Below are 72089 nucleotides of genomic sequence, written 5' to 3'. Positions count from 1 at the left end.
AATCAACAAAATCATGAATGAAAGAGGAGAGATCACAACCAACACCAAAGAAATGCAAACAATTATAAGAACATATTATGAGCAACTCTATGCCAGCAAATTAGATAACGTGGAAGAAATGGGTGCATTCCTAGAGATCTATCAACTACCAAAATTGAACCAGGAAGAAATAGAAAACCTGAACAGACCTATAACCACTAAGGAAATTGAAACAGTCATCAAAAATCTCCCAAGAAACAAAAGCCCAGGGCCAGATGGCTTCCCAGGGGAATTCTATCAGACATTTCAAGAAGAATTAATACCTATTCTCCTGAAACTGTTCCAAAAAATAGAAATGGAAGGGAAACTTCCAAACTCATTTTATGAGGCCAGCATTACCTTGATCCCAAAACCAGACAAAGACCCCATCAAAAAAGAGAATTACAGACCAATATCCTTGATGAACATGGATGCAAAAATTCTCACCAAAATACTAGCCAATAGGATCCAACAGTACATTAAAAGGATTATTCACTAGGACCAAGTGGGATTTATTCCTGGGCTGCAAGGCTGGTTCAACATCCGCAAATCAATCAACGTGATACAATACATTAACAAAAGAAAGAGCAAGAATCATATGATCCTCTCAATAGATGCAGAAAAAGCATTTGACAAAGTACAACATCCTTTCTTGATCAAAACTCTTCAGAGTATAGGGATAGAGGGTACATACCTCAATATCATAAAAGCCATCTATGAAAAACCTACAGCGAATATCATTCTCAATGGGGAAAGGCTGAGAGCTTTTCCCCTAAGGTCAGGAATGCGGCAGGGATGTCCACTCTCACCACTGCTATTCAACATAGTATTAGAAGTCCTAGCCACAGCAATCAGACAACAAAAAGACATCAAAGGCATCCAAATCGGCAAAGAGGAAGTCATACTCTCACTTTTTGCAGATGATATGATACTGTATGTGGAAAACCCAAAAGACTCCACCCCAAAACTGCTAGAACTCATACAGGAATTCAGTAAAGTAGCAGGATATAAAATCAATGCACAGAAATCAGTGGCATTCCTATACACCAACAACAAGACAGAAGAGAGACAAATCAAGGAGTCGATCCCATTTACAATTGCACCCAAAACCATTAGATACCTAGGAATAAATCCAACCAAAGAGGCAAAGGATCCGTACTCAGAAAACTATAAAATACCCATGAAAGAAATTGAAGAAGACACAAAGAAATGGAAAAACGTTCCATGCTCATGGATTGGGAGAATCAACATTGTGAAGATGTCAATGCTACCTAGAGCAATCTACACATTCAATGCAATCCGCATCAAAATACCATCCACCTTTTTCAAAGAAATGGAACAAATAATCCTAAAATTTGTATGGAACCAGAAGAGACCCAGAATAGCCAGAGCAATACTGAAAAAGAAAAGCAAAGCTGGCGGCATCACAATTCCAGACTTCCAGCTCTATTACAAAGCTGTCATCATCAAGACAGTATGGTACTGGCACAACAACAGACACATCGATCAATGGAACAGAATCGAGAGCCCAGAAATGGACCCTCAACTCTATGGTCAACTTATCTTTGACAAAGCAGGAAAGAATGTCCAATGGCAAAAAGACAGTCTCTTCAACAAATGGTGTTGGGAAAATTGGACAGCCACATGCAGAAGAATGAAACTGGACCATTTCCTTACACCACACACAAAAACAGACTCCAAATGGTTGAAAGACCTAAACGTGAGACAGGAGTCCATCCAAATCCTAAAGGAGAACACAGGTAGCAACCTTTTCGACCTTAGCCGCAGCAACTTCTTCCTAGAAACATTGCCAAAGGCACGGGAAGCCAGGGCAAAAATGAACTATTGGGATTTCATCAAGATAAAAAGCTTTTGCAGAGCAAAAGAAACAGTCCACAAAACCAAAAGACAACCGACAGAATGGGAGAAAATATTTGCAAATGACATATCAGATAAAGGGCTAGTATCCAAAATCTATAAAGAACTTATCAAACTCAACACCCAAAGAACAAATAATCCAATCAAGAAATGGGCAGAAGACATGAACAGACATTTCTCCAAAGAAGACATCCAAATGGCCAACAGGCACATGAAAAAGTGCTCAACATCGCTCGGCATCAGGGAAATCCAAATCAAAACCTCAATGAGATACCACCTCACACCCGTCAGAATGGCTAAAATTAACAAGTCAGGAAACGACAGATGTTGGCGGGGATGTGGAGAAAGGGGAACCCTCCTACACTGTTGGTGGGAATGCAAGCTGGTGCAATCCCTCTGGAAAACAGTATGGAGGTTCCTCAAACAGTTGAAATTAGAGCTACCGTTCAATCCAGCAATTGCGCTACTGGGTATTTACCCCAAAGATACAAATGTAGGGACCCGAAGGGGTACGTGCACCCCAATGTTTATAGCAGCAATGTCCACCATAGCCAAACTGTGGAAAGAGCCAAGATGCCCATCAACAGATGAATGGATAAAGAAGAGGTGGTATATATACACAATGGAATATTATGCAGCCATCAAAAGGAATGAGATCTTGCCATTTGCAACGACGTGGATGGAACTGGAGGGTGCTATGCTGAGTGAAATAAGTCAATCAGAGAAAGACATGTATCACATGACCTCGCTGATATGAGGAATTCTTAATCTCAGGAAAGAAACTGAGTGTTACTGGAGTGGTTGGGGGTGGGAGGGATGGGGTGGCTGGGTGATAGACATTGGGGAGGGTATGTGCTACGGTGAGCGCTGTGAATTGTGCAAGACTGTTGAATCACTGTTCTGTACTTCTGAAACAAATAACGCAACATATTTTAAGAAAAAAGAAAAAGAAGAAGATAACAGGAGAGGAAGAAAAGGGGAGTACGTCAGAGGGGGAGACGAACCATGAGAGATGATGGACTCTGAAAAACAAACTGAGGGTTCTAGAGGGGAGGGGGCTAGGGGGATGGGTTAGCCTGGTGATGGGTATTGAGGAGGGCACGTTCTGCATGGAGCACTGGGTGTTATGAACAAACAATGAATCATGGAACACTGCACCAAAAACTAATGATGTAATATATGGTGATTAACATAACAATAAAAAAATTAAAAAAAAAATAAGGAGAGAAAGCAGGTGAAAACCTGTTTACAACTCATATCTGCCAAACAGAATTAACTACTATGCACTTTAAAACTCTTCTTCCAGTGGGGGATTAGGTGCAATAAAGCCCAGCACATTTTGTCTCAACCATGAAATAAAATGATCATCTGCTTATCTATCATTTATTTCACACAGAGGGCTCACACCAATTAAACTCTGATTTTATAGAGCTAGGAGGGAAGATAAAACCCGTAAAACATACTGTACAGTTTTATAGCTTAAGGATATGTCTCTCAGAAAGGTGAACCAAATATTTACAAACAAGCCTATCTCATTATCTTTTTTTTTTTCACGCTGATTTTTTTCACAATATGGTAATTCCCTGGGTATCTGGAGGTCAGGTTCCAGCAATCCTGTTCCAGCAATCCAGCATGATTGGTGTAACCAGAATCTCCTTATTAAGGGGAAAATGTTTTTGGCACTATTGTCAAACACATGCTGGGCGGAGGTGGCCCTGAGGTGACGAGAGAAAAAAAAATGTTAGCCCCCTTCCCTACTCACTGAAGCAGGAGGAAAGGAGAGGACCAGAGGTCATAATCAGGGATGGGAGATGTCAAACAGACAAACAGCCTCTCTTCTGGAATGATTTAGGGGGATTCTTGCTGAATCTTTGATCCTTTACCATCTGAATTGTCTGTTCAATTCGATAGAAATGTATTGAATAACACTATAATCTGGGCACTGGAGAAATAATGAGGTCCCTCAAGGAGCTTATTGTCTCGGAGGGAAACAGACAAGCCAACAGATGATTCTAATATAGTCTGGTTGGTTTATTTGTTTGTTTGTTTTAAAGATTTTATTTATTTATTTGACAGAGACAGCGAGAGCAGGAACACAAGCAGGGGGAGTGGGAGAGGGAGAAGCCGGCTTCCTGTGGAGCAGGGAGCCCGATGCGGGGCTCGATCCCAGGACCCTGGGATCATGACCTGAGCCGAAGGCAGACGCCCAACGACTGAGCCACCCAAGTGCCCTGTTTGTTTCGTTTTTTTTAAAGATTTTATTTATTTATTTGAGAGACAGAGAGGGAGAGCACACGAGAGGGGGCAGGGTCAGAGGGAGAAGCAGACTCCCCGCTGAGCAGGGAGCCCGATGTGGGACTTGATCCCGGGACTCCAGGATCATGACCTGAGCCGAAGGCAGTGGCCCAACCAACTGAGCCACCCAGGCACCCTCTAATACAGTCTGTTACGAGCAAAACAGAAGCAGGCACAAGCAGAGGTACAGGATGAGGTCAACCCTGTTGGAGACAGGTGGGGTACCGGGGAAGGGTTCTCAGAAGGTGCTCCAACATAACCGAAATGATGTCTTATGACTGCATTAAATAAGATCATTTTATATCTGTTAATGAGCTACTAAAATATATAAACTAGGTTAGGAAATAATGACTAATATAAGAAACCACACACCTTGGCCCTATTGTCATTACAAACAGGTCTTTGATTCCTTCTCTTTCTATGTGCAGGATTCCTACCCTGGAGGGGAGAGAGATCAGGAACTATGATTAGAATGAGGGAACAGAAGGAATAAAAGTGTCAGGTATAAAGAGAAAAGAAGCAGGCCATATGCTCCCTTTTCTGATTCACACTTCACATCTCCAGCAGCCTAAGCTGGAGAAAATAAGATTTAACTTTAAGTCAAGATTAATTATTTCACTATGACATGCAACGGGGAAGCATCTTTGGTTATCTGAAAATGTGAGAAAAGTTATGGTGCTAAATTTCATTCAAGGGCAAAGGAAGAGCCAGCCCCACAAAATAACAAAAGGAGAGTAGCAGACAAAAATAAACTGCTCCCATGATTTAACTCCAAAGCAATGCTTGTTCAACAGAGGAGATATAGCTGGAGTCCCAGAAGGAAAGAGAGGAAGGATGGGAAGGGAAGGAGGAAGGGAGAGGGAGCGGCAAGGAAGGAAGGAAGGATGGAAAGGAGGAAGAGAAGAGAATTAGAATGGGAACTGATCGAAAACCACAGTAAAGGAAAACTTCCAAGAAGTAGAATAAAAGGACAGTCACGTGAGAGAAGAAAAAAGGTAAGAAAATTAGAGAATCAATCTAAGAATTTTAAGATCCAACTAAGAGGGGACGCCTGGGTGGCTCAGTTGGTTAAGCGACGGCCTTCGGCTCAGGCCATGATCCTGGAGTCCCGGGATCGAGTCCCGCATCAGGCTCCCTGCTCAGCAGGGAGTCTGCTTCTCCCTCTGACCCTCCCCCCTCTCGTGTGCTCTCTCTCTCTCTCATTCTCTCTCAAATAAATAAATAAAATCTTAAAAAAAAATCCAATTAATAGGATTTCAAAATGAAAAACAAATGAGAGCCATGTGATTCAGAAATCCTCTGGGTATATACACCCAAAGCATTGAAAGCAAGGACTTCAAGAGATATCTGTACATCCAGGTTCGTGGCAGCATTATTTACAATAGCCAACAGGTGGAAGCAACCCAAATGTCCAGAGACAGATGAACAGATAAACAAAAAGTGGTATGAACGTACAATGGAACATTATTAAGCCTTAAAAAGGAAGGAAATTCTGACACATGCCACAACATGGAAAAACCTTGATAACATTATGCTAAGTAAAATCAGCCTGTCACAAAAGGACAAATACTGTATGATTCTATTTATATAACAATAATGATTAATTTCATATGTCCACTTAGCTAGGCACGGTGCCCAGATATTTGGTCAAACATCAGTTTAGATATTGGTGTGAAGGTATTTTTTAGATGAGATTAACAATTAAATCAGCAGACTGAGTAAAGCAGATTACTCTCCAAAATGTGGGTGGGCCTCACCCAATCAGTTGAAGGCCAGAAAAATTGGTTAAGATGGTAAATTTTACTTTATGTGTCTTTTACCACTATTAAACAAATACACACAAAAAAATGAGAGAACACTTGTCTTTCATGAAGAACATGAATCCAGGGATTGGAAAAGGCTACCAAGAGCCAGATAAGAAAATGAGAAAAGACCCACAATCAAGGCATACTATTGTGAAATTCCAGAACACCAAGGTCAAAGAGATTATAAAAGCTTTCAGAAAGAACAAAACATATTAAAAGTCACTCATAAGAGGAAACTAAAATGACTAAATTAGACTTCTCAAAAACTGCCATGGCATCTGGAAGCAATGCTGTTTACTGGAGATTTTTTAAAAGATTTTATTTATCTGTTTGTCAGAGAGAGAGAGAGAGAGAGAGAGGGAGCACAGTCAGGGAGACTGCAGGCAGAGGGAGAAGCAGGCTCCCCGCTGAGCTGATGTGGGACTTGATCCCAGGACTCTGGGATCATGACCTGAGCTGAAGGCAGAGGCTTAACTGACTGAGCCACCCAGGCATCCCTGGAAGCAATGTTTTTAAAATTCTGAGGGAGAGGAGCCTGGGTGGCTCAGTTGTTAAGTGTCTGCCTTTGGCTCAGCGTCCTGGGATGGAGCCCGGCATCAGGCTCCCTGCTCCGCGGGAAGTCTGCTTCTCCCTCTCCCACTCCCCCTGCTTGTGTTCCCTCTCTTGCTGTCTCTCTGTCAGATAAATAAATAAAATCTTTTTTTAAAAAATTAAATAAATAAATAAATTCTGAGGGAAAATTACCTTCAACCTAGATTTCTATAGTTAGCCAAAGTATTAATCAAGTACAAGAATAAAGTTAAGATATTAGACATTTGAAGAATGTTCTTCATCAAAAGAGTAAGCCAAGAAACAAAGTATCCATGAAATGAATCTGAAAGGGTGACAAAGAATATTTCCAGAAGATGACTGCGCAACAGGCCTAGAGATAGAGACTGGAAGTTTGTGGGCTCAAGAAAAGTCTCCAAAGAAAAAGAGGTCCTAGGGCGCCTGAGTGGCTCAGTCAGTTAAGCATCTGCCTTCGGCTCAGGTCATGATCCCGGGGTCCTGGGACCAAGCCCCACATTGGGCTCCCTGCTCCGCAAGAAGGCTTCTTCTCCCTCTCCCACTCCCCCTGCTTGTATTCCCTCTCTCGCTGTGTCTCTCTGTGTCAAATAAATAAAATCTTAAAAAAGAAAAAGAAAAAGAAAAAGAGGTCCTGATAAAATATCTGATAAGCTTGTCTATGTGCAAAATTATATTGAGAGGTTTGCTCTCTCCCTCCCTCCCTTCTCACTTCCTCCTTTACTCTTTCTGCTTATTCATAGGTATATTTGTGTTTATACCTTACTCATATGTATATAAATATATTTGTATAAATATTTTAATATATTTGTATATACATATGAAACAAAGCAAATGAAAAAAGCTATACACTTACTAACTTCAGGATATACAAAAAACACTGTACAAAAAATAAACACAAGTAGAGAAAGTGAGCAATGAAATTAGGCTAAGGAAAAGTATCAAAGTGTTAAATTCTCATCCCGAATAGGAAATGAACAGATAACGTGTAGAGTTAATAAACTAAAACAATACAGTGTTACTTGAAAATATGGAGGCAGACAGCAAAAGAAAAAGGTGAGAGTTAAAAATGTTTGCCTCTCGCAAACAAGACTGGGGATTGGGAAGAAGTGAATACAATAGGTTGATTTTTTTTTTCCTTAAAAGCCTTCTATTTTATTTAAATGTTAAAACCATTTTAGAAAAAATAAACCTTAAAAATTACAAGGAACTATACATCTATCAGATAAATCCATCTATTAGACACCACCAAATGCTAACGAGGATGTGGAACAAGAAAAACTCTCATTCTTTGCTGGTGGAAATACAAGTGGTATAGCCACTTTGGAAGAGTCTGGCAGTTTCTCACAAAACTAAATATACTCTTCCCATAAAATCCAGCAGTTGTACTCCTTGGCATTTACTCAAATGAGTTGAAAACTTACTTCCACACAAAAATCTACACACAAATGTTTGTAGCAGCTTTATTCATAATTGCCAAATATTGGAAGCAACCAAGATGTCCTTCAGCAGGTGAATAAATTAAAAAAACTGTGGTACATTCGATAATGAAATATTATTCAGAGCTAAAAGGAGATGAGCTATCAAGCCATAAAAAGACATGGAAGAACATTAAATGCATAGTACTAAGCAAAAGAAGCCAGTCTGAAAAGACTATGAAGGGTAGCAGATATGCCATCCAAAATATGCCACTTTGGCTCAAGGATTATTTTGAGCTAAAGACAATTAAGTAGAAGTAGATTCAAAAAAAGTTCTCTGCCCTTTCCTTATGTGCTTAAAAACGGGACATAAATTTGTAAAGATGCCCTCACCTCCTCCCTACCAGAAAGGACAGAAGTTAATCACCAGAGAGGACTGTAGATGGCACCAGAGCAATCTACATAACAAACCTTGGTAAAACTAGTCTTTATCATCCATTGATTTCCCCCATACATTTGCCCTCCCACAGTCTGCCACCCTAGAAACTCCAAGTCTTATTCCTTTGTCTGGTCACTTCTCTAAAAATGTATTGTTCTCTCGTTAAGACACTGTATAAACCCAAGTTCTAACCATCCCTTTGAACTACCTCTGAACGTTCCCATGAGAATGCACGATACGTGTTATTAAAACACTTTTCGGGGGGGGGGGTTTCTTGCTAATTTGTCTTTTGTCGATCTAATTTATAGGTCCCAGCTAGAGAACTAGGAGGGCAGAAGGGGAAAAATTAAGTTTTTCCTCCCCTACAACTACATACCACGTGATTCCAACTCTGTGACAATCTAGGAAAAGGCATAACTATGGAGACAGTAAAGGACCAGTGGCTGCCAGGGTTGGGGAGGAAGGAAGGATGGATGAGAGCGGCACAGAGGATTTTTAGGGCAGAGAAACTACACTGTCTGATACTAGATGGTGGATACATGTCTTCATACATTTATCAAAACCCACAGGATGTACAACACCAAAAGCAAATCCCAGTGTAAACAATGGACTTTGGATGATAATAATGTGTTAACACAGGTTCATCCATTATAACAAATGTACCATTCTGGTGGGGGAAGTTGATAACAGGGTAGGTTATGCATGTGTGGGGGAAGGGGACAAATGGGAAATCTCTGTATCATCTGCTCAATTCTGCTATAACCCTAAAACTGCTCCAAAAAAAAAAGTTTATTTTGTAAATGGATACTGCAAAAAGCACGAAAAGTACATAGGACCTCAATTTTGCTATAAACCTAAAACTGCTCTAAAAACTCAAGTTTATTTTTTAAACATATATTGCAAAAAAACATGAAGAGAAAAAGTACATAGGACCTACTCTAAGAGTGATCGTCCCATAGGAAAAGTATAACCAGGTGGTGCCATTGTGGAATCATGGAAAGAACAAAGACATGGGGAGCTTGGTTCCAGCTTTGAGACAGCTCTTCACCATCTGGGGAATATTAGGAATGCCACTTCTCTCTTCTGGATCCCACTTTCTTCTACTAAAGAACTAAGGAGCCACACTACACCAGCACTTTCCCATGTATGTTTGGCTAAACCTGAGCCCCACAAAATGATATGTTGGGAAAAAATTAAATTTGTGGTCAAACAACCTTGGGAAGCACAACATAACATAATTGTCTCTTGGAGACTCTAACCCATATTAACATATTAAAGGAGATGTGAAATCTTATAATAAAGAAAACGATTTTTTTAAGATTTTATTTATTTATTTGACAGAGAGAGACACAGCGATAGAGGGAACACGAGCAGGGGGAGTGGGAGAGGGAGAAGCAGCCTTCCCATGGAGCAGGGAGCCCGACACGGGGTTCAATCCCAGGACCCTGGGATCATGACCTGAGCCGAAGGCAGATGCTTAACTGACTGAGCCACTCAGGCGCCCCAGAAAACTTGACATTTTTTTAACCTGCTTCATAAATCTCTTAGACCACATTTTCTCCTCGAAGTGTTTTTTTCTTTAAAGCTATTGACAGTTCTCTAAACTGCTGTTCTATGGAAAACAGGGAAACGCCACACTTGTGCTAGTTAGTTCGGGCTGCTTAACAAAGAACCAGAGACTGGATATCTTACAGACAACAGGAATTTATTTTTCACAGTTCTGGAGACTAGAAGTGTGAGATCAGGGTGCCAGTGTGGTCAGGTTCTGGAGAGAAGCCTCTTCTGGGCAGCGACTCCTGTCCTGTTATTAGCCTCACACAGCAGATAGAGGGCGAAAGAGGCCACTCTGGGATCCCTTTTCTGAGGACACTAATGCCATTCATGAGGGTTCCACGTGTTGTGAGGAGCACTGGGTGTTATATGCAATTAATGAATCATGGAACACTACATCAAAAACTAGTGATGAGTACATACAGTGGCTAACTGAACATAATAAAAAAAAAAATGAGGGCTCTACCCTTAAGACCTAATTACCTCCCAAAGGCCCTACCTTCTCATACCATCACATTGGAGGTTAGGATTATAACATGAATAGGGGTAGAGAGGAGACACAAATATTCAGTCTACAACACTAGCCCAAGATAATTTCTAAGTTGAATATTTTCAGATTCCTTCATTATATATAAGACTCGACAGCGATACTTATACCATGGCCCTTGGATTAACGATAGATCTGGGTAAATGCATATATTTAAATCATTTCTTTCTCTGATTTCTTTCTTCAGTGCTGTGAGATAGCTTCATAAGAAGTCATTTAATATGAGGTTATGAATGTCACTTCAGAAATAAAATCCTATAAAATGATCATTTCAAAGCACAGCTTGGATCTACAGAAGTGTTTTATCTAAAACTTTTTTATGTGGCATAAGCTACATAACAGATAAATGTCCACTTATCTGAAATTGAATAAACACACACAGAGGCACTGCCAAAGTGTCATTCAGTGTTCTAACAAAGCACAGAACCAATTCAGTCCTTCCCAGGCAAATAGCAAATCTTCCTTTTTTGATAGAAACAAATCTGAATAGGAAACATAGTGTATTATTTCATAACTGTAAACTAATTTTCTTATGGATTTATGAACAAAGCTGATGAGGGCATCTGTCAATGGCACGATGCAGAAAACACCTCTACTTAGAGGAAGGGAAAAGGGAACCTGATTAAAATGCAGTCGATAAGAAGTGTCCGTCATAGATCATAGAGTACCAAGAGGACTCTTGCTTTAATGCCCTGCAAACTGTGGGAGCAGATGCTGTTATTGGCTCAGGAGAGACATCAAGGAAACATAAATATAAAATAGCAGCTATGCAAGAATGTTTAGGGGCCTTGTGGTAGCACAGGGAGAAAGGTCTTCAAAGCGCATCTACCAGGATAAGGCACAAGAGGGAAGTCTGAATTTATAACAGTCATCAGCTACAGAAGAGGCTTGACATCATTAGCAACAATTCCAAGTAGATCCTTCCCCTGTGGGAAGCATTTATTGGCCAACTTACAGTCATTTTTCCTGGTTCTTCCAATTACAATTACATGAAAAATCTAACCTGCCAGAATTAACATTCTACGGAGGCTTGCCTTCCCAAAATCATCACCATAGCCAAGGGGGAAAAAAAAAGTATCCCTGTCCAGTCCAATTCAAAACTAAATTGCCATCTGCCACCAGTAGGAAAATCTCATTGGCCACAGAACAAAGAGACTATTCCAAACCCATTGTTGAGTACCTGCTATAACAAAGAATAAAAAAACAAGGGTCCCCACAGACTCTAGGGCTCAGTTATTGAAACAAAATACAAATATTTTGACTTCATTAGGGTTTAGTAAACTCATCTTTTGTCTTTCCCAGGTCCACAGGCACACAATTAACTTGAAAATACTTTCTCTATATTTTATCTTTCAGGTTAAAAAATATATATATTGTACATCCAGCCCTAAGTAGAGACTAAACAAATCTGATAAGCCATCAAGTAGATGTTAGTGACTACACACTTAACATCAAAAAGTAGAAAAATTAAAAGAAACCAAGCTTTTATCGTGAACATTGATTACACTCTCATTCCCAATACCAGGGTGCCATGGGGGCCACCAGCACCCTCTCCCTTCCTATGGCATGAGGCAGCAGGGAACTGACCAATGAGAGACACCAGTCAAGGTCCACCAACAAGAATTTATTCCTGCTACTGGCTAAGGTTTCATAGTATAGGGAATTCCAAGATCATAAAGCTCCTTTGTCCACGATCCACTGGAATGAAATATATTTGGTATTAAAATTAATAATGGTTGGCTTTCTAGGGAGATTAGGGGATATTTGGTTTTGTTGTGTTTTTTTTTAATTAAACTTTCTTAAAGTGAATTATAATTTTCTTCAAAAGGAACAGGAAACTATCCTTTGTATATTTTAAAAGTTTGTTATTCTTTGTAATGTTCAAATGATTTAGTCCTTTTTGAAGGGGCTCAGGACATGCCACCCCAAAATATGCCACTGTAGCATAAAAATTATTTTGAGCTGAAGGCATTTGAGTTCCTGAAATCTCTCATCTTCCTAAAAGCAGAGTCTCTCAAAAGACTTCAACTGTCAATAATAAATCCCTTCCATGAGGACAACTCTAATCTTCTCGGAGACTAGAACTCAAGAAGTAGGCACTACATTCCAACAGACTCAAGACTCAAGGCTATTCTATCTCCCATCTATTCTCCTAGGAGCCCATTTATCCTTCCAAACAGCCATTTATCTTCCACAAATGCCCTTTCTCCCCACCCCCTTTTAAGAAGTCATCTGTTTTCCCACTGCCTTTTCCCCCTTCCCCTTCACCATTTAAGATGGTGTATTAGCCCCAAAGTCTAATCACACCCTTTGAGTTACTCATCAATGAGCACCCTCATTTTGTACTCATGAATAAACTTTTTTTTTCTCTTGCTAATGTGTCTTTTGTCAGTTTAATCTGCAGGCTCCCAGACACTGAACATGAGAGGGTAGAGAAAAAGTTTTTTCCTCCCCTACATTTTTCAGAGGTCCAATTTATTTTGGAATACACACAGAGATTTCTACTCAACAACACGAATACACATAGATTCAAGAACTCATATCTCCTTCGCATACCTTCAAATCACTCCTTTGTTGCTCTATTACTGGCAGCACAGGGCCTTGCATAGATGTTTGAAGCCTCAGATGAGGAAAATTTTTAAATTATGGCCACTGCTTCTGGGTCCAAAACTGAGGCACAATATATTCAGGGGCAGACTGACTCATTAAATGAGCTATCACTGGAATGGTAACTGTTCTAGTGATGCAAATAAAGGAAGACTTGGAGCCATGTCCTGGGGGAAATGTAAGAGAATCTTGTGAGTAAAGGTCCCCCGTCTAAGACCCGTTTGTATGCAGCACTCAGGAAGAGAAGATGACCACTTTGTTAAGGATCCCAAGACCCCTGGGAGGGATGATACTTGAAGCCCCACATGACCTGGCTTGATCATGATAGCTTAGACAATAGTCCACTAGCAGGAAAATTTGTCAGGAACCCGAAAGTAGAATCATAGTGGAATGGAGATTCTAGGCTAGTAGTCCAGGCTCACCCAAAGGTAAAGGGTGGGAACTGACCCTGGTATAGAGTGGGCTTGAGTGTGGAGCCCCCCTCAATCCACTGTGGCACAGTGTCAGAAAAAACAGCTGTGGCTCAACATGTCAACATAACCTTGGAGTGTGACATCAGCCTTTGCAAGGATCTATGCCAGGAAGGGCATGACTAAAGGAATAGACATGAGTCCATCAGGCTGTACAGCGCAGCCAGCAGGAGAACTCAGTAGTACTATCTGAAGCAACAGACACTAACAGGCTGATTAGACACCCACCTCATTCTCTGCCTGGTATGTGGAAGGAAGCTTCGGTCCAAACTGTTCCTGGACAGTTGGGGAGGGCAGAAAAAACCACAGTGGGATTATATTTGATTTCTTCTCAAATAAAGCATGTGAGGACAAAGAGTACGAAGTGATGTTTTTCCTCAAGCTGGTGAAATAAGTCACATCAATTTCAGGAAGGTCATTTGAGTTATCAGAGTTAATAAGTGTATCTCTAACAACTGCTAATTTAAATAAAACTACTAATCATTTTTAAATGATGGAAACTAGCAGTCATACATACTCCCCCCATCCACATAAGGAAGAAAGGGCCACTGATTTGAGAAAAGTATATCATAAATATTCTTTTGTTTTTAGGACTATAGAGATGTCAATTTCAACATTATTACCAGGGTAAAATAAATAAATAAATAACAAGTAATTAAAACAACCTAAATTACATACTTGTTTTTGAAGGTTATTTTCACAGGACATAGCATTATTTTTAAAAGTCCTCAGAATCTTACAAGACCCTTTGTTTCAATTTTGCTTCCAAGGCCAGATTTATATTAGTAGGAAACAAATTAGCAATCACTATGAATATTCACTGAAATCTCTTTACTTCACAGAAAGGCAAGATTGAGAGTCTAATGAATGTTTCCAATGCTTTATCAAATGAGATTATCTGACTGCTTTCTATGGCACAGAAAGCTTCTCTCCCCCAGAAGCCACATGGCAGAGAGGATCTCTCTTCCTCCTCTTTTTGTGCCTCCTTCATTAAATAGAAAGATTTGCACTCACTAGAATTGGAAGCAAAAAGCAGGCTGTAGAGATCAATTTTACTGATAAAAATGGGGTGAGAGATGGATGGAGTCTTGGGGCGCCTGGGTGGCTCAGTTGGTTGGGCAACTGCCTTCGGCTCGGATCATGGTCCTGGAGTCCCAGGATCGAGTCCCGCATCGGGCTCCCTGCTCGGCGGGGAGTCCGCTTCTCCCTCTGACCTTCCCCCCTCTCATGTACTCTCTCTCTCTCATTCTCTCTCTCAAATGAATAAATAAAATCTTAAAAAAAGAAAAAGAAATGGATGAAGTCTTACTAATAGTGAAGTAAAAAGAATATAGCATTAATCTTTCATTGTACTAGGTTGGGATTTTAAAATTACTATTTGTAAAACTACAAATTAGGTAACCCATAAAAATATGGGTATACGGCCTCTAAATGTTTTGAAAGAAAGAGAAATTGTAGGCCATGAGAAATGGAGACTATTCTAGAATTTTTTTTTTTTAGGTGAAAACAAAGTTTATTGAAGATATAGAGAGAGCAGATACACAGAGTGTCCAGGAGACTCAGAAAGGAAAAAAGGAGCATGAGTCTCTTCTAGAATTATATTTCATTGGTACTGCCCAAGGTGGTTTTTTGGGGTATGTTTGTTTTAATTTTTATATGGAGAGAAAGAGTAAGAGAAAGCTGTGAGTACAGTATACCTTTATTAGCTCTTCAGGTTTGGATGACTTAACTCAAGCTCTCTGAGCTTCAGTTTTATCTATAAAGATGAGAAAACACCTACGCTCTCCAAGTCATCTGGATGGCATCCTCACTTCTGTCTCCTAACGTCAGGCACCTGGCCATGCTACATCCCAGCAGCCCTCCGCACATCCTTTTCACTGCTGCCCCTGTGGCCACATGGCTCAATCTCAGTTCCCCGGTTTTCCAATTCCAGAGAAAAATGCTTGGGCAAGCCCATCTTTTCATGTGAGGCTATAAATCTCAGGGAACAGTATTTTTAAGTCACATAGTCTCCTCTCACACAGTTAACTACAACTGAAGTGGGATGACACAAGGTCATTTTGTTGTTGGTTTAGCAACAGCAGAGAAAATTTCAGTAGAAGGGAAGGTTGGGGAGGGGCAGGCAATGATCCATTGCTCTGGAATAACTTTTCTTTTTCTTAACAATAAAATACATATATATATATTTTTTTTAAGATTTTACTTATTTATTTGACAGACAGAGACATAGCGAGAGAGGGAACACAAGCAGGGGGAGTGCGAGAAGGAGAAGCAGGCTTCCCCCTGAGCACGGAGCCCGATGCGGGGCTCGATTCCAGGACCCTGGGACCATGACCTGAGCCGAAGGTAGACACTTAACGACTGAGCCACCCAGGCGCCCCAACAATAAAATATTTTAAAACTTCTATTAAGATATTTATCCACAGTGCATTTAGAATAAGTGTTTCTAAAGTTTCTTTATCACTTTTCAATACTCAAAAATCTGTAAGGTGGGGGGCCTGGGTGGCAGAATCAGTTGAGCGTCTGATTCTTGGTTTCAGCTCAAGTCATGATTTCAGGGTTGTGGGATCCAGCCCCACATTGGGCTTGTGCTCAGCTCAAAGTTGGCTTGAGTTTCTCTCTCCCTGTCCCTCTGCCTCTCCCCCCTCACATGTGCTTGCCCATGCGCTCGCTCTCTCTCTCTCTCCCCCCCACAAATAAATAAATAAATCTTTTTAAAAAATCTGTAAGGTATTTTTTTGTTACAGTGAAATAAAAAAAATGAAGTTTCATAAAATTGAAACAAAGAAATAAAGTCAAGGCAACTCAAAATTTGAGAATTTTAGTCACTTCAGAATACTATAGTTCGAGATCTGATAGATAATATGATCATTGGATAAATAAATCACCAAGACATTTATTGGGACAGATTTTGTTTTTTCAATCTCAACCACCAAATGCTACCCAGTAATTTGTGAATAATATTTGGTCTCTTCTAGTAGACAGCTAGGGAGGGGAGCAGGGAGTAGCTCAGGCCCTGGATCTTCATCAAAAATGATACCACATAAGGCGCCTGGGTGGCTCGGTTGGTTAAGCAACTGCCTTCAGCTCAGGTCATGACCCTGGAATCCCAGGATCGAGTGCTGCACTGGGCTCCCTGCTCAGCGGGGAGTCTGCTTCTCCCTCTGACCCTCCCCCCTCTCATGTGCTCTCTCTCTCATTCCATCTCTCTCTCAAATAGATAAATAAAATCTTTAAAAAATAATACCATTATAGTGGGTACTCAGTAAATGTTTGTCAAATGCATTAATGAATCAATGCTTTTGGTTTTCTCTTACTTTGGCAAAGTGAGGCAATTAGGCAGTTTTAACTATGATGGACTCTTTTTCTTTTTTTAAAGATTTATTTACTTATTTTTAGAGAGAGAGAGTTGGCAGGGGGAGGGGCAGAGGGAGAAGAAGAAAAGCAGATTTCCTGCTGAGACCAAATCTGGATGCAGAGCTTGATCCCATGACCCTGAGATCATGACCTGAGCCAATACCAAGAGTCGACACTTAACCAACTGAGCCACCCAGGTGCCCCTAAAATGGACTCTAATGGAAAGTATTTTTTAAAAAATAGTTTATAATGCAAACAACAGAAGAGGTGGCTTTAACTAGGCAAGATCTGGCCAAGGTGGGGAGAAGCATATGGCAAGCAAAGATGGGAGGTGTGGTCTTGCTTGGGTATTCCCTAGTGTGAATGAATCTACCAAAGAATGATACTTTCAAGGAGAAAGCAATGCCTCAGTTGCTTAATAAGGTGGTTTCCAGGAACCTGGAGCCAAGTTTTGCAGCATCTCTGCATAACCAGCGGAGACAACTAGGCCTTCCAGGGAGCTATCTGCTCTCAACGACAAGAGCTGGGGGTTTAAGCAGATGCTGCACCTCAAAATTTCCATCTTTTTCTGTTCTTTTCACCTTACCCACACCTCCCTTCTCCTATCTCAAAACTGTCTCCTCTAGGACCATTCTGCCAAAGGAAAGCAAGGCAAGAGTGTGCTTCTGGAATCATTTGGCCATGGTTCTTATGCTGGCATTCTCATTTACTGGCTCTGTGAGAAGTTACTTAGCTTCCTTATGTCTCAATGTTCTCATTAGTAAAATGTAATAATCATTGTACCAATCTCATTGTACAATAACCATTGTACCAACCAGTCTGTTACAGATGTGAGTGAGATAATATTTGTGAGGCTCTAAGAATAGTACCTGGAACATTGTATGTGCTCAATACATTAGCTATTGGTATTCTGACATTGGGAACACAGGCTAGCATTGGTTGTAGAGAATGGAAAAGGTATTTGAGCAGGGCTCCTCTTGGCCCCTCAAACAAGGAGCCTCATAGCTCAAAGGTCCAAATTCAATGTATCAGCAGTTTTAACATCTCAGACAGTTCACTCTGTGGATACTGAAAGACTGAAAGGCAAGTTTGAACATAATGCCTGTGAGAATAGGAGGTGATACCTCCCTCCATAAAACAAGCTGCCATTTTGAAAGCCGACCAGGCATATTCAACCCCCTCCCTCTCCAGTACTATTATTTTTTCTGGCTTATCTTCCTACAGTATTTTTATAGATAAAATGTAATCCAGTGAGCTACCCTATCAACGAACTATTTCTTCAGCAAATTTCTCTAACAAGAAAGTTGGCCAGATGAATTCTCCATGCTATTCAAGAGAAATAACCCGCTATAAATTTCTATTTTAGGAAGGCTTACTGATGCACCCTGTGTAAATTTAGAACAATATCTCTTTGAGCTTCAGTTTCTTTCTGTAAAAAGGAATGTGGGTATTTTTTCTCCTTATTCAAATGCACTGTTGGACAGTTTACTGAAAAGAATTGTAAGTTTTGCTTTACATTTCTTCAAAATAATAATAAAAACATTTACTGATAAGGATAGTCAGAAGAAAGGCAGACAGGGACAAGGGGCCCCCCTGCCCTAAGAGGAAACAATCCTTAAAAGGATTTTACATGACCCTGGAAGGAGCCCTCCACCCTTTCCCACGTGATAGCAAGATGACAAAAACCTGATTGAGTGACAGACTCATGGAGGGTTAATCAGATTAAAACAGCCTGCCAACAAGCCCATAAAAACCCTAGAGGTAGAAAGTCCAGTGGCAACCCTCTTGGGTCCCGTCCCTCTTTGGGAGCTTTGTACTATTTGCTTTACCATCACTCAATAAACTTTGCTTTGATTCCCACCACTCTGTGTAGTTTACCTCTTCATTCCTTGAAGCAGTGTGACCCAGAAGCATGGCACTGAAGGAAAAGAAATCCTGTAACACTGATAGCTTCTATATCCCAGGCACTGTTTTAAACACACTGCACAGATTGTGTCATTAAGTCTCAAAACAGGGTCTGAGTCAAAGATGGTGGAGGGGTAGGAGACCTTAGTTTCATCTGCTCCCAGGAATTCAGCTAGATAGCTACCAAATCACTGTGAACATCTGCAAACTCAGCTGGAGATCTAAGAAAATAGCAGCAACTCTACAAATAGAAAAGTGACCACTTTCTGCAAGAATGACAGGACAGGGGGCGGAGCAAGATGGCGGAGGAGTAGGAGACCTAGATTTCGTCTGGTCTCAGGAATTCAGCTGAATAGGGATCAAACCATTCTGAACACCTACGGACTCAACAGGAGATCAAAGAGGAGAGTAGCAACAACTCTCTGAACAGAGAAGCGACCACTTACTGGAAGAGTCATATTTTATCCCTTCATAGTAGTTACCCTTATTTTTGGCATATACAATAAGTTGTTCTCTCTTTAAAATTTTGAGATACAGTTTCTTCTAACAGATAAAAATATACCCTAAATCACTAGTGTATGGTTCGGTTCTAGTCTCCTGCCTGATCACATTCTCTCCCTTTTTTTTTTTTAAATCTTCTTTCTTTTTTCAAACAACTTCTTATTTATCAAGTCCTTTTATAAAATCTTTTATAATTTTCATCTTTACAGTCATCTTCTATCCCTTCATTGTATCAACCCTTATTTTGTACATATATGTCTTTCTTCCTTTAAAATTTTAGGAGGCACTTTTTTCTAACAGACCAAAATACGCCCAAAATCTAGTGTGTGGCACTGATCTATGCACTAGCCTGATCATATTTGATCACATTCTGCTTTTTTTTGTATTGTTCTGTTTTTGTTTTTACCTTTTTTTTCTTTTTTTTTTTTTCTCTTTCTTTTTTCTTTCTTTCCCTTTCTTTTCCCCTGGTTTCAGGTCTTTTCTGATTTGTATACAGTATATTTGCTGGGGACGTTGTAAACCTGTTAGCATTTTGTTCTCTCATTCATCTATTCTCCTCTGGACAAAATGACAAGCGAAAAAAATCACTTCAGCAAAAAGAACAAGAGGTAGTACCGTCAGCCAGGGACCTACTCAATACGGACATTAGTACGATGTCGGACCTAGAGTTCAGAATCATGACTTTAAAGATACTAGCTGGGCTTGAAAAAAGCGTGGAAGTTATTAGAGAAACCCTTTCTGGAGAAATAAAAGAACTAAAATCTAACCAAGTCGAAATCAAAAAGGCTATTGATGAGGTGCAATCAAAAATGGGGGCACTAAATGCTAGGATAAATGAGGCAGAAGAGAGAATCAGTGATATAGAAGACCAAATAATGGAAAGTAAAGAGGCTGAGAAAAGAGGGAGAAACAACTACAGGATCACGAGGGCAGAATTCGAGAGATAAGTGATTCGATAAGATGAAACAACATTAGAATAATTGGGATCCCAGAAGAAGAAGAAAGAGAGAGAGGGGCAGAAGGTGTATTGGAGCAAATAATAGCAGAGAACTTCCCTAATGTGAGGAAGGAAACAGGCATCAAAATCCAGGAGGCACAGAGAACCCCTCTCAAAATCAATAAAAATAGGTCAACACCCCGACATCTAATAGTAAAACTTACGAGTCTCAGAGACAAAGAGAAAATCCTGAAAGCAGCTCGGGAGAAGAGATATGTAACCTACAATGGTAAAAATATTAGATTGGCAACAGACCTATCCACAGAGACCTGGCAGGCCAGAAAGGACTGGCAAGGTATCTTCAGAGCACTAAACGAGAAAAATATGCAGCCAAGAATACTATATCCAGCTAGGCTGACATTGAAAATAGAAGGAGAGATAAAAAGCTTCCAGAACAAACAAAAACTAAAGGAATTTGCAAACATGAAACCAGCCCTCCAAGAAATATTGAAAGGGGTCCTCTAAGCAAAGAGAGAGCCTAAAAGCAGCAAAGATCAGAAAGGACCACAGACAACATACAGTAACAGTCACCTTACAGGCAAGACAATGGCACTAAATTCATACCTTTCAATAGTTACCCTGAATGTAAATGGGCTCAATGCCCCAATCAAAAGACACAGGCTATCAGATTGGATTAAAAAACAAAACCCATCCATATGCTGTCTGCAAGAGACTCATTTTAGACCCAAAGACACCCCCAGATTGAAAGTGAGGGGGTGGAAAACCATTTACCATGCTAATGGACACCAAAAGAAAGCTGGGGTGGCAATCCTTATATCAGACAAACTAGATTTTAAAACAAAGACTGTAATAAGAGATGAGGAAAGACACTATATCCTACTTAAAGGGTCTATCCAACAAGAAGATCTAACAATTGTAAATATCTATGCCCTGAACATGGGAGCAGCCAGTTATATAAGGCAATTAATAACAAAAGCAAAGAAACACATTGACAACAATACAATAATAGTGGGGGACTTTAACACCCCCCTGACAGAAATGGACAGATCCTCTAAGCAAAAGATCAACAAGGAAATAAAGACTTTAAATGACACACTGGACCAAATGGACTTCACAGACATATTCAGAACATTCCATCCCAAAGCAACGGAATACACATTCTTCTCTACTGCCCGTGGAACATTCTCTAGAATTGATCACATCCTAGGTCACAAATCAGGTCTCAACTGGTACCAAAAGATTGGGATCATTCCCTGCATATTTTCAGACCACAATGCTTTGAAACTAGAACTCAATCACAAGAGGAAAGTCGGAAAGAACTCAAATACATGGAGGCTAAAGAGCATCCTACTAAAGAATGAATGGGTCAACCAGGAAATTAAAGAAGAATTTAAAAAATTCATGGAAACCGATGAAAATGAAAACACAACTGTCCAAAATCTTTGGGATACAGCAAAGGCAGTCCTGAGAGGAAAGTATATAGCAATACAAGCCTTCCTCAAGAAACAAGAAAGGTCTCAAATACACAATCTAACCCTACACCTAAAGGAGCTGGAGAAAGAACAGCAAATAAAGCCTAAACCCAGCAGGAGAAGAGAAATAATAAAGATCAGAGCAGAAATCAATGAAATAGAAACCAAAAGAACAGTAGAACAGATCAACGAAACTAGGAGCTGGTTCTTTGAAAGAATTAACAAGATTGATAAACCCCTGGCCAGACTGAACAAGAAGAAAAGAGCAATGACCCAAATCAACAAAATCATGAATGAAAGAGGAGAGATCACAACCAACACCAAAGAAATACAAACAATTATAAGAACATGTTACGAGCAACTCTATGCCAGCAAATTGGATAACCTGGAAGAAATGGGTGCATTCCTAGAGATGTATCAACTACCAAAACTGAACCAGGAAGAAATAGAAAGCCTAGACAGACCTATAACCACTAAGGAAATTGAAGCAGTCATCAAAAATCTCCCAAGAAACAAAAGCCCAGGGCCAGATGGCTTCCCAGGGGAATTCTATCAGACATTTCAAGAAGAATTAATACCTATTCTCCTGAAACTGTTCCAAAAAATAGAAATGGAAGGAAAACTTCCAAATTCATTTTATGAGGCCAGCATTACCTTGATCCCAAAACCAGACAAAGATCCCATCAAAAAGGAGAATTACAGACCAATATCCTTGATGAACATGGATGCAAAAATTCTCACCAAAATACTAGCCAATAGGATCCAACAGTCCATTAAAAGGATTATTCACCATGACCAAGTGGGATTTATCCCTGGGCTGCAAGGCTGGTTCAACAACCGCAAATCAATCAACGTGATACAATACATTAACAAAAGAAAGAGCAAGAATCATATGATCCTCTCAATAGATGCAGAAAAAGCATTTGACAAAGTACAGCATCCTTTCTTGATCAAAACTCTTCAGAGTATAGGGATAGAGGGTACATACCTCAATATCATAAAAGCCATCTACGAAAAACCTACAGCGAATATCATTCTCAATGGGGAAAAGCTGAGAGCTTTTCCCCTAAGGTCAGGAACGCGGCAGGGATGTCCACTCTCACCACTGCTATTCAACATAGTATTAGAAGTCCTAGCCACAGCAATCAGACAACAAAAAGAAATCAAAGGCACCCAAATCGGCAAAGAGGAAGTCAAACTCTCACTCTTTGCAGATGATATGATACTTTACGTGGAAAACCCAAAAGACTCCATTCCAAAACTGCTAGAATTCATACAGTAATTCAGTCAAGTAGCAGGCTATAAAATCAATGCACAGAAATCAGTGGCTTTCCTATACACCAACAACAAGACAGAAGAGAGACAAATCAAGGAGTCGATCCCATTCACAATTGCACCCAAAACCATAAGATACCTAGGAATAAATTTAACCAAAGAGGCAAAGGATCTGTACTCAGAAAACTATAAAATACTCAGGAAAGAAATTGAAGAAGACACAAAGAAATGGAAAAACGTTCCATGCTCATGGATGGGAAGAACCAACATTGTGAAGATGTCAATGCTACCTAGAGCAATCTACACATTCAATGCAATCCCCATCAAAATACCATCCACTTTTTTCAAAGAAATGGAACAAATAATCCTAAAATTTGTATGGAACCAGAAGAGACCCCGAATAGCCAGAGGAATATTGAAAAAGAAAAGCAAAGCTGGTGGTATCACAATTCCGGACTTCCAGCTCTATTACAAAGCTGTCATCATCAAGACAGTATGGTACTGGCACAAAAACAGGCACATAGATCAATGGAACAGAATCGAGAGCCCAGAAATGGACCCTCAACTCTATGGTCAACGAATCTTTGACAAAGCAGGAAAGAATGTCCAGTGGAAAAAAGACAGTCTCTTCAACAAATGGTGTTGGGAAAATTGGACAGCCACATGCAGAAGAATGAAACTGGACCACTTCCTTACACCACACACAAAAATAGACTCCAAATGGTTGAAAGACCTAAACGTGAGACAGGAGTCCATCCAAATCCTAAAGGAGAACACAGGTAGCAACCTCTTCGACCTCAGCCGCAGCAACTTCTTCCTAGAAACATCACCAAAGGCACAGGAAGCCAGGGCAAAAATGAACTATTGGGATTTCATCAAGATTAAAAGCTTTTGCACAGCAAAAGAAACAGTCCACAAAACCAAAAGACAACCGACAGAATGGGAGAAAATATTTGCAAATGACATATCAGATAAAGGGCTAGTATCCAAAATCTATAAAGAACTTATCAAACTCAACACCCAAAGAACAAATAATCCAGTCAAGAAATGGGCAGAAGACATGAACAGACATTTTTCCAAAGAAGACATCCAAATGGCCAACAGGCACATGAAAAAGTGCTCAACATCGCTCGGCATCAGGGAAATCCAAATCAAAACCTCAATGAGATACCACCTCACACCCGTCAGAATGGCTAAAATTAACAAGTCAGGGAACGACAGATGTTGGCGGGGATGTGGAGAAAGGGGAACCCTCCTACACTGTTGGTGGGAATGCAAGCTCGTGCAACCCCTCTGGAAAACAGTATGGAGGTTCCTCAAACAGTTGAAATTAGAGCTACCATCCGATCCAGCAATTGCACTACTGGGTATTTACCCCAAAGATACAAATGTAGGGACCCAAAGGGGTACGTGCACCCCAATGTTTATAGCAGCAATGTCCACAATAGCCAAACTGTGGAAAGAGCCAAGATGTCCATCGACGGATGAATGGATAAAGAAGATGTGGTATATATACACAATGGCATATTATGCAGCCATCAAAAGGAATGAGATCTTGCCATTTGCAACGACGTGGATGGAACTGAAGGCTGTTATGCTGAATGAAATAAGTCAATCAGAGAAAGACACGTATCATATGACCTCACTGATATGAGGAATTCTTAATCTCAGGAACAAACTGAGTGTTGCTGGAGTGGTGGGGGGTGGGAGGGATGGGGTGGCTGGGTGATGGACACTGGGGAAGATATGTGCTACGGTGAGCGCTGTGAATTGTGTAAGACTGTTGAATCACAGTTCTGTACTTCTGAAACAAATAACGCAACATATTTTAAGAAAAAAGAAAAAGAAGAAGATTGCAGGAGAGGAAGAATGAAGGGGAGTAAGTCAGAGGGGGAGCCGAACCAGGAGAGATGATGGACTCTGAAAAACAAACTGAGGGTTCTAGAGGGGAGGGGCTGGGGGGATGGGTTAGCCTGGTGATGGGTATTGAGGAGGGCACATTCTGCATGGAGCACTGGGTGTTATGAACAAACAATGAATCATGGAACAGTACACCAAAACAAATTATGTAATATATGGTGATTAACATAACAATAAAAAAATTAAAAAAAAAAAAGAATGACAGGACAGAAAAACTCACCTCAAAAAAGAGAACAAGAGGCAGTACTGACTGCCAGAGACCTAATCAGTATGGATATAAGTAAGATGTTGGAGAAGAGTTCAGAATAATGATTATAAAGATACTAGCTGAGTTTGAAAAAAGCATAGAAGACACTAGAGAATCCCCTTCTGGAGGAACAAAAGAACTAAAATCTAATCAAGTCAAAACCAAAAAGTCTATTTATGAGATGGAACAAAAAATGGAGGCTCTAACTGCTAGGATAAATGAGGCAGAAGAGAGAATTAGTGATATAGAAGACAAAATAATGGAGAATAAAGCTGAGAAAAAGATAACTAGTGGATCATGAGGGGAGAATACGAGAGATAAGTGATACCATGAAGCGAAACAATATTAGAATAACTGGGATCGCAGAAGAAGAGGAGCAGAGGCAGGGGAGCAGAAGGCATATTGGAGCAAATTATAGTGGAGAAATTCCCTAATCTGGGGAAGGAAACAGGCATTCAAGTCCAGGAGGCAGAGAACCCCCCCTCAAAATCAATAAAAATAGGTTAACATCCTGACATATGACAGTGAAACTCACAAATAGAGACAAAGGGAAAATCCTGAAAGGTCCATAACCTACAATGATAGAAACATTAGACTGGCAGCAGACCTATCCAGAGAGACCTGGAAGGCCAGAAAGGACTGGCATGATATATTCAGGGAGATAAATGAGAAAAATATGCAGCCAAGAATATTTTATCCAGTTATGATATCATTCAAAATAGGAGAGATAAAAAGCTTCCAGGAAAAACAGAAACTAAAAGAATTTGTGATCACTAAACCAGCCCTACAAGAAATACTGAAGGGGGTCCTCTAAGCAAACAGAGAGCCCAAAAATAACAGACCAGAAAGGAACACAGACAATATATAGAAACAGTGATTTACAGGTAATACAATGGCACTAAATTCATAACTTTCAATAGTTACCCTGAATGTAGATGTGCTAAATGCCCCAATCAAAAGATACAGGGTATCAGATTGGATAAAAAGCAAGACCATCAATATGCTGTCTGCAAGAGACCCACTGTAGACCCAAGACACCTCCAGACTGAAAGTGAGGGGGTGAAAAACCATTTATCATGCTAATGAACATCGAAAGAAAGCTGGGGTGGCAATCCTTATATCAGGCAAATTAGATTTTAAACCAAAGACTGTAATAAGAGATGAAGAAGGACACTCTATCCTACTTAAAGGGTCTATCCAACAAGAAGATCTAACAATTGCAAATATTTATGCCCCTAACATGGGGACATCCAGGTACATAAACCAATTAATAACAAAATTTAAAAAACACATCGACAATAATACAATAATAGTAGGGGACTTTAAAACTCCCCTCACTGAAATGGACAGATCATCTAAGCAGAAGGTCAACAAGGAAACAAGGGCTTTGAATGACACACTGGACCAGATGGACTTCACAGATATATTCAGAACATTCCATCCTAAAGCAAGAGAATACACATTCTTCTCAAGTGCACATGGAACTTTCTCCAAAACAGATCACATACTGGGTCACAAACCAGGTCTCAACCACTACCAAAAGACTCAGATCATTCCCTGCAAATTTTTGGACCACAATGCTTTGAAACTGGAATTCAATCACAAAATTTGGAAAGAATTCAAATGCATGGAAGCTAAAGAGCATCCTACAAAAGAATGAATGGGTCAACCAGGAAATTAAATAATTAAAAAATCCATGGAAACAAATGAAAATGAAAACACAACTGTTCAAAACCTTTGGAATGCAGCAAAGGCAGTCTTAAGAGGGAAGTATATAGCAATCCAAGCCTTTCTCAAGAAATAAGAAAGGTCTCAAATATACAACCTAACCTTACACCTAAAGGAGATGGAGAAATGACAGCAAATAAAGCCTAAACCCAGCAGGAGAAGAAAAATAATAAAGATTAGAGAGCAGAAATCAATGAAATAGAAACCAAAAGAACAGGAGATCAACAAAACTAGGAGCTGGTTCTTTGAAAGAATTAATAAGATTGATAAACCCCAGACCAGACTTATCAAAAAGAAAAGAGAAAGGACCCAAATCATAAATGAAAGAGGAGAGATCACAACCAACACCACAGGAATACAAACAATTACAAGAACATATTATGAGCAACTATATGTCAACAAATTAGGCAATCTGGAAGAAATGGATGCATAAACTACCAAAACTGAACCAGGAAGAAATGGAAAACCTGAACAGACCCATAACCAGCAAGGAAATTGAAACAGTAATCAAAATTTCCCAACAAACAAGAGCCCAGGGCCAGATGGCTTCCCAGTGGAATTCTACCAAACTTTTAAAGAAGAAATAATACCTATTCTTCTGAAACTGTTTCAAAAAATAGAAATGGAAGGAAAACTTCCAAACTCATTCTATGAGGTGAGCATTACCCTGATCCCAAAACCAGACAAAGATCCCACCAAAAAGGAGAACTACAGACCAATATCCCTGATGAACATGGATGCAAAAATTCTCACCAAAATACTAGCCAACAGTACATTAAAAGGATTATTCACCACAGCCAAGTAGGATTTGTTCCTGGGCTGCAAAGGTGATTCAGCATCTGCAAATCAATGTGATAAACTACATAAATAAAAAAAAGGACAAGAATCGTATGATCCTCTCAATAGGAGCAGAAAAAGCATTTGGCAAAATACATCATCCTTTCTTGATTAGAACTCTTCACAGTGTAGGGATAGAGGGGAACAAACCTCAACATGATAAAAGCCATATAAGAAAAACCCACAGCAAGTATTACCTTCAATGGGGAAAAACTGAGACCTTTTCTCCTAAGGTCAGGAACACAACAGGGATGTCCACTCTCACCACTACTGTTTAACATACCTCAGCAACAATAAGGCAGACAACAAAAGGAAATAAAAGAAGTCATAACACTCACTCTTCGCAGATGACATGATATTCTAGGCAACAACCCAAAAGCCTCCACCCCAAAATTGCTAGAACTCAGAGGAATTCAGCAAAGTCGTAGGATATAAAATCAATGCACAGAAATCAGTTGCATTTCTATACACTAACAATGAGACAGAAGAAAGAGAAATTAAGGAGTTAGTCCCATGTACAATTGTACCAAAAACCATAAGATACCTAGGAATAAACCTAACCAAAGAGGCAAAGGGATCTATACTCAGAAAATTAGAGAACACTCATGAAAAAAATTGAGGAAGACACAAAGAAATGGAAAAGCGTTCCATGCTCATGGACTGCAAGAACAAATATTGTGAAAATGTCTATGCTACCTAGAGCAATCTACACATTTAATGCAATCCCTATCAAAATACCATCCACTTTCTTCACAGAGCTGGAACAAATAATCCTAAAATTTGTACAGAGCCAGAAAAGACCCCGAATAGCCAAAGAAATGTTGAAAAAGAAAACCAAAACTGGTGGCATCACAATCCAGGACTTCAAGCTCTATGACAAAGTTGTAATCATCAAGACAGTATGCTACTGGCACAAAAACACACACACAGATCAATGGAACAGAAAAGAGAATCCAGAAATGGACCTTCAACTCTACAGTCAACTAGTCTTTGACAGAGCAGGAAAGAATATTCAATGGAAAAAAGACAGTCTCTTCAACAAATAGTGTTGGGAAAATTAGCCACATGCAGAAGAATGAAACTGGACGACTTTCTTACACCATCCATAAAAATAAGCTCAAAATGGATGAAAGACCTAAATGTGAGACAGGAATCCATCAAATCCTAGAAGAGAACACCAGCAGCAAACTCTGTGACCTTGGCCACAACAACTTCTTTTTATTTCTCACCTGCAACTTCTTGCTAGACGTATCTCCAAAGGCAAGGGAAACAAAAGAAAAAACGAACTATTGGGACTTCATCAAGATAAAAAGCTTTTGGGGGCGCCTGGGTGGCTCAGTCGGTTAAGCCACTGCCTTCGGCTCAGGTCATGATCCCAGGGTTCTGGGACCAAGCCCCATGTCAAGCTCCCTGCTCAGCAGGAGCCTGCTTCTCTCTCTGCCTACCACTCGCCCAGCTGGTGCTCTCTCTCGCTTACAAATAAATAAATAAAATCATAAAAAAAAAAGGGGGGGTGCCTGGGTGGCTCAGTCATTAAGCATCTGCCTTTGGCTCAGGTCATGATCCCAGGGTCCTGAGTTTGAGCCCCACATCGGGCTCCCTGCTCAGCGGGAAGCCTGCTTCTCCCTCTCCCACTCCACCTGCTTGTGTTCCCCCTCCTGCTGTGTCTCTCTCTGTCAAATAAATAAATAAAATCTTAAAAAAAAAAAAAAAGAAAACATACAAATGGCCAACAGACACGAGAAAATGCTGAACATCACTCGGCATCAGGGAAATACAAATCTAAACCTCAAAGAGATACCACCTCACACCAGTCAGAATGGCTAAAATTAACAAGTCAGGAAATGACAGATGTTGGTGAGGATGCAGAGAAAGGGGAACCCTCCTACACTGTTGGTGGGAATGCAAGCTGGTGCAGCCACTCTGGAAAACAGTAAGGAGGTTCCTCAAAAAGTTGAAAATAGAGCCACCCTACGACCCAGCAATTGCACTACTGGGTATTTACCCCAAAATACAAATGTAGTGATCCGAAGGGGCACCTGCGGCCCAATGTTTATAGCAGCAATGTCCACAACAGACAAACTATGGAAAGAGTCTAGATGTCCATTGACAGATGAGTGGATAAAGATGTGGTATACATACACACACACACACAATGGACTACTCAGCCACCAAAAAAAACGAAATCTTGCCATTTGCAATGATGTGGATGGAATTAGAGGGTATTATGCTAAGCGAAATAAGTCAATCAGAGAAAGACAAGTATCATATGATCTCACTGATATGTGGAATTTAAGAAACAAAACAGAGGATCATCGGGGAAGAGAAGAAAAAATAAAACAAGACAAAATCAGAGACGGAGACAAACCATAAGTGACTCTTAACTATAGGAAACAAACAGGGCTGCTGGAGGGGAAGAGGGAGAGGGTAACTGGGTGATGGACATTAAGGAGGGCACGTGATATAATGAGCACTGGGTGTTATATAAGACTTATGAGTCAACCACCTCCACCTCTGAAAGTAATAATACATTATATGTTAATTAATTGAATTTAAAATTTAAAAAAATTTTTTAAAGTATATTAGGTATTGTAAGTATAAAGGCATTGTAAACATGAATGCAAATGAACGAATGAAATTTTGGTTTTGAGCTGATCTGGATGATCAAAAATGCTTTATGGTAAGTTTAAAAATTATCTTGGGAATGAAGCCAAAAAGTAAAAATAATTAATAATAATAATAATAATAATAATAATTCTGTTGACTTCTGAGAAAAAAAAAAGCCTTAAAACAGTACCTCAAGGTAGTTTCTATTATAATACCAATTGTACAGAATGAGGAGGCTGAGGCTTTATGATTTCCTAAATTCATACAAGCAATAAGTGACAGAGCCAGAGTCTGTTGCTAGAACCTAGGAATACCATATCATATATAGAAAGAGGACAGGTAAGACCATTTTTAGGAACTTTATATTTAAGAATGAAGAAAAGCTGGGGCACCTGGTTGGCTCAGTCAGTTCAGCCTCAGACTCTTGGTTTGGGCTCAGATCATGATCTTAGCATCGTCAGATGAGTCCCACATCAGGCTCATGCTCAGCACAAAGTCTGCTTGTCCCTCTCCCTCTGCTCCTCCCCCTGCTTGCTCTTTCTCTCTCTCCCTCTCTCTCTCTCTCTCATAAATAAAGAAAGAAATAAAATCTTTCAAAAAAGAATGAAGAAAAGCCATATGTTGCACAGTGCTTCGAGGTAGAAACATATTTAATAAGAAGCACAATGTTGAATCTTCTGATATCTAATGCCTTCATTCATTAAACATATATAGGCTTACATTGCACCAGACCATGTTTTAAATATTCACAATGGCAAACAGGGGCTTGATGTCATTAGCCATGAAAGAAATGAAAATTAAACCACAATGAGATAAACCAGAAACACCTACCATAATGGCTAAAGTAAAAAATAATAATAATAATAATAATATAAGGCTTGGCTATAACAAAGATGTGGAGCAACTGAAATTCTCACTTATTCCTGGTAAGAATGTAAAATGCCAGTTTCTTTGGAAAACTTGGTAGTTAATAAAATTAAACAGATAACTACCCTATGACCTTGTAATACTACTCCTAAGTATATATCTAAAAGAAATTGACACGCACATATAGATCCAACCAAAGACTTATATAAGAATATTTATAACATACATAAAGTACACAAGTCATAAGTGTACAGACTGATAAATCTTCAGAAAGGTCTCAAACCATGTTTTTTCCCTTCTGTCACTAACCCCCCTCAAAAGTTACCACATAAAAGTTATCACCTGACTTCAAAGATGAGATTAGTTTTGCCTGTTTTTTAACTATATAAAGGGACTCACACACTATATACTCTTTTACGTCTTCCTTTTGTTACTCAATTTTGTTGACTCATTGATATAGTTGTGTGTAATTATGGTTTGTACATTCTCATTTCTGTATGGTATTCTAACGTATGGTACACATTTAGCCATTTTCCAAAGTAACTATACACAGAGTAAATCCAGATCTGCTAGATACAGAGTCCGAGATAGCACCATATGAAGGGAATGGAAATGCTGTCATGCCCACTGCCCTTTAGGATGGGAGTAATGGAGTCATAGCAAGCCATCCCCCAGGTAGTCAAACAGGCCTACCCTGCAGTCATTTCCCAGCTTACAATCGAGATAGTATATACTCAGCAGCTGAAAGAACCCCTACACTTGCTCTCTGAACTGTGGAGTAAGAGCCACTATGGTGGGAAAGGTCTAAAAGAAGCCTCTGAAACTGCCTCCGTGACCCCTGGTTCCACCCTCTGGGAGGTCCTTCGTAGTCACCATCCTCCTTAGCCACACCTGAAGGAGGCCTGGGTAAAAGCCCTTCCTTGCATTCTGAGCAGCTTCTTCAGGAAATTCAGGACCCAAGATCATTATGTATGAGTCAGTCACAGGCTTCCTCGACCAGACTCCGTTGCCAGATTCACTTTCCTAAACAAGTCTTTCATATTTTGATTCTTCTCAAGTTTGTGTCCCTAATTTTATTCTTTTTTTTTTTTTGGCAGAGTTCTCAGAAGTATTACATTCCTTTGTTTTCTTGACCTCAAGACTCCCTCACATAAATTAATTGTGTGTATCTTATTTATAAGGTTTCTGTGGGAGTGCCTCACATTTCATCTCTTTCCCTTGAGGCACTGAAGTGATTTACTGGGCAGAACACATTTAGGTGGACACCTACTCTGAAACAGATATCTTACCTCCTTCCATTCTTTTAACATCATTTGACACAATTGAGTTTTAATTGGCTTTTACTCCCCGAAGCCTTCTTAGTATTGGCTTTTTCTAGTTGAGGTTGAAAGCAATGGTCTCTTCCAAGAGTAAATCCAAGAGTAAATCCCAGGATTTGAAGACTTTCTCTACCCTTTTTCATTCCTGATTGCAAACATAGCAATTCTTTTCTGAGTTCATCTCTTCTGAATAATACCTTGCAGATTCAGCCATCAGAAACCTATCTAAGCTTCTAATATTGTTTTCCCACGTTGTTCCTTAGAGCTAAACCTTATTAGCCATATGTCTCCCAAGTTATTGCAAGAAATAGTTTCATCAACTCTGTCACCACCGCATAACATGTATTACCATCCTTCCAGCTCCAGGGCTCATTCATACCCTAGTAGTGTTAAAGAAAAAATTATTCATTACACTTTACACTTTATTCGAGGGAACTGCTACCAATGGGGTCTTTGCAGGGTCTTTGCAGGAAGGGAGAGTGATTGAGCTCAACTCCAAGTACATTAAGGACAGGTGGAGGTTTACAGCCTAGGAGCACGATGGGGGTCAGTGGATGGAAAATTACTAAGAGGTAACAACAGGGGTGGGGGGATACTGGGTAAACTGAAAGGATTTCTGCTGAAGGCAGGCCAGGGTGATAAGACATGGAGGGTGGGGAAGAAAGAGTTGAACAGATATCAAGGGTAGGGGATATGTGCTAAACCGACTCAGCAAGATTCTTGCTAAAACTGGACTAGGGGGCGCCTGGGTGGCTCAGTTGGTTAAGCGTCTGCCTTCAGCTCAGGTTATGATCCTGGAGTCCCGGGATCAAGTCCCGCATCGGGTTCCCGCTTCTCCCTCTGACCCTCCCCTCTTTCATGTGCTCTCTCTCTCAAATAAATAAATAAAATCTTTAAAAAAAAAAAAAGATTGTTTAAAACTGGACTAGGGATGCCTGGGTGTCTCTGTCGGTTAAGCGTCTGCCTTCAGCTCAGGTCATGATCCCAGGGTCCTGGGATTGAGCCACATTGGGCTCATCACTCAGCAGGAAGCCTGCTTCTCCCTCTGCCTGCCACTCCCCCTGCTTGTGCTCTCTCTCTCCCTCTCTCTCTCTAATAAATAAATTAAAAATCTTAAAAAAATAAAATAAAACTGGACTAAACGGGTAGGGCCTCTAGATAAGGATGGAGTCCAAATCAGGGCCTAGTCAGGACTCAGAGGAGCCTGATGCAAGTTTGGTCAAAAGAAAGAATCTTTGTCAATACATCGGATCCTCCCCACTCCCAAACTTTGAAAAATATTACCAATTTGGTCTTCTTTTGCTTGTATAAAATCACTCACTTTCAGTTAGATCTTTTTCATTGGCTTTCAAAGGTGCTCAGTGTAGGGGTTCTGGGTGGCTCAGCTGGTTAAGCATGTGCCTTTGGCTCAAGTCATGATCCCAGGATCCTGGGATCAAGCCCCAGAGCAGTGGAGTCCAGCTCCCTGCTCATCGGGTAGTCGGCTTCTCCCTCTGCCCCTCCCTCTCTCCCTCTGCTTCCCCCTCCTTGCCCCTCCCCCACCCCCTCATGCTCCCGTACTCTCTCTCACTCTCGCTCTCAAATAAAATCTTCGGGAACAAAAAGTTCTCAATATAAATGTAAACAACAACAAAACTTTCTTGAGTCTGCATATCTTTCTAGCAACATCTCTACTGCTCTCAGCTTTATACCTTCAAAATCAAACTTCTCAAAGTTTTTCTCTATGCTTACCATCCTCACTTCCTCAGCTCTCATTCACTGAATAAGATATTTCAATCTTACTTTAGCCTCCATTTCTACACTGAAACAGCTCTTCCTGAGTCATTAATGATTCTATGTAACTAAATTCATTGGACATTTTCTGATCTTCATCCTATTAGACCTGTCTGCAACATTTAACACAGCTGTCCCTACTCTCCATCCTGAATCTACTTCTAACATCCATTGTACAACACTCCTCTGATTTTACTCCTCTCTTTCCTCATTTGTAGCTTCACCTCTTTTTATCTGCCATGAAATACTGGTGTTTCTCAAGGTCTCCCTTTCCTATCTCACTCTACTCTTTTTAGGTAATTAATTGCATCCACACTTCACCTTCAAGTCCCATTCTTTCAGAGGTAACTCAAAGATCAACATCTCTAGCCCAGACTCTCCACTTAACACCTAACTCTTATCCAATTGCTTATTCAACAGCTCCATCTGAATGTCTTAAAGGAATGTGTCAAAATGTCTCCACATATCCAGAATTCATCTCATATTCTGGTTCCACAAATCTGGTCTTTTTTCATGGGTCCCTGTAGCAGGTGAAGGCATCACCCTCCATTCAGTCATGTAACAGTCATCCGACATTCTTCATCCCCCAATATTGCTCAATCATTCTATCCAATTGATTTCAATATATCATGATGCTGTGCACGTTTGTCAATGGCAAAAAGTAACCCAGAAGAATCTTTAGATAGTAAAATGTATAAAAGAATTAAACTCAAACTTTGTGATCCTGCAGGGTTTTTTTATTTTATTTTATTTATTTATTTGACAGAGAGACACAGTGAGAGAGGGAACACAAGCAGGGGGAGCAGGAGAGGGAGAAGCAGGCCTCCTGCAGAGCAGGGAGCCAGATGCGGGGCTCAATTCCAGGACCCTGGGATCATGACCTGAGCCGAAGGCAGACGCTTAATGACTGAGCCACCCAGGCGCCCCGATCCTGCAGTTTTAATGTGAAGAAATTCATGTGCATGTCATGTGTTTTGCTTTCCCAAAAATCTTTTCTTTTTTTTATTGTTATGTTAATCACCATACATTACATCATTCGTTTTTGATGTAGTGTTTCATGATACATCGTTTGTGCATAAAACCCAGTGCTCCACGCAGAACGTGCCCTCTTTAATACCCATCACCAGGCTAACCCATCCCCCACCCCCTCCCCTCTAGAAACAAATAATGCAATATATGTTAACAAAAATCTATTTTTTATGCAAAGATTTCTACACCTAACACGGGGCTCGAACTCACAACCCAGATAATGAAGGATAGTAGGAAGAAAGATAAGCAGGGACAAGGGGCCCCTACCCTAAAAGGAAACCACCCTTAAAAGGATTTTACACCAGGGCGCCTGGGTGGCTCAGATGGTTAAGCGTCTGCCTTCGGCTCAGGCCATGATCCCGGGGTCCTGGGATGAGTCCCGCATCTGGCTCCCTGCTCCTTGGGAGCCTGCTTCTCCCTCTGCCTCTCTCTCTCTCTCTCTCTCTCTCTCTCATGAATAAATAAATAAAATCTTTAAAAAAAAAAAAAGGATTTTACACCAGCCTGGAGGGAGCCCTCCACCCTTTCCCAGGGGAACAACTACCTGATAGGTAGATGAACCTGTAGACAAAAACCTGATTAGGTGACAGGCCAGGGAGGGTTAATCAGATTCACAGCCCACCACCAAGCCATAAAAACCCCTAGATGTAACCACCAAAACAGCAACCCTCTCGGGTCCTGTCCCTCTTTGGGAGCTCTGTACTATGTATGGATCAATAAACTTTGCTTTGCTGCCCACCACTCTTCCTCTGGTCTACCTCTTCATTCTTCCAAACCGTGTGACCAAGAACTGGAGGCACTCACTAAAGGAAAAGAAATCCTGGAACCAAGATCAAGGGTCGCATGCTCTACTGACTAAGCCAGCCAGGCATTCCCCCAAAATCTATTATATTGATAAAGTATCTTACAATAAATCGTACCTCACAGAGAAGTACTTTTACACAGGGAAAACACTCTGGATTAAAAACAAGGATTGCGGGCGCCTGGGTGGCTCAGTCGTTAAGCGTCTGCCTTCGGCTCAGGTCATGATCCCAGGGTCCTGGGATCGAGTCCCACATCGGGCTCCCTGCTCTGCGGGAAGCCTGCTTCTCCCTCTCCCACTCCCCCTGCTTGTGTTCCTGCTCTCGCTGTCTCTCTCTCTCTGTCAAATAAATAAATAAAATCTTTAAAAAAAAAAAAAAAAAACAAGGATTGCCAGACAGGCCTCTATACCACTAGAACAGCAAGGTCATACGGGGCCTGACGGTAACCATAATTCCAACCTTCTCATCAATGGTGTAGTGAGCGGAACCACAGCCCGAGGAGGTTGGCCTGGAGGGAGAGGGCAGGCCCTATTCAGTAGGCCTAGAAGGCCTAGTGCCCGAGGGCAAATATGCGGAGCAAACTGCATTTCGCAGGCCAAGGGAGCACCCAGCTACCCTGGGATCTGTCTGGGGTCTGTATAGGGATAGATCATACCACCAGCAGAAACCGTCTGGAGGACACACCTCCACGCCAAGGTCCACCCCGCTCCAAAACAGTTACTTACCCCTTTCCCTGAAGCGGATCTCACCAGAACTCGTTGGCCAGGCCATCCACGGGAAGTCCGCCGAGGAGAGACACCGGGGACACCGGACGCCCACTGAGGTCCTGAGTGTCTTCCGTGCTTATAGCCAACGGGATCTGACGCAAACCACCTTCCCTGCTCCAGCTGCACATCTGGAGCGCAGCTCCCAAGAACCGGTAGCTCCAAGATGGGCTGCAGTGCTGGGACGCCCACGTTCAGCCAGGCCTAGGGGTCATGGGGCAGGGGCGGGCAGAGTGAACTGCGCATGCGCATGTCGCCCCAGCCATGATATCAATTCATTACGCATGGCCTGGGACGGGTCAGTTCACACAAACAAGGAGCTCTCTTTCCTAGCTGAATATATTGCGCAGGATACATCAGCCAAGTGAACAGTCACAGATTGCGAATCTCCCTAAAAAATCCTCAGTATTCGGACAGTCCTCGGTAAAATCCAGATAGCAATCCATTCCTATCTCTTAGCATAGTTCCTGCCATCATTTCTGGTGGATGTTCCCATACTACTGACATTGTCATCCATAGTTTTCCCATTTCCAAGGTCACAGTAATAAAATGGGTAAAGAAAAGCACAAACACCTTTCCTCTCCCCTGCCCCTCATCTTGTCTTTAAGCCATTCAACAAGGCTTCCTTATAATCTAAATTCTGTGATACTCCTATAATTTTTGTTGTTTCTTTAAGACTACTTACAGTTCTCCTATAGCTCTCTCTTCCACAGCACCTAGCAAGGAGTGTGTCTTTATCACGAAACTCTTTCAGCTGTGTGCATGTGTGTGCACGAGCCAAGCCTGTGTGTACTGGGTCATGATATATATTTATTTTCTTACTGATTGACATGAGTCTTTTTAATAAAAATAAGGTAAGAGTTGGTCTAGATCTGTGGTTCTCAAGTTATGGTCTCTAGACCAGCAGTGTCAGCTATTACCTGGGAACTCATTAGAAATACAAATTTTGGGGCTTCATCCCAGACCTGAGTCAGAACCTTTAGGGGTGGGGCCTGGCAATCTGTGTTTTAAAAATTCTCCAGCCTGGGGAGCCTGGGTGGCTCAGTCATTAACTGTCTGCCCTCAGCTCAGGTCATGATCCCAGGATCCTGGGATCAAGCCCCATATCGGGCTCCTAGCTCAGCAGGGAGTCTGCTTCTCCCTCTCCCTCTGCCCTGCTGTGCGCTCATTCTCTCTCTCTCACAAATAAATAAAATCTTAAAAAAAAAGACTGCATAAAAAAATAATAATAATAAAAATAAAAATCCTCCAGGTAACTCTGATAAACACAAAAGTTTGAAAACCACTGGGCTCTATATAACTTAGCTTTTCTCAATCACAGAAGTGATTAGAGCCCCAGAGAAAATGATTTCGGTGACTCTTTTCTCATTTCTCCCAAGTATGATAGAGGGTATTCTAGATGCATAGGAGAAAAGCTAATAATTGCATATGCTGGACACCTTAGGGCATTAGGGCTTAATTCTCTCTTGGAAATGTCCCAAGATTCCCTACAGTGTCAAATTTAAGTGATTTTACCCAGATTTTCCAAAACATAAAGTGATCCAACACAAAAAATTAAATACAATTATTTCTGCTTAAAATATATTCTATTCTTATCTTTATTGTGTTTGTAAACAATGATCCCACCTGATAATAAAGAAATTAACTCTTAACTATAGAGAACAAACTGATGGTTACCTGGGAGGAGGTGGGTGGGGGATTGGGTGAAATAGGTGATGCAGATTAAGGAGTGCACTTGCTGTGATGAGCACCAGGTAATGTATGGAAGTGTGGAATCCCTAAATTGTACACCTGACACTAACATTACAGTGTATGTTAACTGGAATTTAAATAAAAACTTTTTTTTTAAAAAAAGAAATTAAGTAAATAACTGTTACTAAGAATTAGAAACTAAGATTTCTGAGGATATTCAAAATTAGTGTCATATTCATTTATCTAATCATAATGGTCATATTGATAAGCTCTTCTTAGGACAGTGATTTCCAGCCTTTATTCTGCTGCCGCCCTGTTTTCTTAACAGCACACTCCCAATCAGCATCTCTCATCACAATGCTGTGATTCTCCGGGGGACTCATGGGTGGGGTGGGGGGGAAGGGGGGCTTGAAAAATCTCCTTAAAGACTCTAATGCCTCACACCATAAAGATTCACTACACTAGGATAAGATACAAAGTTGCTAATAACAGTCTAAGTCAGCAGAGAACATACCATCCTACCAGAATAGCCTAGTTTTAAATAGGCATTGACTGAATTCCAGGATGATACAAGAGCTCAGAGCATAATTCATCATTGTATACTTATTTATGCCCTGCAAAGAATCACTTTATTCTTTCAGAAGAAAGCAAAATCTGGTCATGAGAAAGGAAACATTTTCTTGTCAATCAAATAATCAACATTTTTATGCCTATTGTGTATGCATCAACGTACTAAACAGTATGTAGGATATGCATGGTTTTATCGCAACTAGATAGAAAAGATCAGAACATATTAAGTAAGCAATATAAAAATATAACATTAATATATGTTAAATTATGAAGGACTAATTATGAAACCATTTGAGGTGGTTTTAAGAAAAATAGATTTCTAAATCCACCCCAGAAATGTTGACATAAGATGCATCAGAGGCAAGGCCCAAGAATCTGCATTTAAGTCCCCCAGAGAGTTATGACAGTCAATCAAGTTAGGCACCACCACCTTAGAAATCCAAAGAGGAAAATTAATTTTAACTGGTGCAGTGAGAGAGCAACTTCTTTGTGGGGCAGTGAAGCTGAACTAAACCTTGAGGATCTAGTAGAATGTGAGCAAAGTAGCAGAGAGAGCAGAGGGGATCTATGTTCACCTGTCTGGAACAGGAATGTTATCTGGGACGAAGCACTAAGGAATCTTTGATAGGTAGAGAATGAGTGCCGAGGGCACTCAGGGAAAGCTTCCCCCAAACTGAGTCTTAAAGACTGAGCTGCCAGAGAATGAGGGAAAGGGGATTCCAGGCAGGGGAAACAACTTGTACAAAGTACAGAGGAATGGAAGGGCAAGGTGTGTTAAGTGAATAGTAGAAGTTCCATGTGACTAGTGAAAAGAATCAAAATATGCCACTTTGGCATTTGGCTTATTTTGAGCTGAAGGCAATTGAGACTCAACAGTTGCAGAAAGAAGTCTTCTCAGAGCTTCCATTAACTGACTACAAACAGAAACTTCTGAGAAACTAGGCCTGCCATTAACCCCACCCCAGGGGAGTTTTATGGCCATGAAGAAAGTTGGCACCAAGTTGAGTCTGCACAAACAAACCTTTCTAAAATAACCCTTATCTTCCATTAGTTTCCCCCATATACTTACCTTCCCACAATTTACCACCCCAAGAGCTGAATCCCTTCTCTTTGTAGTCACTTCTCCACAATTTATCACTGTTTTTTTTTAAAGATTTTATTTATTTATTTGAGAGAGAGAATGAGATAGAGAGAGAGCATGAGAGGGGAGATGGTCAGAGGGAGAAGCAGACTCCCTGCCGAGCAGGGAGCCTGATGTGGGACTCGATCCCAGGACTCCAGGATCATGACCTGAGCCGAAGGCCGTCGCTTAACCAACTGAGCCACCCAGGCGCCCTATCACTCATTGTTAAAATGGTATAGTCCAACTACCTTTTTGGAGTTTTTACTTCTTTCCAGTGAAGTCCCATAAACAAAAAAAAAGTAACATTAATAAAAATGTGTACGCCTTTTCTCCTGTTAATCTGTCTTTGTCAGTTTAATTTATAGGACCCATTCATTAACTGAGAGGGCAGAAGAGAAAATTTTTCTTCCCCTACACTAGAATAAGCAGAGGAGAAAGGAGAGGAGCCCTATGAGAGGTAGGGTAGGAGAAGTATCAACAGGATTAAGAAGTAAAGGAATAAAAAGAATTGGAGGGTGCCTGGGTGGCTCAGTCGTTAAGTGTCTGCCTTCGGCTCAGGTCATTATCCCAGGGTCCTGGGATCGAGCCCCACATTGGGCTCCCTGCTCCGCGGGAAGCCTTCTTCTCCCTCTCCCACTGCCCCTGCTTGTGTTCCCTCTCTCGCTGTGTCTCTCTCTGTCAAATAAATAAATGAATAAATAAAATCTTAAAAAAAAAAAGAATTGGAAATCCCAAACTCACAGGAAGGCAAGTAAATTGCTGGGTGAACATGTATTTTATATATTGCGTGAGTGATAGGATCCCAAAACCATAGAGAACTGGCAGATTCATGCCAAATCTATAAGGGGCAGCTTTCTCAACCCAAGCCAATTATTGCCTTGATGGGCAATAGGAGCCCAGTGCTGCCAAGTTATCTGACTTACATTTTCAAGAAAACACAGCAATCTAGATTTTTAGATAATATCTTCATACTTATAAATGACTCAAAATTCTTTAAAGCATTAGATAGTCCAAACAAAAAATGACTCTTGGGCTGACTTGGATACTAGTTTATCACCTCTGGACTAGAGTCTAAAAAACTCCTTACTGCACCAAAATTAGACCAGTGTCTGTCTGGTTCACCATGTGCCTGATTTACATGTTGGCAGGACATGGCAACCAGGCTGAAGCATCATTGGGTAGACAACAGAAATCAGGTTTGGAGCTTTTATTCAGAAAGACCTAGAACGAATGAATAAATAAATAAATATATAAATAAACAAGGTGCCTGGGTGGCTCAGTAGGTTAAGTGTCGGACTCTTGATTTCAGCTCAGGTCATGATCTCAGGGTTGTGAGATCCAGCCCCGCGTTGGGCTCCATGCTCATCATGGAGCCTGCTTAAGATTCTCTCTCTCGGGCGCCTGGGTGGCTCAGTTGGGTAAGCGACTGCCTCAGGTCATGATCCTGGAGTCCCGGGATCGAGTCCCGCATCGGGCTTCCTGCTCAGCAGGGAGTCTGCTTCTCCCTCTGACCCTCTTCCCTCTCGTGCTTTCTATCTCTCATTCTCTCTCTCTCTCAAATAAATAAATAAAATCTTTAAAAAAAAAAAAGATTCTCTCTCTCTCGGGGTGGGGAGGTGTCTCAGTTGGTTGCGTGTCTGCCTTTTGCTCAATTCATGATCCCGGGGTCCTGGGACTGAGCCCCGTGTCTGGCTCCCTGCTCTGCAGGGAGTCTGCTTCTCCCTCTCCCTCTGCCTGCCCTTCCCCCTGCTCGTGGTCTCCCATCTGACCTTCAGAACTGAAAGGTAATCAACTTGTCTTATTGTAAGCCACTAAATTTGTGGTCACCTGTTACAGCAGCCACAGGAAACTAAAACAGACAGCAACCAGCCCTCCCCAGGAATAGGAACTAGAAGGGGTTTTAATTGGTATTTTACATTCTTTTTGGGTAAGAGTCTAATCAAAGGTTATCAGGGTTAGTAAATAGCCCCATGCCTCCTCACAAGAGCACCCTCAACAAGTCATCATCTAGCCTCTAGCTGCACACCTTCTACACAGAAAACTCATCATCTCCCATAAATACCCGATGGACTTCAAATACCTTTAAGTATTAGAAAATTCATTTATTTTATTTTTAAGATTTTATTTATTTGGGACGCCTGGGTGGCTCAGTCGGTTAAGCAGCTGCCTTCAGCTCAGGTCATGATCCCGGGGTCCTGGGATCGAGTCCCACATCGGGCTCCCTGCTCAGCGGGGAGCCTGCTTCTCCCTCTGCCTGCCACTCTCCCTGCTTGTGCTCTGTCCCTCTCTGACAAATAAATAAATAAAATCTTTAAAAAAAAAGATTTTATGTGACAGAGAGACAGCCAGAGAGGGAACACAAGCAGGGGGAGTGGGAGAAGGAGAAGCAGGCTCCCCGCTAAGCAGAGAGCCCAATGTGGGACTCGATTCCAGGACCCTGGGATCACGACCCAAGCCGAAGGCAGACGCCCAACGACTGAACCACCCAGGCGTCCCTATAAAATTCATTCTTGTACTGATCTGACGCCAAAACCAGGGTTCTTTAACTCCCAAATCAGTGCTCTTTTCATTCTATTAAATTCAGCTTGAATGAGGTCTTTAGATATCAAGTTTACAATATAAACAATTTCAAAATAAAATGCACAAGATTCCTAGAAGATCCTGTAGAAATGATGACAATATTTACTTTTTTAAGATTTTATTTATTTATTTGAGAGAGAGAATGAGATAGAATGAGCATGAGAGGGGGGAGGGTCAGAGGGAGAAGCAGACTCCCTGCTGAGCAGGGAGCCCAATGCGGGACTTGATCCCGGGACTCGATCCCGGGACTCCAGGATCATGACCTGAGCCGAAGGCAGTCGCTTAACGAACTGAGCCACCCAGGCGCCCCAACAATATTTACTTTTTAAAGCATTATTATATCAAAAAGTGAGTCAAGAATGATACCCTTTATTTCCCCCAATTGATTTTGCATTAAGCATTACCTTTTGTTAGCATCTTCAACAACCCTACAGGAACAAATAATTATTTCATTTTCATTATAATTAGGTAATTTGTACAATATATACAGGGTTAAACAAACTCCACTAGTTACATCTTTCTATTTTTTCATATCCTACATATAAATCCTTATTTAACTAGTCAAATCAGAAGGAATATGGATTCAGATATGGCTGAGTCTGAAAATCCAGTTCCTTAATGGCCTTATAATTTTTGACAGATCGTTAAGCTACTGAGCCTTAGTGTCATTATCTGTAAAACGGGAGTAATACACAGGCTTATGATTGCATAAAATAATACGGATCAATAATACCATGTCAAACCCAGCGTAGATACATAATAAACATTAATTCCTTTCCCCACTCCAGATAACGCAAAATAGGAACTAAAAAAGGAGTACTGTTAAGATTAGGGGCATTTAGCCATTAGACACAAAAATGAGAACTACAAAATAAAATTTACCGGCAGAGTGTGAAAATTCTTTAGATGCCTACACAATTCAGGATTACACCAACTCATGGTTAAATGTAATTTTCTAAATGTGCCATCACTTTGAAACAATTTTCCTCATTTATCAGTAATTTCTAAGTACATACCCATTCAATAACTGACAAGGAATCATAAGCCATCGTGAGTTGAAAGTCACAGGAGCCAAATGTCAAAAAACAAAAAAGTTTACTCGCTGTTTAAATTGTGTGGATTTAAATAAATGCTATTCTATCTGATATGGAATGAATGCCCCCCCTACCCCCGCCCGCCTCTTTAAAATAGAGGACGCCTGGGAATAAAATGTCTGGAAAGGGCTTAAGACATCAGGGAGAGATCGCAACAGGCGTAATGAAACAACTTTCTGAACACATCCGTGTGAACGGAAAGTTGACGCCTCTCTAATAAAGCTACTGCAGCCACAAGGTAATCAGATGGCATGGTATGTGCCGTTCTCGGCCCTGGCCAGTCCACGCCTGTCCTAAGGAATTAGACTGGAGTTTTCCCTTTCGGCACGACCCACAGCTCAGGCGAGAACACGCCAGCACGCTGCCGGGAACCACTCGTGTGACTCCTAGGGATCCGGAGACTCCGTTTTCACAGCCAACACCCACCACGTTTTGAGACCGCCCCCTCCCCAAGCTCCTCCCGCGCCCGCCTCGCCCCAATATTCGCACATGCGTACACCCAATTAAGAGAGGTTAGACCGCTCCCCCTCGATGTGGGTCCCCACGCCCAGATGCCACGCAGCCAGTCCTCCTGCCCTTCTTAGGGCCGCCAGCTTCACTATCCAGTAATACGCATGTGTAAGACTGTGCCGCCCGGCAACCCTTTAGCCGGCAGGGGTGGGGCGGCAGGCGGGACCGAGTTTCTTGCGCACGCTCGGGACATGCGCAGTGCAGTGGCTGAGGCGCCAGCTGTCGATTTGGAAGTTCCGGGGGGGGGCAGCGCATGCGCGAGTGTACGCGTTGCCGGCGAAGAGGGGAGCCTGACGACTCGGAAATTTGAATACCACAGTAGCATGGAGTGTGACCTCATGGAGACTGACATCTTGGAGTCGTTGGAAGATCTAGGGTAAGAGTGCCAGGGTACGGGTCTCCTAAACCTCACACTGTCGGCCCCCGGGAACACCTCCTCCGCCCCAGTCGGGGACACCTGCCTCTGCACGCCGCACCCGGTGGCTCCTAACTGTCGCCTCCTTATGGCTCCGGGACCCCAATGCCACGTCCACTGTCCGCCCTGCCGGGTCGGGGCCCTCCTAAAGCGACGACCCTAGGCCTTCCCTGTGCTCCCTGCAGCCGAGTTTCCCGCAGCGTTTGTCAGTCATGCGTGTCATTGTCTGGGCTCTGGCTTCTCGCCACCCCCCTCTCCGAGCTTCTCTTCTTGCTCCCCATCCTCTTGTTCTACCCCCTCACTCTAGAGGTTGCCAAAGTTGATTCTCTTTTTTTCGTAGTTGTCCTCCAAACTTCCTGCTCCTCTCTTGAGCCCCTGTTCCTACCCCACCCCGTTTCTCAAAAAATCTCCTTTGCCCAGTCATCTCTGCATGCACTCAGGCTTCCCTAAGCCACATGCCTGCATCCGTTCCGCTAGCCAGCTCACTTATGCACCTCACCTGTCACCACCTTCATGGGGACCACTCACTGGCTATTTCCCTTGACAGTGACACTCTACTTCGTCGAGCCACCATTTAGCCCTTACCCTTAGAGGCATCTTCAGCCACCAAGTCCCTACGTGTTTGTTGTGCATTTCCTTTCTTCTGACAACTACCCAACCATAATTTAGTACCTAGAAGCTGGAAATAGGGCTTCTTACCTCACTGGGTCACTGAGATTAGTGTACTCTTTAAAACTTGAGAATTTAGAACCTCTTGGTCTAAGTGTGGTCCCAGAAACAACTTGTGTGATTAAATATTTGTCTACAGGTAAATGGTGTCCAAAATATATATATAGATAGATTTAGCTAGCTATATTTATAAAGTAACAAGTCCTTTATCAAAACCTTCCTCGAAGGTTTTTCTATGACATGGAAACCTTTGGGGGAAGCTTTTTTAGGAAAGGACACCGTGAGGTTCTCAGAGTCTGCCCATTTAAGTCATTGCTGTCCTGATGGAAATTTTTGGGAGAAGTGGTAGTGCTTAAATCTTTTTTCTTAAAGTGAATTACCATTGTTCTTTTTTTTTTGGAACTTGCTCTGAATTTTCATGAATATTCCAGACTTTAGGGGACTTATTTCTTTGATTAGAGCATAGGTGAAAGTCACATTCAGCAAAATGGTCTCTTTGGTGGACATCTCAGACTAAATTGCTTGCTCACATATAAATCCATTCATTCAGTAAACATTTTCTTGAGGAACACTTGCCCCTTGGCAGTGTTGGGCTGATCATTTATGGGTCAAAGTGAGGTGGAAAAGAAGTTCACACTGTCAGAATATTCTGTGAGGAGAACTGAGGAAGGTCCCTTTATTTGGAAAGGAATGAAGTCCTAAAAGCTTCCTAGAAGAAATGACAATTAGGGTTAGCATTGAAGGAGTAGTAAAATGAGAGGAGAAAGGAGCCTTATTTAAATGTGGTTGTGCTGCTTGGGTAGATGTTGCCTAGCAATTGGTGATGGATGCTATTTCTTCCCATTATTGTTCTCCTACCCTTTAAACTATATTTTTTTTCTTTTCTGGAGTACTAAAAAAAGTAATTTTTACTATAATAATTGTAAATCAAGTAAATATTCTAGATGAGTTGTAATGTAAACCGTCAGATTTTCTGAAAACTTTGCTATGAATTTTAAGCCTAACCAATTAGTTTGGTGGCACTCAATGATTAAGATTCATACTTAATTAATTGACATGTACTTTTAAAGGATTCACTGAGAAATACTAAAATTTTAAATGACTTTTATCTTTAATGTGGCACACAGTAGGAATTCAATAACTACTTGTAGAATAAACTAACAAATTATGAATGTGTAACACAAGGAGAGATTTCTAGGCCTAGTCTCTTTATTGCAATGTCTCATTATATGTGGTTTTGAATCTAGATGCCAGGCTATATATAATCTCACTTTTTGTGTAAGATTTTTTTCCATTCCATTCAGTGTATAAAAACATAGGTGCATTTTAAAAGAATCAAGTATTGTCATTTCTCTAACATCTCTATACTTCCAAACATCAAATTATCTTAAGTATATTTAATGTTTCATCTTCAATACCTTTTTCTCAATATTTCACTTAAAAGATAAAATAATCTTCTGGAGAATATATATTTTAAAATTACCCTGAAAATGACAGGATCTAGCTATATTCTAGGTTGGGGTTCTTTATTACTATTGTCTTTTATGAATGTTTGCATATTTAATAATACTTTAAAATTATGTTTGAATCACTTTCAGAGGATTAGGATTCAGATGCACCAGTTCACCCAGACATCAACTTGCTAGCAATTATTAATCTTTTAAATTAATCCAGACATTTCTCTGATACTAGTATGTCTTAATAGCCTTAACTGTCATCAGATATGGAAAAAGGAAATAAATGATTAGCTGGAAAGTTTTTGCTTTTAAAAAAAATAAAAATAAAAAAAACTAACCTAATTGATTTCTAGGAAAGGTAACTTAAATCGTAAACTATAGTATAATCAGCTATCTCTTGTTAATGTGGTTTTAATATTCAGTTAAAGGAAGAAAATCTTTGTACAGCAAGAGCTTTCAGTATAATGTATAGAGGTTGACATAATTTAGTAGTATATATGAGTCTCTTAAATATTTATATATATTTTAAAGAGTGGAAATGCTGTTATCATGTAACTTATTTTTCTAATAGATTTTATTAGTTTAAAATTTAAATTTTAGATTTAGTTTTCTATAAATTTTATTTACATTTGTAAGTTTGCAGAGTGGTCATCATAACTTATGAAACGATTATTTATTCATACAAATAATACATAGATATAGTGTTTGTATAAAATATTAGGGGTGATTTTATATTCTTCTGAAGTATAATTTTTTACTCACCAGTTACAAGGGTCCATTGTTGGAAGATGGCGCTCTGTCTCAGGCAGTCTCTGCTGGAGCCAGTTCCCCCGAGTTTACCAAACTCTGTGCTTGGCTGGTGTCTGAATTAAGAGTGTTCTGTAAATTAGAGGAAAATGTGCAAGCAACTAACAGTAAGTAAACATTCAGTTTTAGGTACAAAATATAAAAGTAAAATTGGGGAATTATCAGTTGAACGTTATTAGTACTAAACCTGAAGTGTTCTTTGTAAATTAAAAAAAAAAAGATTTATAAAGAAACCCAAATACTTTTCTTTCCTCCATTATTTATAGAGATAAAGTGATTTTGGAAGTTGAGAAAACAGATTATAGTTATGCAACTACTAAAACATTGTGGTAGTTGAAAAGACCTTACTACTGAGATACAGAAATGGGAGACAAGTATAGCATATATGAACTTTCCATTCTTTGTGAAACATGGCTTGTTAGTTCTTAAATTGGTGGCTAGAACTGGAAATTGGGATGTTTTTCTTAGATTCCAGAAGTACATATAGCATGTAAAGGAAATGCTTTATAATTCTGTTATACATGGGGAGAAAGAGAACACTTAAGAAGTTAGGAATGTATCACTAGATCCATCACAACCAGATGCAGCTCCATCAGATTTATGGCATTGAGAGCTGTTTTATATTTGCCAATTTTGTTATTGTATTAGCACTAGTTTGTTGACTCTGCAAAAGAGACAAAAGCTTGGAACCCAACACCCCACCATCTGGTTCCCTCCTACTATAGGTAAACCTACAATAGGAGACAAAGAAAAATGCTCTCTAGTTAACCTCCCCTCATGGAGAACTATACACATAATCCCTTTTTTTCCCCCACACAGAATCGCATATTGAAGAGCTCATTTTCTTGCATGTTCAGTATATTTAATGTGCGCATGTTAGTTGCAGCCAGTTCTAATTACTAAGGACACTGTCGTGTAACAGTAATGATAGCAGCAACTTACATTTATTAAACAATATGTTGTAAGCAGTTTCCATGTGTTAAGTCATTTAAAACCTGAGGTAGGTTTTATTACTCTTTTAGACATTAAACAAGGAAGCACAGCTAGGTTAAATGCACTGCCTGAAGTCACACAACTAGTACGTGATATAGCCAGAATTCAACCCCAGCAGTCAAGTTGGGGAGCCAGTACTCTTTAACACTGCCTCTTGACCTAACATTTCAGAGATTGTAGGAACTTGTGAAAACACCTATAGTAGATAACTATTTATAACCTGGAACCCCTTTGTTCAAATGAAAACATAGAAGCCAACATACAAAACAGTTAACAGTGTACCTGTTTAGTTGAAATTAAGAGGGAGTACTTTTTGCACAACTCTCTCCTCATCCTCCCCAGCTGTTTCTAAAGGAGTTCTGTGGAATTTGAGTTCACAGAACAGTTTGCAAAACAATAATACAGCCTTCCCATTTTACAGATGAGAAAATGCACCCAGGGTGCCTGGGTGGCTCAGTTAAGTGCCTTTGGCTCAGGTCATGATCCCAGGCTCCTGGGATCGAGTCTCGCATCAGGCTTCCTGCTCAGCGGGGAGTCAGCTTCTCCATCTCTTTCCTGCTCGTGCTTGCTCTCTCTAGCTCTCCCTCTCTCTCTCGCAAATAAATAAATAAAATCTTAAAAAAAAAGAAGAAGAAAGTACGGAAGAAAATGGACCCAGGTCAGATGACTCAAAGTTTGTTAATTTTTGCCCTTGTGTGATAGAGAACCAATCAGAAAAGGAAGAAGGAGCATTGTTTCTCCTTGGTTCACAAGATGAACTCTGTACTTAACATGGTTGGGAATATAGAACTACAAGTCATGTTTGCTAACTTCAAATTTAATCTCACTGGGAATATTAGGCACAAATGAAACTGGAGATTAGTACAGTAATTAAATGCTTCACTTTGGTTCACAGGGGAGGAAATCATTGAGTGCAGCAGGACTTGGGGAAGGTCTTATCAAGGAGCCAGTGGGCTTTCATGGAGAGGTGGGGTTTGATAGATGAAGGGAAAGTAGAGGGTCTATCAGTCACAGGGAATAACTTAAATGAAGGCACAGAAGTGGAAATGACACTGTTCTTGGAACAGTGGGGAGGCTGGCCTGGCACAAATAGAATGTTTTTGAAGGTAAAATGTAACTGCTACATACGTGTCTCAGGTACTACTATAGTAATATGCAGGGGAAGGTGAAGCATAGAGGCTATTAAGCAATCTTTAAAGGCAGACAAATAATTAGATTAGATGGGGTAGAAATTAGAAAACGATTAAAGATTCTCAGAAAAGGGACTAACATAATGAGAACTTCTTAAGAAAATGGGCAGTGGTGTGAGAAAGGATGAATTAGAAGTCAAAGTAACTTGTGCTAGGAAAATCCTATTAAAACTTTCCATTTATATATAACTTTTATGCTAAAGGGAAAAACAGTCATTTTTATTAAAGTTATTTTAATTCTTAAAAGGCCCAAGTGAAGCTGAAGAATTCCAGCTTGAGGTGAGTGGGCTACTAGGGGAGATGAACTGTCCATATCTATCACTGACATCTGGTGATGTGACCAAGCGCCTTCTCATTCAGAAGAACTGCCTCCTTTTGCTCAGTAAGTTTATGGCTACTAGAATGTAGCTATTATTTTTTTATTCATGTTTTCTTTGACTAATAAACTGGCTGTTGTACTATTTCATTACATATTTAATTCAGAATGCCACTTAAAGAAAACTATTACATTTCCAACTTAGAAGCTAATGGTGGGCCTGTGCACTGGTAGCAGCATTTGTTTTGTAATTACTATTTTATCATTTAACTTTGCTGGTACTATTGTGCTTCACCTAATATGACCAAAGTTAGCACCGAGTGTTCAAGTGTATGATCATTAACCCTTAGCGTTCTAGACTGGAAGCACATTTTAAAATAGACTAGGAAGGTAGTGTGGGAATAATGAAGATTTTTTTAATAAAATTAAAGTGCTTTATATTGTGGATATTTCTTTGTGGTTGGGTAATTGGGGGTTTTGGTTTTGTTTGTAAATATATCAAATTACAGTATAAAATTTTCTGGAATAGTATTTGAATTGTTCCTGTGCTTACTGATCATTCTGGGAAATTGTTACGAAAATTCTTTCCTTCCATGTTTTTTATATACTAACTACATTTCTTTCTTCACCCTGAAAAACAGTAAGTAGACTCACAAATTTTATTGCCTTAAATGAACTCTCCAGTAAACACAACCAGTAGTCTTAACTCACAATTTTTGTAGCAGTCTCTGAGACACATTTAGATTAAGCTTTGGTTAACTGAATGTTATAGTTCTTATTATGACACAGTTCAGAGGATTTTTAAAATATTATCTTTACAACTGTACTGGTTTCTGAAAAATGAGACAGCTCTAATTTTGAAGATTCGTTTTTTTAAAAAATGTATTCATCACCACTAGACCCAGGCACTGAGTTATTCCAGAATCACTTACATAATTTCCCCTTTGTTGAATGATTGTGGGGGATGGGAGGTAGGCACATAAGATCAGATACTGCTTTAAATACTGATACTGCTGCATGTTCTTATGCATGCATTCAGTATCCTTCATATTGTGTGATTTCTAGAACTGGCTCAGCGACAGTGTACTCACTCATTCTACCAAAACCTAATATTTGGCACTCAGGATACGTTATCTTACATAGGAAGATAAGAACTTCATGGAAAGCTTAGTAATGACCATGAATAACTAATTCTTTCAAAGAACTAAGAGTTTGGCCTTTTTAGTGTTCCTGCTTACAAAAACCACTTTATAGGGGCGCCTGGGTGGCTCAGTCATTAAGCGTCTGCCTTCGGCTCAGGTCATGATCCCGGGGTCCTGGGATCAAGCCCCACATCGGGCTCCCTGCTCAGCGGGAAGCCTGCTTCTCCCTCTCCCACTCCCCCTGCTTGTGTTCCCTCTCTCGCTGTGTCTCTCTCTGTCAAATAAATAAATAAAATCTTAAAAAAAAAAAAACACTTTATAAAATGCCTTTGACTCCTTCCTGTTACTTAAGACTGCACTGAATATTATTTTGGGATCAGGGTTACAATTTATAGACTTTATTTTAATATGCTATCACCTCAGAAGCTCTTCAGTAATATACAACTATTTGCTTCTCAACTAAATGACTAAAACCAACTAAAGGTTATGCTGCTCTTGGAATTCATGCACACATACACTATTCATTCCTCTTTTATCTTTGCTTCTGCTGTTTCCCCTTTAAAATATTCCCCTCAGTTTGTATTCTCTCTGTCATGCTAGTATTTATGTGCTCATTCTCTATTCACTCTGTATAAATATTTCTCATCTTTCCAAGTATCAGTTGTCGCCTCTTGATGCTATAATTTTACTTATTTCTCCAGCACCCTTTACCTTACTAATTTAACTCTTTAGTATGTTGTGTTCTGAGGGGGAAAATAACCAATCTCATTAGAATTTTTAGTAAAATAGAATAGTCTTTGAATGAGTGGCTAAAAGACTCTCCTGTGTCTGGTTAAGAAGTTTTGACTGTTCATTGCCTCTCTGGTTGTCAGATTATTTCCTTTAGGAAAAAACAAAACAAAACAAAACAAAAAAACCCTCAGATATTTGAGTTCCTAATAGATGAAGAATTATTCATCGTGAATGCATATATTCTTTATTCTTAAGTAGATTGTCAGTAGAGATCATCTGTTTTGTTTGTTTTATATCTCCAGTGCCCTTCCTAGTACTTTGAACACATCAGTAACAGATAATGTTTTCTGATGGTAATTGTATTGGTGAACTAATTTTGTGCCTGAGTTAATGTTGTCCCAAATTTAGAGAACCGGTTTATTAAATCATATAATTTTCTAGAACAAGGGTTGACAAACTTTTTCTTTAAAGGATGGGACAGTAAATATTTTCAGCTTTGTGAGTTGGAAGGTCTTTGTCACAACCATTTAATCTCCACTGTTGTAGCGTGTACCAGCCATAGAGATTATGGAAATGAGTGTGGTAATGTTCCAGTAAAACCATATTTAGAAAAACAGTGGTTATTTTCATGACAGTGGAATTTTACTTTTTGATCTTTTAACTCCTACAGTTTGCTATATGGAACACATTAAGATTTCATCAAGGCCATTTAGAATGACCTTTCCAGAAACTTGCTCTTTTTATTGTTCTAACATTACACCTTGGGTGTAAGAAATGAGATAGTCAAGCTGATCATTCTTTTGAACTTTTAATGAGACTTAAGAGCCCAGAAAATGTCTTTTTCCAAAACTATCTTTCTAATGTTGTCAGAAGGTTCTCACCCGAAATCCTGAGCTCCCAATGGTTATTAATCATCTTTCATAAAAATGTAAACATCCTTGGGAAAGTTAAAGGAGTAAGATTGAATATTTATACCTTCAATTACCTGAAGCAGATTGCAGCCCTCATTATGCCTGGCTGAAGTCAACACATGAGGGGATGATATTGATACAAAAGAACTCTGTCAAGAAAAGATCAGAAAGTTCAGGAGTGCGGAGGGGGGAGAGAATGAGGAAGGTAGAGGGAAAGGGAATACTGAGAACTTGGTTGGAAGAGGGTTTTCTTTAAACAGAGAGGGTGGCATTAGGCTACTGGAAGCCATGAGGAAGGAGCTTTGGGGAGTTTCATGTCTTCCCCCTTTTGTAAGTTTTGATCACTTGAAAATGTTTCATGCCGGTTCTGAACAAACTGCCTAAGTATTGGAAGGTAAGAGAGCAAGAGAGTTATATCACTGGTGCATGTCAGTGGTGAGAAGTAAAAAAATAATAACCGGTTCTAACTGTTTCCGAAGATTGGCCACCTTCTACCTTTTGTAAATTTGTTAACAGATGCCAGCCCCTGTTCTGGAGTTCCTGAATAGTAGGATATAAGAATCCAGATTTTTAGACATGATCTACCTTGATACTTTCGTTTCAAAGAAGAATCACTTATTTATAAGTTACCCTTTAAACATATATTGATTAAATACCTGAATTACAGAACCAGTTTATATGTTATGTCATTTGCAGGTAAAAATGTTTTTTTTTTCCTTGTTTTTATCCATTCTTGCAGCTTTAAAAGTTACGTATCATTAGGTCTATAGAGTTGTGACTCCAGACTTATGACTATTAACTGTAGCTGTATCTCATTTTGAAATCTTATTTTGTTTACTTCAGCATACCTCATCTCAGAACTAGAAGCTGCCAGAATGCTCTGTGTGAATACTCCTCCAAAAAAAGCTCAAGAAGGAGGCGGTAGTGAGGTCTTTCAAGAGTTGAAAGGCATATGTATTGCTCTAGGAATGTCCAAACCTCCAGCCAATATAACTATGTTCCAATTCTTCAGCGGGATTGAAAAAAAAGTAAGACCTTTAGTACCAGATTGTAGTGTATTAAAGGCATAGTCCTACATTTGTTTGAAATGAAGCAAGTTAATTTCTCTTAATGGGAACCTAATGTGCATATTATTAATTGTTACTAAATGAGTTTTGGGTTTTAAATCCTAGATACTTTGAAGAGAAGTTAGTATTTTACTTTTTTTTTTTAACTTGTCAGCATGTTTCTCTTTCAAAAAGGAAACTTTACACTTTGATTTATAAGCTGAAATAAGCTAGGTATAATGTAAAAAGAATGAAGACTTCAGTCCTTTTTAAAACTTTATCATTGAACTTTAACGCAATTAATTTTTAAGTTCTTGATCATTAAATGTTACCACCCTCCTTTCATTGACTGGACAGAAAAAGATGTAAATGTTTTTGGTTTTTAATCCAGTCACTTTGAATCTTATGTTTCAATTGGCAAACTAGGTTTGTTGACTGCTAACATAATCTAGTATGTGAAAATAATTCAGAATTATTTTTATGCCACACATTTAACAGTTAAGAGGTTTTTTTAAATATAATTGACTAGGAATAAGCCATTTTAATAAATTAATGAATGTAAGAGAATGGTATTTGTTATAGCAGAGTTATCCTCTGCATATCTGCTGGACTCCAAGAATTGGTACATTTGCATTGTGGGGTAGATGGACACCATGATGCACAAATTTGGCTGAACTCTACAGGGGAGCAGCACTGTATTCATAGTCCATATTTTTCTGTGTGTTCATTCATCCATTCAGCAAGTACACATTGAGTGCCTACTGTTGTCAGGCACTGTTCTAGGTACAGTGAAGGAATCATGCTTCCATAGGCACGTGAGGATTGGGACAAGTGAGTGTCTTTATCGTGTGGGTCCTGTACATTTCAAAACATCTCCACCTTTGCCTCTTGTCAGGAATCTTCTTTTGATGGCAAGATATGATGGGAATTGGGAAGATGAGGAGGATATGTTGTACTTTTAGATTTGTTTATTCATTCATTTATGTGTTTGTGTCAGCTAAAGGAGACATTAGCAAAAGTTCCACCTAACCATGTGGGAAAGCCTTTATTGAAGAAGCCAATGGGACCAGCCCACTGGGTGAGTAGCAGTCATCTTGAGTTGTCTTGGTAAAGAACCACTTACTTACCTCACGATGTTGACAGTTTGTGCTGTTTAGGTTATGTTTTCCAATATGTAGTTTCCTAGGTGGACATTCTTAGAATCCATTTTTGTGAATCTGAAGACTTATTCGGAATAATTTTACTTGTGTAAGATTAGAAACACTTATCTCATAATTTGTAAATATTTCACATAGCTGGTCAAAATAAATTGAAGTTCAGTATGTTTTTAATTGCCAAATGGGTTGCCTTCAAGCCAAAAACGTCATTGGGCTGAACTTCACACAGCAAATTATGGGAAAGCTAAATGAGAGTTCTCTACTTAATCTTTATTATGTTTCGAGACATTATTTAGCCTTATTTCATAAACTTAAAATAACTTTTAGTAGTATATTAAGTAATTTGTTTTGTGCTAAGTGCTGGGGAGTCATTTATGAATGAAACACAGTCTCTGCCCTTTTGGAACTAGGGGGTCAAGCACATTTAAATTCTAACTGGTCTTTTAAATTTCCTTTTTAGGAAAAGATAGAAGCAATTAATCAAGCCATAGCCAATGAATATGAAGTTCGGAGAAAGCTGCTAATAAAACGTTTGGATGTCACTGTCCAGTCTTTTGGCTGGTCTGACAGAGCTAAGGTACATATAAAATATTTTATTTTTTAAGATTTTATTTATTTATTTGAGAGAGAGCACACAAGCTGGGAGGAGGGGCAGAGGGAGAGGGTGAAGCAGACTCCCCCTGACCAGGGAGTCTGATGACTTGGGGCTCCACCCCAGGACCTTGAGATCACGACCTGAGCCAAAGGCAGACGCTTAGCCCACTGAGCCACCAGGCGCCCCATATTAAATATTTTAAAAGAGCAGAATATTTATAGACATGAGACTTAAACATTCTTAGCACAGTTTATTTTTTTTTTAAAGATTTTATTTATTTATTTGAGAGATAGAGAGCACGAGAGGGAAGAGGGTCAGAGGGAGAAGCAGGCTTCCCGCTGAGCAGGGAGCCTGATGCAGGACTTGATCCCGGGACTCTAGGATCATGACCTGAGCCGAAGGCAGTCGCTTAACCGACTGAGCCACCCAGGCGCCCCTTAGCACAGTTTAGATACAATGGAGAGAGAAATGCATAGGAGACACATATAGGAATTTTTCTTTCATGAGTTGCTGAGTAGCAATTCTTTCAGCCTTTCAGCAATAATGAAAACATTTTTTTTTCAGCTTTTTAATATTTTTTTTAACAAAACCGTATGTTTTAGACCATACTGGGAATACTTACTTGTAGGAGAAACAGAGTATTTGAAAATCACTAAAAGACTAAATATCACTAAAATAATTTTTAAATTACTCATTTACTGTACTTTAAGCTAACAATTTCATTTGCTAATTAAAATTAGAAATACTGGATTTAGCAAGACCAGATATTAGTAAGTATTTATAGAGAATTGAAGAATCTGGTAAGAGTTCAGTTTTACTTCAAATTAAATGAGATAATCTGGGTAAAGATCTTGGTCATTCTACAGATATTTATTAAATATCTATTATATGATCAGTGAGCAGAAAGTAATTGACACACGTGACTTCACATCCTTACAACCCTGAAATGGAACTAGTCCTTGAACTTATGGGGAGGTTGGTCCAGTTGTGTATTATATGTTCCCTTAATAGTGCATTCATGTTTGAAAACAGATTTTTTTTTTTAATTTTAGTTGACTCCAAAAAAATTTTTATGTAGTTTTCCTAAATAATGTTATGTTATTGTCACCTAAAATCTTTAAACCTTGGCACAGCCCTATTTGGTTGCTAAATTGTTGGGGTAGGTATTTATTGAGTTACAATATTTCGGTGTTGGAAAGGGGTGTTAGAGATCAGTCTTAACTCCCCTCATTTTGCAACTGGAAAAAAACAAACAAACACAGAGACCCAGTAAATGGGAGGCTTTGTCTGAGATCTCACAGCTAGTCCGTATCAACACCAGCAGCAAATCGTTCTCTCCTATGGCTGTTGTGTAGGAAATGCCAGTCCTTTCCTAAGTTATCTTTGATAGAAACAATCATTCAAAATAAGAAGCCTGCACCTCTTAGCTGGAAAACTATCTACCAATGAAGTCGTGCACGGACTGAGGCAGTACTACGCGGTTCTGATTTTGGCCCTGTCTTTACTGGATTGTACAGCTGGTATCCTGACCCACTGTGTCTGAGCTTCCGTCTCTCTCCCCATTTTTGACATCTTTAAAATGCCATGTTTAATCTAGGGGTTATTTTAAGATTCTTTTGAACCATAATACACAATGATTTTATGAACTATGTAAATATATTGGAGAGGATAGGGAAGGACTATACAAATTACACAAATCTATGCTTTCATAAGTGGAATTTATATACCGATCATCTTATTTTGAAACTTGGTTTTAAATCACTTTATAGAAATAACTTTGCACAAAATGAGCCAGTTTCAGATAAGGAAATCTATGTATTTATATCACTTTGAAATTGCATTTTAAATCAGTTTTATTCGAAACATTAAGCTACCTTCTCAAAGATGTTTGTCTCCATTCAACAAACATTGACTGAGCACTTACTGTAGGCACAAGTGACCATAAGAAAGACATACAAGACCTGTTCAGGAAACTTCCCTCCAGACAAGCTATGGAATGACAGTCTCTTTATCCTTTTAATTATTCAGGTAATTTTTTTCTAATAAAATAGTCACTGATCATTCCATCGTCTTAACCACAATAGCTATTTTCATTTTTAGTATTGTCTTCCTTGCTTTGTTTGCACAATTGTAATAAACATACCTTTTTACATCCTTTTTTCCCCATATAATTTAAACATTTATAATATCAGTATTTGAGTACCTGCATATAACTGACAGACTTACCAAATATTTTTCTCTGTACGATTTTACTGTGTGTTATAGCTATTGTTTCCAAAATTTAGTAGATAGTTATTTCTCACAATTTAGGTTAATTGGCATTTTTTTTTTAAAGATTTTTATTTATTTGACAGAGAGAGAGAGAGACAGTGAGAGAGGGAACACAAGCAGGGGGAGCGGGAGAGGGAGAATCAGTCTCCCCGATGCGGGGCTCGATCCCAGGACTCTGGGATCATGACCTGAGCTGAAGGCAGCCACTTAACCGACTGAGCCACCCAGGCACCCTGGTTAATTTGCATTTGTTGATTCCTGTCTGAAAAACATTTCTTATATTTGTTCGAACTTTATTTTCTCGTGTGTGAAATTTCTGTTTATGTCTTTTGCGGTCTTGTGTTTCACACACATTGAAGTGATGTGCCAAGGTGTCCCAGATTCCCAGTGGTTTGTCTGTCAGGAGCTGACAGTCTTAATCATTAACTTATACTTCTACTAAATGGTTAAAGTAGACTTTTTTCCTTATTTATTACTTATAATAGAGGAGAGTATTACACAGGGGGGATCACTTTGGAAGAAATGTATCCTGTTAGTTAGAACAAATTAACCGTAGCTAACATTTTTTATCTCATTGTAAGCAAAGATGGGAAAATTCAAAAGCAAAATTTTTGAAATTAGTTTACATCCTTATATTTAAATAGATAGAATGAATATGTTCGAGACCAATGTCAGGGGGCACCTTTTTACCCCCACAATCCTAAAGGGAAGCCCCTCTACCCTGTGTGTCCCCTTTGCAACATTATTCCTTGCTGTATCAGCAAGTCTGACAGCTGTGTCTTAGGGTAGTTCTTGACTAGGTAGGAACAATGGTGAGTATATCTTTTTTCCTCCCCTCTTAAGCCTAGTAACTATTATTATCAGACATTTTGGAAGTCTTTAACTTATTTAATATCAGTGTTTCTGGGGCGCCTGGGTGGCTTAGTCGGTTAAGCGTCTGCCTTCGGCTTGATCCCAGGGTCCTGGGGTCCTGGGATCAAGCCCTGCATCGGGCTCCCTGCTCAGTGGGGAGTCTGCTTCTTTCTCCCTCTCCCTCTCCCTCTGTGTGTATGCCCTCTCTCTCTAGCTCTTACTTTCTCTCAAATAAAAAAAATAATAATACGTCAGTGTTTCTATGTCATTTTGAAAATTGATTTTTGTCTTTGAACACTTTGCTTCAACAGAGTCAGACAGAAAAATTAGCAAAGGTTTATCAGCCGAAACGCTCAGTTTTATCTCCTAAAAGTACTATTTCTGTTGCCCACCTTCTGGCTGCAAGACAAGACTTGTCAAAGATTTTAAGGACAAGCAGTGGCTCTATAAGAGAAAAGACTGCCTGTGCCATCAATAAGGTGATTGAAGTACCTTTTATTTTCTTTCAAATACATTTATTTCTATTAATAAAATATAGTAGTTTAAAATATCTTTCTTATCCCATAGGTGTTGATGGGCAGGGTCCCTGACAGAGGAGGTAGACCCAATGAAATTGAACCTCCACCTCCAGAGATGCCACCATGGCAGAAAAGGCAAGATGGCCCCCAGCAGCAAGCAGGAGGCCGAGGAGGAGGGAGAGGTGGTTATGAACATTCCTCATATGGAGGACGAGGAGGTCATGAACAAGGAGGAGGGAGAGGTGGACGTGGTGGCTACGACCATGGTAGCCGAGGGGGAGGAAGAGGAAATAAGCATCAAGGAGGCTGGACGGATGGAGGGAGTGGAGGAGGAGGTGGCTACCAAGATGGTAGTTACCGAGATTCGGGTTTCCAGCCGGGTGGCTATCATGGTGGTGGCCACAGTGGTAGCTATCAAGGCGGTGGTTATGGCGGCTTCCAAACATCTACATATACAGGAAGTGGATACCAGGGTGGTGGATACCAGCAGGACAATAGATACCAAGATGGTGGGCACCATAATGATCGAGGCAGTGGTCGTGGAGGGAGAGGTGGTCGCGGAGGCCGAGGTGGACGTGGAGGCCAGGGAGGAGGTTGGGGAGGAAGGGGGAGCCAGAATTATCACCAAGGGGGACAATTTGAACAGCACTTCCAGCATGGAGGTTATCAGTATAATCATTCTGGATTTGGACAGGGAAGACATTATACTAGTTGAGGCTACAGAACCTTACACTTTGCTAGAGCTCAAGTAATAGAAACTTAGTTTCAGAATCCTGAGTCCAGCATCAATATTGAATTAATGTGAGACCACAGGTGGCAGGCAGATTCCTGCTTGGCATAAGTATTTGTAGGTCTTCATTCAATTCTGTTGGGTTTGTGGTTTTTTTTTTTTTTTTTAAAGGACTTACATGACAAAGTTTGTTTGAGAAACACGTACAACATCTCTCCTTTATATAAAGAACTTTTTAAAAGGTAATTAAAATTGCCTTTAACTGACCAGTAGACTAATTCCACAGTCAGAACATGCATACTTTTTTGGGAAGAAATTACTTGAATAAGTAGTTTTCAAAAAAGCGGTTTTGGAAATGAGGATTCTCCTAGATTTTTTTAGATTTTCAACTAGGAAATCTTCCTCATATTAACAGTCCATTTGTGTGTGTTTTCCTTAAAGTATTCTAATGCCTGTTTTCCAAGCACAGTTCTGCCCTGATTGGCTTCTTATTCAGAGAGATTATGCCACATTTTAGGTCAGTTCCTATTAAATGAGCTCTTCCACAGATAGCACATTCAGTAGCCTTATCCTTTTGATGGAATACTGTACCATATGCTCAACTCTGAAAACCTTGAACACGGCCAAAATCCGTAAAGATTATGAAAGCAAACTAAGTTGTGAACCTATACTACATGTAGGCATTTATATAGTATAGCAATTCAGACTGACCTGCATCCATTCAAAACAAGTTCCTCCTTAAACCTTATTTTTACTTGAAATCTGTTAGAAGAAACAGCAAACTGAAATTTGTTTTATGCATGAGTTAATACCACTGGCTCAGCAAATACAAGTTAGTTTGCTTTGGGCAGGAGACTTTTTTTGTAATGGAAGAAATGCACTACCAAGTAAGAGAACAGATTTTTGCTTAGTGCAGGAGGCCCTTTATTATTGCTGCAGAAAACAAAAGCCTGGCTGAGTTGATGTTTTACATTCTCCTTTACTGAAATCAACATGAAGCTTCTTGCTGGGTTTTTGTATACGTAAACATTGTCAAGCTGTGAAAGAAAATGGCTGGAGGTGTGCTTTGTGTGAAAGGTGAGCAATAAAGTATCTGTATGTTCTCTCTCTGGTTTGAGTTTTATTTTAGCTACTTTTAAAAACTGAATTAATGTGGATACTTGTTTCAAGCTTATAAACTAAGGCATCTGTTCCCCCAAAAATTCTTGAGTGTTTCTTTAAAACATAATTTGTGATGAAAGATAACCCTTACCCTAAAACCATTATTAAATTGAAAAAAACCCTATTTCCAAATTGACCTTTTTCTATAACACTATAGCTACAAAACTTCACTACTCATTTCTGGCCACTGGGTGTAGCTGTTGTTACACAATGTATTAGGCAAAGATAAATTAATGGCCGTAATCTTTCAGGGCTTTTTTGGTTTGTGGGGTTTTTTTTGTTGTTTCTCCATTCTTCCTAAGAATGAGGGACATTTCAAAGGAAGTGAAATGAAAATACATGTTTGTAAAAACAGAACTAGTATTTCCTTTTCCTACTAATTTGGGCCTTTTAAAGAATCAACTCATGTCTTACCACAGAATAGCAATAATCTATTTGCTATTGAGATAAGCACATTCTTTTGGTACCTAAAAACCATTTTGAAAGCCTACCTTGATTATTTTGTTAATTTTACCTGTATATTAGATTTTTTTGGCAAGGCTTTACCATTCTAAACTTGAAGACAATTTAAAATACTTTTATTTATCATTAAAGATTTTAAGGTTTGTCTTGAAAGTTGTATTAGCTTCTTTATGCTGTTAAATATGTTTAGTATGTAATAGGAGTTTCCTATTAGAGATAAAATTGTTAAGGTTTCGTATCTTAGAATGTATTCACATTTACCTTAGCATTTGCTTTAATCTGTTTTGTAACCAAAGACTCCACAGTATATCTAATGAATATGTTTCATTCTTTTGACAAATATAATTGATTTATTTTTATGGTTAATTGCTTTTCAAATTTGAGCATATAAGCAACAAATTATACATTTCTCCATGATGGCTCTAAAATTTGCATCTTCATTTTCTGCTTCAAACTAGAATTTTTCCCCCCATTATAAACCCAAAAAAGAATTGTCTTTTAGTTTCTCCTGTTTTGACACAAATTAAGTTCTCGGATAGGATTTCAAACCACCAGTTAGTTTGTTATTATATCAAAATAAAGTTCTTAGATTTTGTGTAGAGCGTGTCTGTTGATTTTACACACATTCTTAACTTTAACTTGTAGTAAGAACTTACTGGGAATATGGGAATTTCTTGGAGAAACAAGAGAACAAAATTTTTAGGAGAGAATTTTTGATATATGAAATCTTAAAATGCTATTACTTAGATTGAGAAAGACAGTACCTTTTGTTAGTGCTATGCTTCTTCCCTACACCAGGAAGTCAACATTCTCTATGAAAATTATCAAAGATATGCCACTATCATTTTCATTTCTTGCTCTAGACCCAAACTGAGCTAGTGTCCAACTATGCTGGACATAGAAGAGTTAAATAAATTCTTGTTAAGGGAAAGCATTTGAAATCATTTCTATGTATACTTAAACTGTTTTTCCCACTGCCCAAATCACTTATATTCTTATACTTAGATATTTTAGGTAGTGCCCTACCTACATTCTGGTAGGTAAAATATTAAATGTAAAGTATTATTTACCTATATTATATCCATTTGAATATAGGTTTCGAATGTATGCATATCATTTAACTCTCTTAAGTACTTTGGTATTTGATTCATTTTATTTTAATAGGGCCATTGGGTTTACTTAAAAAATACATCACAGGGTTACCTAATGTTATATATAAAATGCCTTTTTTTTCCCCTATTCTTGTTTCTCTCATTCCTCACTAACATAATTATAATATTAGAAATGCTCTTTTTGTTCAGTGCTCCATTTCCACATTTGGATACATTAATGTATTCCCACAATTCAAACCATTGATGAAAGAGGTATGCATGTCAGTGTTTGAACTCACTTACCTTGGGTACTTTTAGTCCCCTGTAAAAGTATGTTGGTAAAGACATTGCATAAACATAGCTGTTGGCATGAGAACTTCCCCAATATATCCTTTACTTCCCACTAAATGTAAATGAAGAAGCCTGGGGTGGAACTAGAATAAAACATTTTTTTAACATGTTCCCCAGGAATTTGAGGGAAAACCTTAAAAAAAACACAAAGGTAAGTTAGAAAGTCTTGCCTTGGAAAATGTGCAGTGGCAGACCCAGAAACAGATAATTACAGCATAAAATCATAAACAATGGAAGTTATGCCAGGGACCTAGGATAGCAGTGTTAAGTATTGCTCATATGAGATGGAAACTGGCAGAAGTTGGAAAGGTGGTAGAGGCCAACTAATAGAGGGCACTGCGCATCTTCCTGAGTAACTTGGACCTGGTTTGTGTACCTCAGTATATACCACAGTAGGCAACATGGTCAGATTTGGATTCTATATAAATCATTGGCTAGAGGAGAGAATAAATTTAAGGAGCAAAAACTGGAATCAGAAGCTTAGAGCTTAAACTAATGTATACAATAATAGGGATGGGGATGATTTCAATCTAAAACTCTGGAAAATGTCTGGAGACAGATTTGGGAATGATCAGCATCCAGTGATTTTTGCATTGGAATATTCAGTTAGAATAATGATTCTGTATTAAATCACCCAAGAGGGGGGAAAGAGACTCAGACCAATGGTAGGATTTTGGGTAATCACTTAAGGGGTGATGGAGCAGGGTCACAGAAGCAAGAGGAAAACAAGAGCATCATGGGAATCTAGGTTTAGTAGTAAGGGCAGTAGTCTGTTACATTTCATCAAGAGCATTGTGTTACCCGTTTCCACACATAGAATGGAGCCCAGGATGGTTGAATAGACTGCCCACATCCATGTAGGTAGTAAGCAGTGAGCTGAAATCAAATCTAGAAATCAGTTGCATTTCTATACACCAACGACAAGACAGAAGAAAGAGAAATTAAGGATGGTTAATTTGCAATTTACAATTGCACCCAAAACCATTAGATACCTAGGAATAAATCTAACCAAAGAGGCAAAGGATTTGTACTCAGAAAAATTATAGGATACTCATGAAAGAAATTGAGGAAGACACAAAGAAATGGAAAAATGTTCCATGCTCATGGATTGGAAGAACAAATATTGCAAAAATGTCTATGCTACCTAGAGCAATCTACACATTTAATGCAATCCCTATCAAAATACCATCTACTTTTTTCAAAGAAATGGAACAAATAATCCTAAAATTTGTATGGAACCAGAAAAGACCCTGAATAGCCAGAGGAATGCTGAAAAAGAAAAGCAAAGCTGGTGGCATCACAATTCCAGGCTTCAAGCTCAATTACAAAGCTGTCATCATCAAGACAGTATGGTACTGGCACAAAAACAGACACATAGATCAATGGAACAGAATAGAGAGCCCAGAAATGGACCCTCAACTCTATGGTCAACTCATCTTTGACAAAGCAGGAAAGGATGTCCAATGGAAAAAAGACAGTCTCTTCAACAAATGGTGTCGGGAAAATTGGACAGCCACATGCAAAAGAATGAAACTGGACCATTTCCTTACACCACACACAAAAATACACTCAAAATGGATGAAAGACTTAAATGTGAGACAGGAATCCATCAAAACCCTAGAGGAGAACACAGGCAGCAACCTCTTCGACTTCAGCGCAGCAACTTCTTCCTAGAAACATCACCAAAGGCAAGGGAAGCAAGGGGAAAAAGGAGCTATTGGGACTTCATCAAGATAAAAAGCTTTTGCACAGCTAAGAAAATAGTCAACGAAACCAAAAGACAACTGACAGAATAGGAGAAGATATTTGCAAATGACCTATCAGATAAAGGGCTAGTATCCAAAATCTATAAAGAACTTATCAAACTCAACACCCAAAGAACAAATAATCGAATCAAGAAATGGGCAGAAGACATAAACAGACATTTCTGCAAAGAATATGTCTAAATGGCCAACAGACACATGAATAAGTGCTCAACATCACTCGGCATCAGGGAAATACAAATCAAAACCTCAGTGAGATACCACCTCACACCCGTCAGAATGGCTAAAATTAACAAGTCAGGAAATGATAGATGTTGGCAGGGATGCAGAGAAAGGGAAACCCTCCTACACTATTGGTGGGAATGCAAGCTGGTGCAGCCACTCTGGAAAACAGTATGGAAGTTCCTCAAAAAGTTGAAAATAGAGCTACCCTATGACCTAGCAATTGCACTACTGGGTATTTATCCCAAAGATACAAATGTAGGGATCCGAAGGGGTATGTGCACCCTGATGTTTATAGCAGCAATGTCCACAATAGTCAAACTATGGAAAGAGCCAAGATGTCCATCGACAGATGAATGGGTAAAGAAGATGCGGTATATATATATACACAATGGAATATTATGCAGCCATCAAAAAAAAAGAAATCTTGCCATTTGCAACAACATGGTTGGAACTAGAGGGTATTATGCTAAGTGAAATAAGTCAATCAGAGAAAGACAAGTATCATATGATCTCACTGGTATGAGGAATTTGAGAAACAAGACAGAGGACCATAGGGGAAGGGAGGGAAAAAATGAAGATGAAACCAGAGAGGGAGATAAACCATAAGAGACTCTTAATCTCAGGAAACAAGCTGAGGTTTGCTGGAGTGGAGGGGGGTGCGAGGGTTGGGGTGGCTGGGTGATGTACATTGGGGAGGGTATGTGCTATGGTGAGCACTGTGAATTGTGTAAGACTGATGAATCATAGACCTGTACCTCTGAAACAAGTAATGCGTTATATGTTTAAAAAAAATAAGATAGTAGGAAGGGAAAAATGAAGGGGGGGTTGGAATCGGAGGGGAAATGACCATGAGAGACTATGGACTCTGAGAAACAAACTGAGGGTTTTAGAGGGGAGGGGTTGGGGGGATGGGCTAGCCCGGTGATGGGTATTAAGGAGGGCATGTATTGCATGGAGCACTGGGTGTTACACGCAAATAATGAATCATGGAACACTACATCAAAAACTAATGATGTAATGTATGGTGACTAACAGAATAAAATTAAAAAAAAAAAAAACTTAATGGGATGAAGTGTATTCTGAGAGGTTACAAAAAGCCAAGGAAATTTTCAAGAAAATGTAAGTGATTATCTACAAGAACCCAAGACGGTCAACTGCCCAATTCTCTAGGAATTCAAAGCAAACCTATCTATCATTGACTGTATCTTAATGCCATTTTTTTATGAGGCATTTACAAGATGGTTTAGATAAATCAGGTTTTCTTGGGGAGAGGTGTGAAAAGTGCAAATAATTCCTCAGAAAAGAAAGGTTTCCTTAGTTTTGCATAGTTCCCAGCACTCACCACAGCCTTAGTCAGCACTGGCTCTAATGTCTCCTAAGGCACATGCCATACCTGCTTCAGAATCCTCTCTCTCAATGGAGACCAGTTGTGGGGTACAGAAGACCAAGCACAAGTCAACTTCATTAATGTGAAACTATAGAGAGATTTGTTTCATTCTAACTAATCTTCAATTAACAGAAATTAGTGAAAAAAATTCTTTTTATTTATTTATTTATTTATTTGACAGAGAGAGAGAGAGAGAGAGAGTGAGAGCAGGAACACAAGCAGGGGGAGTGGGAGAGGGAGAAGCAGGCCTCCCGCCAAGCGGGGAGCCCGATGCGGGGCTCGATCCCAGAACCCTGGGATCACGACCTGAGCCGAAGGCAGACGCTTAACGACTGAGCCACCCAGGTGCCCCAGTGAAAAAAATTCTAATGAAACAAGTAGAAAGTAAATCCCAACCTAAAGAGATGAGGGAGGGCTATTTTGTAATCCCATTTACAATGATGATGAGATATAGTAGTTTTAAATCTTGCAGTGCTGTGAACAGTTACCTTCTTACCCTGTTATTTAAGTGCTTGCCATAGAAAAACAAAAGTAATAGAAAGCATGCTTCCCCCTGAGCACTTCTCTGTAACAAACTAGGGCAAGAAATGTGTAACCATATTAAAATTAAAAAGCAATGTGTGGATACAACAAATACTTGCTAACAATTCACTTAGAGCACCAGGAGACAGGTGATCTGCATTCAGAACACTAGCGCACTAGCCTTTATCTACGAATCTGTACGATGAAGATAGTAATTCCCACCTTCATAGAATAGCTATGCAGATTAAGTGACAATCTATATGAATTGCCCTCCATGGTGTATGGTACATAATCTGCACTCAGTGTTTAGCTACTATCACTACAGAGGTAATTACTACTCAGGAACATGTTAAACAGAACCTTAGGGAGAATCTCTCTCTTCCCTTCCTGGTTCAAGTTTGGAATAAATGTTGCAAAGAAGTTCATATCATTCAGTTCTCCTTATTACAACTTCAAAACAGCCTAAAATATCTTGATATCCCATATACATACAGAATCTATGAGGGACAATCTTCTATGCATCCTTTTGCTTCTTAATTCTAGTTTTTGTCTAATAAGAGAATCTTTTCTTGTGCATTTGGTGTGTGTGTGTGTGTGTGTGTAACAGAGCAGCTTTGTGTGTGGAACAGCATCATCAAGGACAACAAAGGAATGAGGTGAAGATTAGGAGACTCATTCCTATTAAATCTCTGTCAAATATTCTCTCTAGTTGGGCACTTTTTAAAAAAATAAAAAACAAGGTAAAATAAGAAGGTAGGATGATGCCTCTGATATGGTATAGGGTTTTCCAAAATGGAATTAGCAAGAATATGCAGTCATTGCAAGGGATATGCTGCTTGAATGGATTGCTCTAAGCAAGGGAATAAATTCCCAGTCCTCATCTTCCACAAATACTCTTCCCCAAAACTAGCTGAGAAAATAACTTATTCTACTTTGCCAAAAAACAGACTAGCAAACAAACAAAAAGTCCATAATACATCTCTGACATCTTCCTCTTGGGAATTGTGCCAGGTGTAAAACCCTCTGGATACCAAACACAGAGACCGTAAAAAATAGTGGTTCAAGGAAGCTTCCTTTAACATCTATTTAAAGCATTCTAGCCCTTTAAATCCCTTTATACTTATTTCCCTTAAGGATCAAATTGGCCTGCCTAGGGATATTCTGAATTCAGAGCAACCAAAAGAGTATTGGTTTAGTTATATGGATTCTATTAAATATAACTGGACTATTTCATAAAAACCAAATCTATTAAGATACATTGGATAAAACTTAGAGAAAAAATGTTAAATGATTTCTTTGAGATTCAGGGGTCTTTATCCAGTAAGATAGTTAGAACCTATTTTATCAAATCATGTCATGAGATCTTTATTCCTATCACAGTCAATGCTCATTTCATTTTACAGCAAACAATGAACATTTAAATTTATGATAAAACACTTTGTATATATTGGGTGCCTGGGTGGCTCAGTCGTTAAGCGTCTGCGTTCGGCTCAGGTCATGATCCCAGGATCCTGGGATCGAGTCCCACATCAGGCTCCCTGCTCGGCAGGAAGCCTGCTTCTCCCTCTCCCACTCCCCCGCTTGCATTCTTGCTCTCACTATCTCTCTCTCTATCAAATAAATAAATAAAATCTTTAAAAAAAAAACCACTTTGTATATAAACTTAAAAATATGCAGATGAGCAGAAAAGCTTAAGGACCACTAACTGGTAAATGTCTTCATGTATGTATGATGACCACTTCATTAATAATGCACTGTCCTAGACCAGAAATAGCTGTCTGTATATTGTACACTAGACAAGCCTCCTCTTGAGAATATAATCTCTACTGTCATTGGAGTGTATAGAACACCCCTTCGGAAGTCGTTTTAGCTATTGAAAAAGCAAGAGTGATGGTGTGTGGTACTGGAATTTTTTTTAAATTTGGAATTTTTAAAAAATTGTTTCTTATTAATTTTGAGTAGGTAATACATGGCTCAAAATTCAAAATGTAGATAGAATTTATTCAGTGAAGTCTCCTCAATTTTGTCCCTTTGCCACACAGATAGGTTTCCTCCCAATTTTGCATAGTTTCCAGCACTCACCCACAGCCTTAGCATTGGCTCTCATGTCTCCTAAGGCATACCTGCTTCAGAATCCTCTCTCACAATGGGGACCTCCCTTACCCCCTCCTCCCCCTGACAGACATCTAATTTGTTAGGGGTGTGTATGTGTCCTCTTTTAGAGATATTTTAAACATATAAAGAGAGTATATTCGTTTTTTTCCCTCCACTTGTACACAAATGATGGCATGCAATATGGTACCCTCCTCATTTTTTACTTCTCTTGTGTCCAAGTATATCTTGAAAGGTCACAAGCAAGAGCCTGCTCTGGACACGTACCACTGGGGTTTGAAGCCTAGCTTCACCACTTACTGTGTGTCCTTGGGCCTGTTGAGTTTTCTGGGCCTCAAGTTTCTCAGTGATAAGAACTCAGGTTACTGCAGAGATTCGGTGAATGGCCGTATACAGAAACTACTTAGAACGATGCCCAGCATAGTGTAAATGCTATTTTAGCTTCTGCTACGACTGCTATTGTTACTATCATCATCATCATCTTTAGGATACATTCCCAGACACAGAATTACTAGGTCAAAAAGAAAATATGCGTCGAATTTTGACAGATGTTGCCAAAACGGTCTTCATCAAGGTTCCACAAATTTACATTTCCAACAGTGATGTGTGAATTGAATGTCTACTTCCCAACACGCATGCCAAGAAAGTATTTAAATTTTTTGAGTCTGAGAAGTGAAACTGTTACTACAGTGTAGTTTTAAGTTATATTTCTTTTTAGTGAGGAGGGTAACATGTTGTGTGCTCTGGATTTCTTTCGGCATGAATTATTTGTTCAGTTCCTTTGCCCATTTTATTTGAAACCTGGAACTTGAATTTGTCTTCATGTATTTGTAGCTCTGTGTACTGTGTCATACTTAGAAAGGCTTTCCCTATCTAAATCATAATTTAAAATATTTATCCTATAGCTTATAATATGGTTTGATCTTATTCCATTTAAATTTTTCATTCATTTGGAAATCATCATGGTGTAAGTTTTGAGATATAAATCTAAATGTATTTTAACCTTCCTACCCAGTTGTCCCAAATTATTTTACTGAATATTTTCTGAAATGATATGAGATGCCTACTTTATCATATACTCAATTACCATATTTCTTCTTCTATTTCTGGACTTGCTATCAATTCATACCCTTAAAATATTGTTTTACTTTATGTTTCAGTATCTGATGGAGCTAATTAGTACTCACTCATTAGTCTTTTTCAGATATTGCCTAGCTATTCATGTTTGTTATTTCCTCCCATGAACTTCAAAATCGATTTGCTAGTGCAAAAAAAAAAAAAAATTTCCTCTTAGAGTTTTCTACAGATTGCAGTAAGAAATTCAAAGGTTCACTTGAAGAAAACTGAAATCTTCATGATGTTTTCTTCTTATCCAAAAATTTAGTGCCTTTCCATTCATTTCAATCTTCGTGTCTCTGAAAAGCATTTTAAAGTTGAATTTGCTTGTTTCTTTTTTTATTACTATTAATGATTTTACTTATTTAGAGAGAGAGAGTGCACAAGCCGGTAGGGGCAGAGGGAGAGGGAAAAAGAGAATCTCAAGATCTCAAGCAGACTGCGCACTGAGTGCAGAGCCTGACATGGGGCTCAATCCCGGGACCCTGAGATCATGACCTGAGCCAAAATCAACAGTCAGATGCTTAATCAACTGAGCCACCCAAATGCCCCTGCTTGTTTCTTATTAAGTTTATTCCTTGATATCTTAAATTCTGTCACTCATCAATGAGGTCTTTTATTTTATCTTCATATTGCTGTATTTATGAAAACTATTTGTCTTTAAAACCCAACTATTTAACTGATTTTTCTTTTTGTTGTAGTAAGTTTTCAGTTGATTCTCTTGGGTTTCTAAAAATAGAGTCGTATCATAGTAATAATTTTCCTACCTTTAAATATTCATATCCCTGGGGCGCCTGGGTGGCTCAGTGGGTTAAGTGGCTGCCTTCAGCTCAGGTCATGATCCCAGGGTCCTGGGATCAAGTCCCATGTCCAGCTCCCTGCTCAGCGGGAAGCCTGCTTCTCCCTAGCCCTCTGTCCTTCCACCTGCTTGTGCTTTTGCTCTCTTTCTCTGTCAAATAAATAAGTAAAACCTCTAAAAAGAAAGAAAAAAACAAGTTTACCAAAAAAAATTGATACTCCTATCTTTTTATCTATTTGTATTACCTAATACCTCTGAAAGCAATGTTAGATAATAGTGAGGATAGGCCTTCTTCTTATCTTAGATAAGACTTTAGCATAAGTGCTTGCAGTGCTTCCTCACTAGGAATCATGCTGGTTTTGGGGTTGAGATAGGTAAATTTTAATCACATTCAGAAATTTGCATCTATTTTTATTTTTAATACTATTTACATCAAAGTATGTTGAATTTTTCAAATGTTTATTTAGTATTTTATTAAGATGATCATATTTTTTCACTCTTTAGATTTATTAACATAATCACATATTCAGAGATAAATGAATATTGAACCATCCCTAAAACTCTAGTATGAACCTTCAGGTGAGATTATTCTAGTTTTCCTATTTGGGGCAATTCTTACTGAGTTTGGTGCCAGTACTATGTTTGCTTAATTTAAAAGATTTTAGGCGGAAGCGCAGCGGGGGCGGGAAGGTTGTAGAGCTGCACATTGGGCTCTGTTTGCAGGTCTCTAAGTGGTCGCGCCCCCTTTGAGAGAGCGATCCGAAGGCGAGGAGGGT

The 72089-nt window shown here is 39.6% G+C and overlaps 1 protein-coding gene across 1 annotated transcript; it reads left to right on the top strand.

Annotated features, from left to right (window-relative positions):
* Positions 1-44778: 44778 nt before the first annotated feature.
* On the top strand, positions 44779-61433 carry TSLIG3A (tRNA splicing ligase complex subunit 3A). Its single transcript, XM_028117237.2, has 8 exons — positions 44779-44899; positions 47830-47978; positions 50302-50436; positions 53999-54183; positions 55199-55279; positions 55819-55935; positions 59388-59555; positions 59644-61433. The coding sequence occupies exons 1-8, from the start codon at positions 44847-44849 to the stop codon at positions 60307-60309; spliced, it is 1554 nt and encodes a 517-aa protein (XP_027973038.1). The 5' UTR covers positions 44779-44846; the 3' UTR covers positions 60310-61433.
* The last annotated feature ends 10656 nt before the right edge of the window (positions 61434-72089 follow it).

Source organism: Eumetopias jubatus, unplaced genomic scaffold, assembly GCF_037043125.1.
Source record: "Eumetopias jubatus isolate StellerSeaLion01/CBP00866 unplaced genomic scaffold, mEumJub1_p1.0 scaffold_9, whole genome shotgun sequence".
NCBI lineage: Eukaryota > Metazoa > Chordata > Mammalia > Carnivora > Otariidae > Eumetopias > Eumetopias jubatus.
The sequence above is the reverse complement of the archived record's forward strand: the minus strand, read 5'-3'. Positions and strand labels throughout refer to the sequence as shown.

Bases quoted from the DNA above. Each gene is read 5' to 3' on its own strand.
- TSLIG3A (XM_028117237.2), top strand. From the start codon at position 44,847: ATGGAGTGTGACCTCATGGAGACTGACATCTTGGAGTCGTTGGAAGAT. The intron at 44,900-47,829 runs GTAAGAGTGCCA...TTTACTCACCAG, and splicing joins GAGTCGTTGGAAGATCTAGG to TTACAAGGGTCCATTGTTGG. The intron at 50,437-53,998 runs GTAAGTTTATGG...TGTTTACTTCAG, and splicing joins GAACTGCCTCCTTTTGCTCA to CATACCTCATCTCAGAACTA.